Source organism: Cryptomeria japonica, chromosome 3, assembly GCF_030272615.1.
Source record: "Cryptomeria japonica chromosome 3, Sugi_1.0, whole genome shotgun sequence".
Classification (NCBI taxonomy): domain Eukaryota; kingdom Viridiplantae; phylum Streptophyta; class Pinopsida; order Cupressales; family Cupressaceae; genus Cryptomeria; species Cryptomeria japonica.
Genome location: NC_081407.1, coordinates 327,812,305 through 327,884,393, shown reverse-complemented (window position 1 = coordinate 327,884,393; position 72,089 = coordinate 327,812,305). Strand labels below are relative to the sequence as shown.

The following is a 72,089-nucleotide window of genomic DNA, read 5'->3' as shown; positions in this document are numbered from 1 at the left end:
TGATGTTTTTCATAACCCATACTGGTTTTGTCAAAATCAAAATAATGTTTTTTCATAACCCGTACGAGAGAGAGAGAGAGAGAGAGAGAGAGAGAGAGAGAGAGAGAGGAGAGAGAGAGAGAGAGAGAGAGAGAGAGAGAGAGTAGGATAAGGAGAGGGGGAGGGAGAGAGAGTTAGAGACAAAGAGAGAAGGGGATAGGAAGAGAGGGAGAGAGATAGGAAAGGAAGAGAGGGAGAGAGGGAGATAATAGGATTAAGAGAGGGGGAGAGAGAGAGAGAGAGAGAGAGAGAGAGAGAGAGAGAGAGAGAGAGAGAGAGAGAGAGAGAGAGAGAGAGAGAGAAGGGAGGGAGGGTGAGAATAGGATTAAGTGAGAGAGAGAGAGAGAGAGAGAGAGAGAGAGAGAGAGAGAGAATGGGATAGGAAGAGAGGGAGAGAATAGGATAGGGAGAGGGGGAGAGATAGAGAGAGTTAGAGAGAGAGTAGGGGGTAGGAAGATAGGGATAGATTAGGACAAGGAGAGGGGGAGGGAGAGGAGAGTTAGAGACAAAGAGAGAAGGGGATAGGAAGAGAGGGAGAAAGATAGGGAAAGAAAGAGAATGATGAGAGAGGGTGAGAATAGGATTAAGGAAGAGATGGATAGAATAGGATAAGGAGAGGGAGAGGGAGAGAGAGTTAGAGACAGAGAGAGAGAGAGAGAGAGAGGAGAGAGAGAGAGAGAGAGAGAGAGGAGAGAGAGAGAGAGAGAGAGAGAGAGAGATGGGGAGGGAGACAGAGAGTAGAGATGGGGAGGGAGAGAGAGAGTAGGGGGTAGGAAGAGAGGGATAGAATAGGATAAGGAGAGGGGGAGGGAGAGAGTGTCAGAGATAGAGAGAGAGAAGGGGATAGGAAGAGAGTGAGAGAGATAGGGAAAGCCAAAGAAGGGAGAGAGGGTGAGAATAGGATTGACAGAGAGAGAGATGGGGATAGGAAGAGAGGGAGAGAATAGGATAAGGAGGGGGTGAGAAAGGCAGTTAGAGAGAGAGTAGGGGGAGAGGGGGTAAGATAGAGAATAGGGGATAAGAAGAGAGGGAGAGAATATGATAAGGAGAGGGGAGGGGAGAGAGAGGGGGTAGAGAGAGGATATTGGGAGAGAGGGAGAGGGAGAGGAAGAGAGAGAGAGGATGGAGATGGGGAGAGAGAGAGAGAGAGAGAGAGAGAGAGAGAGAGAGAGAGAGTAGGGTCAAGAGAGGGGGAGGAGGAGAGAGAATAGGATAAGATAACGGAGGTGGAGGGAGAGGGGGGGAGAGGGAGAGGTAGGGAGAGAAAGAGAGAGAAGGGGGAGAGGGTGATAATAGGATAGGATAATGAGAGAGAGAGAGAGAGAGAGAGAGAGAGAGAGAGAGAGAGAGTGAGAGAGAGAGAGAGAGAGAGAGAGGGAGAAGAGGGTGAGAGACTCGACAGAGAAAGAAGTGTGAGGGGGAGAGAGATGAGATAGAACTCAAGGAGGATAATTAGGGCTCAAAATAGACATAGACGGTGATGGGGAAGGAAGACAAGAGAGAGGAAAAGAAGAGAGACATGCATGCATACAAACATATATACATACATAAACACATTATATATGTATGTCTATACATATGTGTAGTATATGCTAAGTTTACAAGCATACATTTTGATGTCTTCATAACCCGTACAAATTTTGTGAAGCTCAAAATGATGTTTTTCATAACCCGTACTGGTTTTGTCAAAATCAAATAATGGTACTGGTTTTGTCAAAATCAAAATAATGGTTTTTCATAACCCGTACAGGTTTTGTGAAACTCAAAATGATGTTTTTCATAACCTGTACTGGTTTTGTGAAACTCAAAATTATGGTTTTTCATAACCCGTACGGGTTTTGTGAAACTCAAAATGATGGTTTAAGTTCTACATAACCCGTATGGGTTATGTAGAACTATGAATGGTACATTTTGTTTTTCAAAACCCAAGCGGGTTATCTTGCACATCAGAACCCGTGCGGGTTTTGGCTTGGTAAGAGGGTTGGAAAATGACCCTAAGGCTTGCAAGCCTATTTTCCCTCCATTTTTGTCCCTTTACACATTTTTTCATCTTTCAACATGATTTCTCAACTTCATCATCATTAGGTTTACAAATGATCAAGTGGGTATCTCTAAAACTACTACCATAATCTCACACGTCTTCTCATCTTTTTGACCATATAAATTTTTATATTTTTAGACAACATTAGCATAGTAAATTTTAATTTTCTTTACCAATGTCTTGACAGTCCTCACAGACATACGTCTACCCTTTTTTTAATAACTTTTGATATACTTGACCAAATTCAAAATAAATTACATATTATTGTTCTAAACTAGATTATATACAATTTCAAAAAAAAAAATTCATTTTCGATTATTTTGATGCAAGTTATGCCCAACGCACGAACAGGTGCCAAATTTTTAGGATGCGGTCACTTCAAAAAATCATAAAAAAAAATACTCAACGAAAAATTACAAAAAAATACACAACTTCTAGATCTCAATCTTACGTATCATCCTACCAAAGGGTTTTGCAAAATACTAAATCTAATTATATATTTTGTGTAGCGCACGAAAACATCTATGTTATGTTTTTATGAAAAAATTAGGAACAATTTTTCATGCGAGAGAGGTTTGACCCTCTTAATATTATCCAATTTTAAAAAACTTTAGTAGTTTATAAACTAGATTCAAAGTACTATAATTCTTATTCTTTTCTCAACTCCTAGTTTTGAGTGTGTGAACTTCGAATATCTCTTTGAAGTTCAGGTTTACTTGTTTTCAAAAGAAGAAGAAAAGTGGCCACTTATACCCCCCTTTTTGTTCACCATCTTGGAGCACTTACCCTGAGATTGAATCATTAAGAAGATCAGATTATTGGGAATAAGAGAAATGGAGTGATGACAAGAAAAAGAGTAACAACTAATGAGGTATTTTTAATTTCACAAGTTGAACTGGTATCAGTAATTGAGGCATGTAAAGATGAATATTGGTTGAAAGCTATGAAAGAAGAATTAGATCAGATTGAGAAAAATAACACATGGACTTTGGTTCCCCGGCCTAAAAATAAAAATATTATTGGAACTAAATGGGGTTTTAGGAATAAAATGAATGAGGATGGTCAAGTTATAAGAAATAAGGCTAGATTCGTTTGTAAAGGATATTCTCAGAAGGAAGGAATTGATTATGGAGAGACTTTTGCCCCTATAGCTAGGATTGAAGCTGTAAGATTATTTCCTGCCTATGCTGCTTATAAAAACTACAAGGTTTATCAGATGGATGTTAAATGTGGATTTTTGAATGGGGATCTTGATGAGGAAGTTTACATTGAGCAACCTGATGTTTTTTCACTATCAGATGATACAAACATGGTTTGCAGGTTAAGGAAAGCTTTATATGGATTGAAACAAGCACTTAGAGCTTGGTATGCAAGGTTGGATAAATATCTTTTGAAGTTTGGTTTTACAAAGGGTAGTGCTGACAGTAACTTATATTATAAGATCACTGATGATGATAGACCGATTATTGAAGTATTTGTTGATGATATTATTTTTGGAGGTGGAGATAAGGTGTGCATAGAATTTTCTAAAAACATGGAGAAAGAATTTGAGATGTCTATGATTGGAGAGATGAAATTTTTCTTAGGTTTGCAGATTACTCAGACTGACAAAGGTATTTTCATCTGTCAAACTAAATATGCTAAGGAATTGTTGAAGAAATTTGGTATGGGAGATTCTAAACTGGTAAGCACTCCTATGGTTACAAGTGAGAAATTGACAAGAAAAGATGTTTTTGCACTGGTAAATCCTACAAGATACAAATCTATGATTGGAGGTCTAATTTATTTGACTTAGACTGGGCCTGACATTATGAATGTTGTTTGCATTGTTTCAAGATTTCAGAGCGATCCTAGAGAAAATCATGAGATTGCGGTGAAAATGACTTTTAGATACTTGCAAGGTACATCAGAATATGGTTTGTGGTACCCTAAGGATGATAACTTTACTTTATGTGCATATACATATGCTAATTGGGGTGGAGATGTTGGTGACCGGAAAAGTACTTCCGGTGGAGCTTTCTTTCTTGGAAAGAAGTTGGTTTCATGGATCAACAAGAAACAGTCATGTACTTCTTTATCTACTGCTAAAGCTGAGTATGTTGCTACTACTACTAACTGTACACGAGTTTTATGGATGAAGCAAATGTTGAAGTATATAAAGGTGGATTGTGATGCACCGATATTTATTCACTGTGATAACTCCATTGCTATTAATATCAAAGAATCCAATATTTCATTCTAAGACAAAGCACATTTCTATCAAGTATAATTTTTTGAAGGAAAAGGTGGAAGCAAATGAAGTTAGACTAGTTTATGTAAACACTAAAGAGCAGATTGCAGATATTTTCACTAAACCTTTGCCCAAGGAATCATTTGAGTACCTCAGAGACAGATTGGGAGTTTTTGCCCCTCCGGTAGAGACTTGATTGATGCAGATTGGCATCAATCCGGTATGCATTATCAGAGATACTATCCATTCTGACACTGATGTGGGGATGCTACTGCTCAGGAGGAGTAGTCATCTTTGTGATTCAATGGTTTATGTTTTTGCTTTGATATTTTTGTCAGATTTTTGACATTGATGTCAAAGGGGGAGTGATATTGATGTGAAAAAGAAAGTAAAAACGAAAAGGAAAAGGGAGAAATTCAGAGCTTTACAAAGATATTATTCATAGGGGGAGTTTGGTCTTTATTTTAGAGCTATATGCGAGAGATTGTTGGTTGTCTTCCATTGGGGGAGACTTGTTTGGCATTTTTTGGTACTTAGATATTTTTCACATCTAGTGTTGCCATCAATGTCAAAGGGGGAGATTGTTGGCCATTTGGTGGAATTGATTATGTGTTGCATTGATGTTTTGTCATTGATGCCAACACTAGCTGTTTGGATGCTTTACCAGCACCCTCTTGGTCCCGGTAGGTTGAGTGGTTTCTGGTTGATTTGGATCCAACATGATCTGATAGGCTTCGATATGATTTGATTATGGAATTGGCTTGTTCATGATACTCATGCTCATATTTAGTAAGTTGGTTTTGGTCTGGTGATCAGATGCTATGCTATTTTCTTAGAAGCTTGGTTTTTGGTTCTAACAAGGGTTTCACTGATAGAGCTTTTGATGAAGATATTTGATGAATTGCATAAGTGGTGTTGGTACAACTTCTGGTGGAGTTTCAAGATGCTGTTGGTGATCATGTTCGAGAATTGGTGGATTGAGATTATTGCTATAGTGTGTGGACCTATATTGGGTCCTAATTGATCTAGGTTATGGACCAAATTTAACGTAACGTGTGGATTGGACCTCTCGATGTGTTTCTGGGATGTCTTATGTGTTGGATATTATTTGTTTGGTCTAAGGGCAACATGGTTTGTAATTATGTAATTGGTTTATTATCTGGTGGCCGACCTAATTGTTTATGGTCGAGGGTTTGTATATATAGATGCAAGATCTCATTGTAGATCATATATATGGTAGAGATATATGGTTATGGGAAAGGAATGTAATGTGTGAATAATATAATATCATTCAGGCAGAGGATTTGGTTGATCATTGGAGATCGAATTGGATTTATGTAAGAGGATTTAGTCCTCCGGTATTGAGCTTAATAGGAACTGTACTCAGGTATAGGAGATGTTATCTTTTGCAGTTCAACACTTCTTCGGTTTGTAGTATGGATTTCTATGTAGTCAGTGAGGCTCCTTTTGTGATGAGCAGTGCGCTCTAGGTTGTTGGCCTTCCTACAAGTGCAGTTACTACAAAAATATTATTTGACTGTGGGTAGGCTTCCCACCGTGGCTTTTCCCTTTACCGGGTTTTCCATGTATAAATCTTGGTGTCATATGGATGGTATTTATTCTGTGATTATTGTTTATGCTTAATTGGTTTAACTGCTATTCCGGTATTAATGTTTTGGGTTCCGATATTAAATTTTTAATTGCTAATGGTTCTGGTAATCCGTGACAATTGATTCACACCCCCCGCCCCCCTCAGTTGTCTTCCGGTTATTTGAACCATCTAATAAAGATAAGGTAGGTGATAAAGTTAATATAAAAATAAGATTTATTTTATTTTATTTTATAGTATTTTAAATTTAAATTTTTAGGTTGGTTTATGTATGGAGTAAATTTAGGTATTTTATAATAAAATATAAGGTGAGTAATAAGTTTAATGTAATAAAAATAAGATTATTTAATTTTAGGGTTTCAAATTTTAATATTTCATTAAATATAATCTTTATTTTTTAAGCTTTTGGTTAATAAGATATTAGTATAACTCATATTTTTAAAACAACAATTATAATTTGAATTTATATAAGTTTTTCCACTAAAAAATAAGGGGTAACATAAATATAATTATTAAATAAAATATTATTCTAATATTTAAAGGGAAATATAAGTTTAACTAATGAGCTTAGGTGCGTAGTTAGATCACATTAAAAAGATTAAATGGTGCCTCTCTTACTCTCAAATGCTTGCATAGGCTCAAGGTATGTAGAGAAGCCCTGGAATGGCATCTACCAATCTTGACCCTTTGAAAGGTTGGTGTGGTCCACTAGAGTTTGTATGGGGGCTAGGGGTCGGTAGAGGTCATGAGGGTAACCGGGATGGGGATCGGGACCTAGTGAAGACTCACCAGGGTAACTCATGACAACCTAGTGATGACACTCTTCCCTACTGCATACCTAGTGGTCTCTTATTGTATTTTTCTTTTTTGGTTTATTTTTGGCCTTTGGAGTTAGTTCGTCTTTCTTGAGTCTCTTATGATATTATCCTTGTGAGTCTCTTGTGAGTCATGTTGGTACCTTGTTTGTTTGCATCAGTCTTGTGGGTTTGATTGATATCTCCTCGCATGGGGGGTGGACCTAATGGTACCACATGGCTGGGTGGATTGCTATTTGTACCCATTGGGTTTTTCTCATTCTACTTCATGTTCGTGATGACTCGTGGACATATTGAAGACCTTCATATAATTGTTGATCTATGTAATTATTCCTTTATGGTACTTTTGGGAATCGTAACCTTATGGATCCATTGTAATATAATTTGATGATCATATGTATATTCTCATGGCAATGTAATATGTATCTCAATCCTTTGTATTAGACGGTATAATATATTTTATGAGGTGTTATTATGTTCTTGTATGTTTGGGTTTAGTACTTGAGTAACATCATTGTGGGGCCCTGAGGGCTATTGCTAGTTTTTTATTTGTACATATATTTTTTATCATGTGTATCATGTAACTCAATGCAATTATATGGTTTATCTTTTTTAAAAAATAAAAATTGTTCGCAGTTTCATTGTTTAAGTCCTCTGGGCCTCATAAGTGGGTGTTACAACACTCACTCAGAAGATTAGTTCTACACCTTCCATGGATATTCATCCTTACTTGTTCGCAACTTTCTTAATGTATAACTTCCCCTCTTCATTATATCCTTCACTTTTTTAATATTCTTGAATACATTTTCATTTGCTCACAAGTATTGTCCTTATATATTCCTTGCAGGTTAGATTTCTACGTTGCCCATTATGTTACTATCAATTGCTTCCTCTGATTACTTATATTGGTAGGTTCTTATTTCAAAGTCATGCCACCTCACTCTATGTACATTTAACTTCCTTTGAATATTTTATTCCCATACATCTCACTTATTACTATAACCATTCTCATTAAAACTCTTACCCTTCTTCTTAGTCCATACTAATAAGATTATTTACTTGCTCATTACATAGAAATAAGATTACATCACAATTATATGCCATGGTTCTTTCTTGCGCCCTTGTGATCTTTACATTTGTTAGTAAATTTTTCCTTGCATACTTCTACCATCTTACTATTTTTCCTTTCCCTTTTCCTACAAAACACTAAAACTTACGTTTTTGTTTTCGATGCTAGGATTCAATGACATTACAACTATCCTCAACATTTTCATCGGAGCAAGAATATAATTATCCTCAACCCATTTTCATTGGAGCAATAATACAGTTGATTGCATCTGAAATTTTCCATGAGAACCAGGATAAAAACTATTTAAAATGTTCTCATTGCTTGTAGTGGCTGATATGAAACACTTATTATTATAACTGTGACTTACAAACATAGCATTGTTCTTCTCTAAATTTTATCTATATTCTTTCACAAATATAAATGTAATATTACTTCTTTTCCTATTTGTACATGTGCATCTCCAAATTGCAATACTCTGATACTTTCATATCAGATTTTTTCCTTTTATTATGTACTAAAATTATTTCAAAACATTCAATATAAATCTAATTTTTGGGGGGGTTTTATTATGTACTTAGATTATTTCAAAATATTAAATAAGTATAAATCATTTTATTTATCTTTTTTTGTCCTCGTCTTTTACTTGTATCTTTATTGATGGTTTCAAACTTTATTTTATGGTCACCTTTAAAATGCACTTTTTAATAATACCCACCCTCATTTGCTTTACAATTTAAAAAAAAAAAATTCAAATATCAGAATTATATATACTTTTTTTATTAATCATGTTCACTCTTAACAACCTCTTCTAAATTCAATCTTGCAAAACATATTTAACAAAGTTATATTCACTAATTATAACACTCTTGTTAATTTAAAAAATTACACAAATCCATACATATTACTAACGATTTTCCATATACTTTACAATGATGCAAAACATGCCACGAAAAGCTCATTTTCCAAACAACATTGATTTTCCCACATTGCTACTTATATTTCTCTCTTTTCTTGAAAAAATGGCTATTTTACCTCTAAATAAACTTACAAAAACAAAAATTATTGTTATCTTGCAAGCCCTACTACATTTTGTATACATACACAACTTCCACACCACACTTATCAACCATCTTTTTTGTGCTTTGCACTTAAAAATTTAACCTAATCTATAACATTAAATATCCATACACAAGTTAACATGTCAAAAAAAAAGCAACACTATACAAAAATTTAACTTCCCTTGTACAAATTCACATTTCCTATCAATTTCCTATTCCTACCAAAAAAAAGATTAATTATACAAGTTTAAAATAACCTTTCCCTATAACACATTATACATTTAGTGCTAGAACATTAATAAATACTTCACTCTCCCATTCAAATATTCAACAACAATTTAACAATCAACTCAAATATTAAAAAAATAGAGATTCAATTAAAAAATTTACAAAAAACAACAAAAACAAGCACAAAAGGAAAAACACAAAAAAGCCTACACCATGATAATAAAAATTAAAAAAAAACTCATTACACAATGCCCTTGCCTTTCCACACAACATACATTTGCTTCAACAATTTCCCTAGAACCAAAAAAAAATCCACCTTTGCTTATCGGCTTTCGATGCATGCAAACCATGCAACTGCTAGTCTCTGTGAGTGACATACATACTAAAATCTTAACCTTGCATTCAAAAATATTTATTTCATTTTTGTCTTTATTCTAAGATTTGTGTCCAACGAGCTACTATGGAGTCTCTCATTTGAATCTATACCTCAAATTATGTGCATATTGCAATTTTGCAATTTGAATCAAGTGAGATTGTGAACATAACCCATGAATTTTAGAAGCATGGTGCAACAAGTGACTGTAAACCCTAAAGGTCCACCTTCACTAGTGTCACCATGTTGAGGCTCATGGGACTCGAACCTAAGCATACCTCCATTTGTTCTCATAAGTGCTCCAATTGAGGACTTATTTTTCATCAAGAAGCTCAGAGTTGAGAGTATTTAGTCATTTATTACGGATGCCGACAACAACGACGACACTGGTAGAGGCAAAGGTTTCATGGCAGATCAAAGCCAAAGTTCAATGATTTTTATCCCATAAGCGCAATCGTGGCTTAATAATAATCTTGATGTAGAGCTCAACGATAGTGTTTTACATTGAACAGTTCTTTTCTAAAGCTCTAGGAAGCACTTTTTTCATTTTTGTACTAGTCCATTATGTAATTGTTATTACTGTGCTCACTTTTTGGTAGTAGGCATTGTTGGTTCTCTTTGTACAACATTCTCTTGCTTGCATTTAGTAATTTTGGCTGTTGTGCAATTTATAACTGCAATTTAATCTTTGTAATTTTCATTTATTCAATAAATAAAAAAACTAAACAAATTGATTATGTGTTTTGCAAGGTTGGCAACATATTTTTATTTTAGTTAACTAATTTGTGGATGGTTAAGTGTATTATTTTCTTCTAAACAAACACATCATACAATATTTAAAAGAAAAAATGCTGAAAAAACAAAATAGCTATTTAAAACTACATATTAAAAATAATTTAAATAAATTGTAATGATAACATAATTTAATAGATTGAATAACTTATAAATTAATAAATAAGACAAAAATATATAGCAAAATAATAATTTTTTAAAAATAATTTTATAGATTCTTGTCTAACAAATATAAAATATTATACTAATACTGCTTCTTAATCAAAATGTATATTTATATAAAAAACTAATTTTATTTATTTTTCTACTTAAAAAAAAATCACTCTAATTTTTATAGTACAAAAAACTCACTCAATAAACTAAGTACACATCATACCTTTTCCAAAATTTTACCAAAGCCTAGCAATTGTCTATTCCAACAAACAAATTCCTCTCTGAACACATCCAAATTGTTAACAAAATCCTCATTGTATCTCTTTTCCTTGAATGGAAAGGACCAGATCTTAGTGATGGCGTGAGCTTCTCTTATTCTTCTATTTGGTGGGATTGATCGATAAATTTCCAAGAGCAAACTCTTGCTTCTCATTCTCAATTACATAGCAAACTCCTATGTAAAAAGGACATTTTGGAGTTCAAGAATATATGGGAGTTCACATCTTTAACTTGGAAAGATAACTTGCAACTCAAGAATGAATTCAAATTTTCGAAAGCTCTTATCATTGACATTCACAAGGTTCAAGCTATTGTTCCTTTTGATCTTCAACTAAAACGGTCTACTAACATTTCATGCAACTTCTTTAAAGATTGGAGGCGGTGTCTAGTTTATAATATTAAAAACTTCCCTCTGAAACTAAAATTCTTCCTCTTATCCAAATTCAACCAACTTAATTGTGAAATGGAGTTTGAATTGGTTTGAATCCAAATGGTTCAGCTTGAACACTGTTCGATATCATTACAATGTTCAATATCAATTAAGAAGATCATGTGCCTCATACTCTTGGAGACAAATGATCCTTCCGATCAAAATCTATTGCTTTCAGCTGTCTTATCTAATTTGCTCTTCTATGTAATGTCTATTTGTATTTCTTTCAGACTTTTTGACTTTGTTTTGATTTTTTATTTATTTTTTTGCATTTTTTTTCTTTTAATTAATATATACATTCAAAAAAAAATTCTTATGGCATGTCCCCATGCTTTTGCTTAGCTTATTTTGACTAAGTAGCTGCTCAACTTTTTTAAGAGTAATTTGTGGAACAGGGCCGATGGAAAGTAAAATGACTGCTTACTTTTATACAAATCATTTTTGTTAATGAAATTATTAGTAACACGAAGACATAGATTGCATTTAAATTCTTAATTTTCAATTAATTAATTACGGTCAAATGTGCATTCTAATTTCTGGAGGCTGCATAGACGTGGGGGCTCAAACTGCTAGTTTATTGGATATCATGGGCACCTGATCTCCACGCTCACGTGGGAGTGACGTGGAATTCACATTGGAATCTTTGCCTTGAAGATGTGAATTCATATTTTACGCCCTCCCACGATCGATTGATTCCAACGCAAGCCCACAAAGGATGTGATCTTGAGGTCCAGTGTTTTGGTGATCAATTGTAGTTTCGGGGCTCGGGCATCATGGGAGATTCAATCTGCGACAGGAAAACATGCTCTAATGACCAAGGAAACAATGTTCCATCAGAAGAGCCCTCACTTGATTCTCCCAAGGGATCCCTGGTTGGATACAATTCTCTCAACCACCTTCTTCAATCCAATCTCTCACCGTCAGTATACAAGGTCTGGAAAAATATTCGAGCGTTGTCACAATTTATTTCGATTAATTTAAGCAGATTAAATTGAATTTCATTAGTGGATATTCTGATTTTTATAAGAATTTGGCCATCGATTTTTGTTTGCATGTCTTTGTGAGGCCAACACTGCACATGCCCTACTGTGTTGGCCTGTTCATAAGGTAATCCATGGACCGAGTTATAGTAATTGCAAACCCACATGCTATAATTAGGATGCCCAAATGATTTTCAGCGGGTGAGGCTTGGGGTTTAAATGCTTCTTAAGCGTTATTAGGGTACTTAAGTTAAAAACTTGCTCGTGGAAAAATTCTACAGCAGGGAATATGCACTAGGTGAAAGAAATCTGGTTCATAGGAGAAACCCAAAAATGAGCTCTAAGATATTCAGGCCCTTAGCATTCAATTTATAGAGCATTACATATTAAATAATGGTCATAGTATTAGATATGATATTTAACATGGGCAGTTGAGAGATATCAGTCAAGATCAACGTGGGCGATTGTAGGTGGCTGGAGTCGGTTGTGGAAGCTTTTGTCGTAATGCATAGGTTGACAATTTGCAGATATTTGGTGGTAAAAATTATATCTACCAACACTAGGAACCGTACAAGGCCAGGCAATCCCAGTGACCTGGAGATTGGTTCGAATCACAACAATAATTGGTCCAGCCCTACCAATTCCAGTCATCTGGAGATTAAGCCCACATATGAGAGTTATTGGCCTGGCCCTTGTGATCCCTGTCACCAATTGCAAGGAAATCCGCCAGCCTTGCAAACGATAAAATTCGAATTTCTGGATACCGGTCTAGATTACTGGGTTGGAGATTTTATACTCGATATTGGACACGTAGTTAGAAGTTGCCTGAATTATCATTTACTACAACTGTCGACGCTCAAAAGAGTTGATTTAAGAAGACTCATATAAGGTTGTGGTGGAGAATCAAACAGATTGGGCACCGAAAAACAAACGAAGCTTAAATTGCATATGGACTGAAATTACGAATAAATTTAGGGAAGGATGAATGCATTCTAAAGAGATTATAACTGCAGGTGCAGAAATAGTACTCCTTCACTGCATGGGAAAATTTTAAAAGTGGACAGTCATTAAAGTAAAATTTAAGAGTGGATTTTACTTTTTCAATCACCTAGTCTTGGGGTGGAGGATGTTTGTCTCAAACACATGTTCTGTAATTGATAACGATGTTACCAGAAATGAAACATGCAAAGGTCATTTTTTTGGAGTCTCTTTCCTCAAGCATCAATCTTTTCTCAAGTTGTTTCTGGCCTTCAACAAATGGCTGACCAAATGAGCAAAATGTTATTCAATGACTATTTTGACATTCTTCCATGATAACTCTGTTCTTTCACCTGTCACACTGAGCATTCCATGGAGATGGACTTTTGTTCAGTCAGTCTCCTCTTTGTGTGTTTCACAGATTTAACAGTACGAATCTGCTTCTGATAGGCTTATGATGAATTTCCTTCCGTACCAATGAACTTGAGGTTTGTATTGGAATTCATGAAGTAGAATTTGAAGATGCAATATCTTATTATTGTAAGGAGTTGAATGATTTGTACTTATGCATATTGATATCTGTTATTCAATTATATATGCACAGGTATAAAAAAAAACTTGAAATGTTTCTTATCCCCGAAACATTTAAATCCCTATCTCTTCATTATAAATGGTTTCCATTTTGTTTCCCATTATCTTTTTCTGATAATATAGCTTGTTAGGTTTCCACTTTCTAGCGTGACTAAAGTTTATATGCAGAGTCAAACGAATTTCTGCAAATGAGATCTTTATGCATACTTGATCTGGTGATTTTCTGAATCACTTTCGAACACTCAACCATATAAAGGCTGTTTAGTGGATGCAACTCTCTCATAGTCTGTGAATTGTAAAGTCAATTAATCAAACAAACCCTACATGGATGGGTCTGATGAACCAGTGGTTCACCAATGTGGCAGACCGATGAGAAAGAAGTTTACAAACTCTATGAAGGGAAAGGAGACATTCTAGTTATACAACTGATGCAAATTTTCTTGCTCTTCTACAATGCTCAGCCACTACGAATATAGAAAATAAATTCCACTACATCACAGAGAAAACATGTAGTGTGGAAAGATTATTAAATGCAAAGGGCAATGGTAGATTACAGAGCTTGGTATTAGAAAGTTTTGGTGCAGGAAAAGATAATATTGTAAAGGTAATAATAATTATGGTGTTTGGTAATTTCGTTCTACCTTAGCTTGATCAAATATTTCACAATTTTTTAGAAAATTCAGTTAACTGACCAAGGATGGCTACATAAGACCCGATTAACTAAGATACCACTTCTCATCATAGTAAATGGTTGCTAAGCTTTATGTATCTCCCTGCTGGTGGATCATGTTAGGGAAGTCCTAAATTTTAAAAATTCAAAACTTTTTTCTGATATTCTGCAGCCTTAAAACACTTCAAACAGAGCATATGTGTGTCAAAATGGTGGGGAAAATAATTTTTCTATAGAGAAAGAATACATGGTTTGTACATGAGAAATTCAGAGCATGGATCATCCATTTGTCTATTCATAATTGAGAGCCAGTTAAGGTTAAAACCCTGTTCAGCTAATATAAAACAATTCCCCATCTATAACTTGTGCAAAGTTTCCCTCTATATATTTCATCATTTTTTTAAGGTAATGATAGTTAATAGAAGAGACAAATTGGACTCTAAGATTAGAGATTTTGAGATTACGAGCAAAGCAAGAATGCATTGCCTTCAAAAGTTGAAGGTTTAAATGCAAAGATTCTTGTTGTTTTGGATTCCAACAATGGAATGGGATTATAATTAAGTTGTCGATCTTGGTATGGCTATGGGCTTCAAGTACAAGGTTATGGAAAAAAAGTTCTCCTTGGGTATGGGAAGGGGTTCAGTTATATATATAATAAATATATATTAATAGTTTTATAACTAGAAAATATAACAACAACGATACTCATAATTGCCAATAAACAAAATAGTGTGACACTCATAATTGCCAATACCCTAAATATTTAAATACTTTATAATTTAAAAAATTAATAAATAACTCATAAATTTATAATTCACTGATTTGTCAAGTGTCAATGCATAATGAAAATTACAATCAATATTTAATAATTTTCATATCATTATTCATCAAAAGCTTCTAAATCAACATTTGGTCCAATTTCATTTGAACAACAATAAGTTGCAATGCCACTCCCATTAGCTATGTCATGTGTAGAAGTTGCCTCATCTATAGAGACTTTGGCAAGTTGTGCAATGTCACATCTACATCAAACTTAGGATCAATTCTTAGTCACCCCCGCATTGTAATTAGGTGTTCTGTGTAACAAGAAATATGTAATGCCCCCTACAAGGAGGCTGCCTGTTTCCCAATGATTACCATACATCACTTTACAGTATTATGCTTAAAATCAGTTAATTAAAACCAGGGAACAATTAGGATTCATAATACATTTGACATTTACAATACTTAAGCCCCAATCCTTACTTTTTCCTAATCATCAACCCTAACGGAGGATGGGGAATTACTTGTCATAGGGCACTTGGAAACCAGTCTACAAGTAGGCTCCCTCAAGGTTTCAGGACTCCGTCCATATCCTATCTTGGGCTTACCTATCTTGTGAGGTATTACTCGGCCTCTCCCTAACGAAACCAACCTATCCTCATGAGGGGCAATAGTGAATGATTAAGGATTAGGCTATGAGCATAATAACTTCTCATGTATTGTGAATATATATGTAATTAAGTATCAATGTCATACATATTGCAGTCTATATTAATATTATTATTAAATTCAGCATAAGAACATTATCAGGCTTCATATATTAAGCATGAAAGTTACCCAGCCGTACCTCTTGGATTACTGTACTTAAAACTGTCAATTCCTTAGACTCAGATTAAATAGAATTCTCAGGCAGTCAACAATAAAAAGTCTTAACTTTCTAACGAAATGATTCAAATACATTTAAATTCCAATTGACAATGAGACTACCTATATTTTAGAGACAAATACAAATGAAGACTAAGCTGTATTCAAATTTCTCATAAACATTCCACAACTGAATTGTACTGGGGGATTTTCAGAGGTTCAGACTTCTAAAAATTATTAACAGACTCACATTTGACCTTAATATGAGTTGCGACTATAAAAGAGACAGGCAGATCGATCCTTTGGCATTGACAGTTGCCAAAGCCTATTATTACCTCTTGGTTCTCCCAACCTGTAGCTGCTCAACCTTTATTAGGCTTCAATGGAATGGGTTCTGATCTTAAATCGAATGCTTCTTTCTGCTATTAGCACTTTGCACCCTTTCTGCTATTGTCCTGATGTCGGCCCTATTGCAAATGCTAACTTTTACCCTGTTAGAGACATGGGCAAAGGTAGGCTAAGTTGTTCCTGCACATCCTATTCTGATTTGAGTCTACAACAATGTTATCTCTCTCCCCTGACTCCTTTGATTCTTCAGATCATGATCTTCCTGGTAATGGATGGCAATGGTTAGAGTTTTGTAATTGAACCACTGCTAATAGTGATGCTAAGTCAAGATTCCAGAGTAGGGATGGCGTCCTACCTGGTCATGGCTATGGAGTTCGTCATTCCAATAACCTGTGTGCACAGAGGCAGATAGTCTAGAGCCAAGCATGATATCTCCCACAAAAGGATTGCCTTATATAGGAAAGGGAGTAGTGGTAAGGAGGTGGTCGACCACAAATCGGTTAGCTAAAACAAAAATAAATTAAAAACAAAATACAACCAACAATGCCAACAACAAAAGGTCAGCTTCCACGATTTTAGGAAATTCAATAATAATTTCATTTATTATAAATTTGCTATTTTATCTATTTATTCAAGGCAAACATTTAAATAAATCTCAGAAAGTAACGAGTGTTAGAAAACACCACTGTGAGCTTGACAAGGCCCCCTCAAAACAGGATGATGACAATCCTCCCATCCTCTAATTGCTTGACCTCAAGCAATTGCAGATTGGGATGCTCAAAAATCTCTATTCCTTCCTATGTAGCATCTTCCGGTGGCAGCCCCTTCCACTTTACCATGTACTCAGGTATCACTTTGTTTCTTAGCCTCTTTTCCCTCACATTAAGCACTGTTTTAGGTTCAAGGATGAGCTGGCCTTCATAGTCAAGGGGAGGTAGCTCTATTGAGGGAGTAATCTGCTGACCAAGGGCCTTTTTGAGACGTGAAATGTGAAAGGTGTGGTGAATTCTGCTGTTAGGTGGCAATTCTAGCTCATAAAACACCTGCACCACCTTCCTTATCACTGGATAAGGTCCATAGAAACATGGCTTGAACTTTTCTGGCCCATTGCCCTTGATTGACAACTGTCGGTAAGGCTGCAAGCGTACAAATACCAAATCTCCAACCTCAAAAGTTCGTTCTATATGATGCCTATCATCATACATTTTTTGTTGGTTTTGAGCCTGTTGCAAATTTTCCTTGAGAGCCTCCATGATGTCTTTGCTTTTCAGCACCAAATTCTTAGCACTAGGAACTCTACTATTAGTAAAGATCAAATCCACAAAAGAAGTAACATCATAACAGTAGAGTGCTTTGAAGGGAGACATCCAATCAGCATATGGTGAGTTGTGTTATAGCAATAATCACCTAGATGCAGCTATTTAATTCATGTTGTTTGCTATCTTGTTGCATAATTCCTTAAATAGCCTTCAATCCATTTATTCACTATCTCGGTTTGGCCATTCGTTTGGGGATGATAGCTGGTACTTTGTGTTAGTTCTGTCCCAGTCAAATGGAACAACTCTTGCCAAAACAATTTTAGAAATCTGTTGTTGCTATCACTTGCAATTGTTTTTGGTAATCCATGAAGTCTTAAAATCTCCTTGAAGAACAGATCAACCACTTGAGGTGCTTTATAATCTGATGATATATCATGAAAATGTGCATACTTCGTGAGTCTATCAATTACCACATACCAACAATCTTTACCTTGGACCTTGGGTAAGCCGGTGATGAAATATATAGATATGCTCTCCCACTTTTTGTTGGGAATGGGCAAAGGCTGCAATAACCCTATTGAAAACATATGCTCTGTTTTATTCTATTGACACTTTTTGCATTCCCTTACATGCTACATCACATTTTTCTTCAATCCTTTCCAAGAGAAATATTCCCTCACTTGCTTATATGTTTTGTAGAAACCTAGATGACTGGCCAGCGGGGTGTCATGGCAAGCTTTTAGAATATTTTCCTTCATTTTAGATTCAGGTGTGATGTATACTCTTCCTTTGTAAAGAATCAACTCATTCTTTGTTTTGAATTGGTCATCTTGCACCTTGCCTTCCAAAATTTCATTAGCAAATGAATTTTTAACATACTCAGTTGTAATCAATGATCTCCAATCAACAGATATATCATAAATGGAATGCAAGTGAGGTTTCCTAAACAATGCATCAGCCACTATATTGTTATTCCTTTTCACATACTCAATGTGAAAGTCATCGGCCTAATTTTTTCTTACCCATTTTTGTTGCCTATCATTTAAATCCCTTTAATTAAGGAAGTACTTCAAACTATTGTGATCACTTTTAACCAAAAACTTTTTACAAACCAAATATTGTCTAAACTTAATCAAAGCATGCATTATGGCCAGCATTTCTTTGTCATAGATCGAGAGCTTATGCTTAGTCTCTTTAAGCTTTCTACTCTCAAAAGCTATGGGGTGTTTATTTTGCATCAAGACAACCCATATCCCTTCACCATATGGATCGCATTCCGAAACAAAAGGTAATGAGAAATCTGGGATTGCTAAGACCGGACATGAACTCATTACCTCCTTGAGCTTATCAAAGTCTTGTTGAGCTGATGAAGTCCATACAAATGCTCCTTTCTTAGTTAGATTTGTTAAGGGTGCAGCAAGTTGTGAGTGTCCACTCACAAGCCTCCTATAGTAGCTGCATAACACAACAAATCCCCTTAACTGTGTTAAATCGCTTGGTCTTGGCCACTCTTGGATAGCCTTGATCTTCTCCTCATCTACACTAACTCCATGCTCATGATTTTGAAATCGAAGTATAATATTTCTTGCAAACCAAACTCACATTTAGATGCTTTAGCATAAAAGGATTTTTGTTCGAAGATACTCAATACCTCATCCAAGTGTTTTAAATGCTCTTCCCAAGTTTTGCTGTAAACTAAGATGTCATCGAGAAAAACCAACACAAACTTTCTCAATTGAAGAACAGATATCTGATTCATAAATGATTGGAAAGTTGCTAGACCATTTGTTAATCCGAAGGGCATCACCAAGAATTCATAGTGCCCATAATGACAACGAAATGTTGTCTTGCGTACATCCTCATCCTAGACCTTGATTTGATGGTATCCTTGAATGCTAATCAATCTTGGAAAAATACTTAGCTCCATGTAGCTCATCAATCGATTCATCAATTTGTGGTACTGGGTAATAGTTCTTAATGGTCCTCTTACTAAGAGTTCGGTAGTCTATACACATCCTCATAGTTCCATCCTTCTTCTTAATCAGCACTACGAGAGATGCAAAGGGGCTAGAATTAGGCCTTATATGTCCCGCATCCAGCAATTCTTTGATTGCCTTCTCAATCTCGATAATGTGTTGGAAAACCCTATTAGGAGGCAGACCTGGAGGTATGTCTTTGAAGACCTTGTTATGTTTGTCTAAGATGGACTGAATCTGCACATTAGTGGTACCATCTTTCTTAGCAGCACTTGTATTAGTGATGAGACATTTTGTTGCCCATGCCACTTGATTCTTACGGAAAACTCGTTCCATCCTCTTGGCTGATATTTCCATTGTCTCTTTTCTGGTTAATCCATTTAGCACTGCCCTTTTTCCATTTTGTTGGAAAGAGATCTTCATCTTTTAGTGGCTAGTCTCATACTTGTCAATTGTATACAGCCATTGACATCCCAAGACTATCTCCATGTCCATGTCAATTACATAGAAGTCATTCTTCAATTTATATTCCCCCATGGCCAACTCCATTTGGGGTACTTTTTGAGTGCAAAAAAGAGTAGTTCCACAAGCTACCTTAACTTCGAACCCCACAATTGGGACTATGTTCAGGGCAAGTCTTTTTACCAATTCTTCATTAACATAATTATAGGTGGCTCCACTATCAATAAAGATTATTATTTGCTGCCCTTTCAACACTCCCTTTATGCGGAATGCACTAGAATGTGGTTCTCTGGTGAGTGCAGCAAGTGTGCCTCCCTTAGGTGCCTCAACTTTTTTTGTTTCATTTACAGAATCAGTCCCATCACTTTCTATATCGTTATTGGAAATTACCTCAATGTAATGCACTTGCCCTTTTCCTAAACATCAATGCCCAAGCTGCCATGGTTCCTTGCATGTGAAACACAACTTCCTTCTCCTTAATTTGTTCCTAGTTCCTACTGATATCCATTGTCTTGGACTTCGATAGAGGTACCCTAGGAGGCATTGATTTCCTTTGGAAAGGTTTTTTGGGTTGCAAAGGTGGGGCTTCCCTCTTATTGATGAAGCCGCTGCAAGGTGTGCACCCTCGGTCCCCTTGTGTTGTGCAGTGCAGTGTTTGGGTTTGCAACATGGCTTAACCACCTCCTGTGGATTCATTAAATCTTATGGTTTTAGCAGGCATTAAAAGGTCGATCTTTTAGTGCAATGGCAAACTTGTTTCTAATAAGTGGTATCAGAGCCTAGGACACAGGTTCAAACCCCCTCGCTTGCATTGGGGAGGGGATTGTTGCAAGGTGTGCGCCCTTGGTCTCCTTGTCTTGTGCAGTGCAATGCTTGGGTTTGCGACATGGCTTAATTCCCTCCTGTGGATTCATTAAATCTCGCAGTTGTATTAGGCATTAAAAGGTTGATCTTTTGGTGCAATGGCAAACGTGTTTCTAATAGAAGCTATCCTTTACTACTGAATCTTCTAAGTTGAGGGCTGTTGTAATGGCCTCTTGGAAGGTTGTAGGATTTAAGACTTTGAGTAACTGTCTAAGAGGTTCAACTTGTTGAAGATATAGCTGTGATAGAGATCATCAATGCAGTGTTCCTTATTTATTTCGTCTAGTATCGGCTCTTTATCTTTCATTCTTTTCTTGCCTTGTTTGTTGTTGGTGACTCTTCATGTTGCTACGGTTGTCGGTGAAGGTGATGAGGTTGTCGGTGCAGATGTAACTGTCGGTGCCTTTTCCCTCTCCCTTCGTGTGACTCTTCACTAGAAACTCCAATATGTTATATTGATTATTCTTCTTTGTCTCATCTTCTTCTTCTTTGACAGTTTCAATATCGGCTTCTCTCTTTCATAAAATTCGTGTGATTGTGTCGACATATCAGAGATATTATGTATTCCTTCTGCATCCAAAGTTTTCAGTTATATGAAAGTTTTTTAGATTGTATGCGAGATGTATCATTTGAGTTCATTCTTATGATTGATTTGTAGAGAATCAAACTCATATTATTGTGATTAATAGTAATTTGAGACCATCATCAGTTGTATTCTTTTCTGAGATATAATAAAGTTCATTTTGTGTGGGCTGGGTTTTCACCCTCAGGTGGAGGGTTTTCCCAGGAGAAGGGCTTGTGTATTTGTGTTTCATTCTTTATTTTCTGTTGTCAGTTTTTCTATATTCTGGTTCAAGTTTTAACATGGTGTTAGAGCGGGTCTAGAAGATCGATCCAGAACCAGAATTTTTAAGTTCTTTATTTCTTTCAGTTGTTTGCCTAAGTCATTCATTATGGTGAACGTATTGAAAGTAGAAGATAGACTACATGGTTTGTCAAATTTATCTTCTTGGAAATTTAGAATATTGATCACTCTAGAAGAGAATGATCTCCTTGACTATGTCTCGAAAGATGTAGAAGAACCTTTTGCTGATGCAGAGAAAGTTCAATGGAGAAAGAATAAGACCATGGCTAAGAAAATTCTGATTGATTCTGTAAAGGATCATCTGGTGCCTATTATCTCTAAGTTGGATTCAGCTAAGGAAATGTTTCAGACTCTAAAGGATCTTCATGAATTCAACAATACCAACAGAGCTTTAGCCCTTAGGCCTCAACTGCTGCATGTGAAAAATGTCTAGAGGAGATTTTGTTACTTCTTATTTCATGAAGATTTCTGAGTTAAAAGATCAGCTCAGTGCAATTGGAGATACTTTTGCTGATAAAGACTTGGTTATGTTAGCTATGAATGGACTTCCCATCTCTTGGGAATCCTTCATTCAAGGCATTAGTGGAAGAGATGATCTTCCTAAATTTGATAGGTTGAGGGCAGATTGCATTTAGGAAGAATGCAGACAAGAAGCAAGAGGTTATGGTCGCAAATCTCATCATGAAGATGATCATGTGCTTGCTGCCCATGCATCTAAGGGGAAAAGAAAGAAAGGTAACTTCAAAAGATTCAGAGACAAGAATGATGAGTCAGCCCCTGTTGCCAAGAAAAAGTGGAAGGACCTTTCTAGAATTTAGTGTTTTAGTTGTGACAAATTTGGTCACTTCGCCAGAGATTGTGTTTCAAAATCTAAGCCTCAAGTAGCTGCTGCAAATGTTGAGAATCCTTCTACTCAAAGAGAGTCAAGTGAAAATTCTGAAGGATTCTTATTTATTTCTGCACTTTCTAGTAATGTTCCTACTAACAGTGATGCATGGTTGATAGATAGTGGAGCATCTCATCATATCGCTGGTTTTCGTGAGCACCTTTCAAACTTGAAAGAAAAAGACTCATTTTCAAGTTATCATTGGTGATGATGCTTGCTATTCTGTGAAGGGTGCTGGTTATACTTCTTTTCAGTTGGACTCTGGTATTCCTCTTCATTTAAGTGATGTCCTATTTGTTCATGGTATGAAGAGGAATCTGATTTCTATTTTTGCATTAGAAGACAAAGGTTATCATGTTGCTTTTGCTGATGGAAAAGTACTTGCATGGAAGAAGAACTCTAGTATTCAATCAGCTCATGTTATTGGTGTTCGTCATGATAGTCTTTACATGCTTTTGGCTCATCCTATTCAAGTCTTAGCTCATGATTCTTCAAGTTCAAGTGAGTTGTGGCATGATTTTGTCATTTAAATTTCAAAACTTTGTCTTCAATGGAGAAGGTTGTCATTGGTCTTTCTAAGCTGAATCAAAACCATGAAGGTGTTTTTGCAAAGGGTGTGCTCTAGGTAAGAACATTAAGAGCCATGATAGTCTTTACAAGCTTTTAGCTCATCCTATTCAAGTCTTAGCTCATGATTCTTCAAGTTCAAGTGAGTTGTGGCATGATTTGGTCATTTAAATTTCAAAACTTTGTCTTCAATGGAGAAGGTTGTCATTGGTCTTTCTAAGTTGAATCAAAACCATGAAGGTGTTTGCAAAGGGTGTGCTCTAGGTAAGAACATTAAGAGCACCTTTCATAGTAGTGAAAGTAGGGCAAAGAATGCTCTAGAATTAATTCATTTTGATTTATGTGGACCTATGTCAATTGTTTCTCTTAGTGGGTTTTGGTATTATGTCACCTTTATTGATGATTTTTCTCGTAAGCGCTGGATTTACTTTCTTAAGTCTAAAGAGTCTGATGAAGTGCTGTCCAGATTTAAAGAGTTCAAAGTTCTAGTTGAAAATCTATCTAGCAAGAAAATAAAAATTCTTAGATCTGATAATGGAGGAGAATATATTTCTGGTGTTTTTCATAACTTTTGTGTTGAAGCTGGGATTAAGAGGGAGTTCTGTGTCCCTTATAATCCTCAACAAAACGGTGTGGCTGAAAGAAAGAATATGACAATTGTTGAAGCAACAAAGGCTATGATTCATGACCAAAGTCTTGAAACATTTCTTTGGGCCGAGGCTTGCAGGACAGCAATTCAAATTCAGAATCGTAGTCCTTATCAAATTTTAAACAACTTGACTCCAGAAGAAGCTTTTACAGGTGTCAAATCAGATGTAAGTTATTTCAGAATCTTTGGATGCCTTGTTTATATTCATGTTCCTAAAGAGAAAAGATCTAAATTAGAACCTTCAGGCAAGAAAGGCATCTTTGTTGGTTATAGTGAATCATCAAAAGCATATAGAATCTACATTCCAGGACAAAAACAGATTGAGATCAGCAGGGGTGTTTCTTTTGATGAAGATGTAGCTTGCATGAAATTCAAAGAATCTAGCATAGAATCTGATAAAGAAGATTTTGAGCATCCTCAAGATTTAGATACAGCTGATTCGAATCCATCTTCATACATTCAGAGGGAGTTTACAGATTTAGAAGATCCCGTTGTTTTAGCTGATCCAATTGATCCAGTTGACTCTATAGTTACATTAGTAGGTCCTAGTATTAGTTCAGCTAACAAGAAAAGACCTTTGTGGGATAGACATACTATGGAAGATGCTGAAAAATATGCAACCCCTCGTGATACTTTCAAAGAAAGCAAAAGACCTCACAAGTTTGCTGGCTATGTATCTTTGATGAGTCATATCTTAGCATCCGAGCCTTCAGATGTTGAAGAGGCTTTAAATCAGCAAGTGTGGAAGGATGCCATGATAGAGGAATATTAATCTATTATGAAAAATGATATATGGGACATTGTTCCAAGGCCTAGAAACAACTCAGTGGTTTCTTCTAAGTGGCTGTTCAAAATCAAACATGTAGCTGATGGGAGTATAGAAAAGTACAAGGCCAAATTTGTAGCCAGAGGTTTTTCCCAAAAGGAAGGTATAGATTTCGAAGAAACCTTTGCACCTGTAGCACGTTACACTTCTATCAGGACTATAATAGCTATTGCAGTTGTTAAGGGTTGGAAACTTTATCTAATGGATGTGAAAACAACCTTCTTGAATGGTAAAATTGAAGAAGAGGTTTACATTGAACAGCCAGAGGGCTTTATTATTCACAATAGAAACTCTCACGTATGCAGGCTGAAAAAAGCCTTATATGGTCTTAAACAAGCCCCTTGTGTTTGGTATGAAAGGATAGACCACTATCTTTTGAGCTTGGGTTTTCTAAAGAATGACGCTGATCCAAACTTATACTTCAAGGTATGTGATGATAAGGTGCCGATTTTAGTACTATATGTTGATGATGTTAAGTTTTCTTGATCAGATTATATAGGCAATAAATCAAACACAAATGCACTGATATTATCCTTGGAAAACCTTCCTCTTGAAGGTGAAAAACCCAGCAAAGAAGTTCCTTTATATATATTGATGTAAAAGATGTCTTTACAATGAATTTGCTTCACACGTGAAGCTATATGAATGGCAATAACCAAAATATATGATCTTATATGGAAATTTGTCTTCCTTACTGATTCACAAACCATTGTAGATAAATATTAGTGGACTGCTGAGTGAATGATATAACTGCTGTAGATAGAACACAATATTGATGTATGCGATCTGCTTGTATGTGATATATAGATCTGCTGTAGAAGATCACGAACTGTAGAAGAATATTACTATGCTGATCAAGGAATAGGTTTCGCTTGTATATAGATTCGATGCCTTGGAAGTGAGAGGGGACCGAACGATATACCCATGCATGGATGATGCCAAACAATACGTCTCCTCCAAAGGTCAGCTTCTTATTAAACTGTCATGTCACTTCATTGGAGATCGGTTATATTTTAACCAACACGTTTTAGTTGGACATAAATCATGACTTAATAAACACGTCTTATAATCCAAGGGGTGGCGACTTACACTTAATCATATTTATAAACACAAACATCGACAAGGATATAAAACGATGCACATATAAATCGATCCACAAAATGTCTAAGGACGGAAGACCAATTAGACATTTGGATTTGCACAGTCGGTTTAGGGAAGAATCTAACCGACGCTACAAACATCAACACTCCCTCTTAGCTAGGGAGGAGTTCTTCTCAATGTATGAGTCACATAGTGACATCCACCATGGCTACTCCCATGTATGGAAGATGCAAAGGAACACAAGTGCTCATCACGGAGTCACTCAATGTGATGTTGTCATCTCAACATGACGTTCACCATGGCTACTCCCAGAGGGTGAATAAACACAAGTGCCAAGTCATGGAGTCTCTCACATGACATCCACCATAACCACTCGCAGAGAGTGGATCCACCATACTACTCGCAGAGGGTGGAACAAGGGCTGGAACCTCAAACTTCTCTCACAGAGAAGAATGCTCAACAAGGGCTGATACCTCAAACTTCTCTCATAGAGAAGAATGCATAACAAGGGTTGATACCTCAAACTTCTCTCACAGAGAAAAATGCATAACAAGGGCTTGCACCTCAAACTTCTCTCACAGAGAAGGATGCATTATAATACATATCAAGTAATTACTAATGCTGAGACTCCTTCTCAGCAAGGGCTTCATTCTCCACAACTCCAAGCTTGTCTCGAAAATGCACAAACTTCACTTTGGCAAGAGGTTTGGTGAGAATGTCAGTTGTCTGTTCCTCAGTACAAATGTATCTCAATTGAACAACATTCCTCTGTACCATATCTCTGATATAGTGGTACTGAATCTCAACATGCTTTGTTTTGTCATGGAACACTGGATTGACTAAAAGCTTCACACAACTTTGGTTATCACAATGAATGGCAGTAGGTTCCAATGATTGTCCAAACAATCCTGCAAGGAGCTTACGAAGACACACTGCTTCGCGAGTTGCCACACATGCTGCAATGTATTCTGCCTTTGCAATGCTCAGAGATACTGAAGACTGCTTCCTGCTACACCAGGAAATCATAGCAGATCCCAAGCTGAAGCAACAACTAGAAGTGCTCTTCCGATCAGTAACACTCCCTGCCCAATCAGAATCAGAATATCCTTCAAGTATCAGGTTCACATTGGAAGAATATTTCAAGCCATATCCAACTGTGCCACGCAAGTATCTCAAGATATGCTTGACTGCAACTAGATGTATATGTCTAGGTTCACTCATGAACTGTCTAAGTGCACTCACTGCATAGAAAATATCTGGTCTAGTGTTACCAGATACATCAAGGACCCAATCAACTACCTGTACATGGTAGGGTCCACAAGATCTGAACTAGCTGCAGCTTCCCTCAACTTTTTCAAGTTAGTTTCCATTGGTGTAGACATAGATTTACAATCTATTATTCCAATTCTCTTCAAGATATCAATGGTGTATTTTCCTTGACTTAGGATAATCTCATTGGGCCTCTGCCAAACTTCCAACCCTAGAAAGAAGTGCATGACTCCTAAGTCCATCTCGAATTCTGAAGTCAACTCCTTGCATCTATCAATGATATGATCTTCTCCTACGACAAATAGGTCATCAACATAAAGTACGAAGATCAACATATCACCGTTGAATACCTTGAAGTAAAGGTTTGGATCAGCATCATTCTTGCAGAAACTTGTTGATGTGTTTTTTATGCACATGCGAACACAGAATAAAATACCCAAGTATCTTATCCTCTCTTGAACAAAATTTCCTCGAATGCTGAAGATTTCGCCTAAGGATCATTCGAGAAGACTCCAAGGTTCTTATATGTAGGGTCTCTACGTGTGGATAAAATCTTGTGGTATGATGTGATCTTGCTGGAATCACAAGGGGACTTACGTTTGATTACCTGAGCGTTTGATTTGTTGGAACTCAAGTCCTAACTACTTGTTGGAAGATAAAGAAATATCAAAAGATACAGGGTTTTGGAAAATCTAATCTAAGACTTAGAATGCAAGAAGATGGATGAATGACTAGGTGGAGTCCTACTGGGTTGGGTCTCACCATCAGGTTGAACAATCCGACACCAACTCACTGCGATCTTCTAAGGGATGCTTCGAATATATTCAAACCATACACCATCAGACACTGATCACCATTCAAGTTAATGCATGAACAATAGACGCGTAACGACTTGAGATTTAGCTCATTCTATGTCAGTTGACCATGTAGGGCGCATTTACAGTCAGTAAGAGGCTAGTAGTTTGGACTAGGTGGATTCCACGTGAGTGCATTCAGTAACTTCCTTCATTCAATCTAATTGTTTACCCTCTAAAATGAAGATTTAACAAGAAACCATGCATATTGCAAAGAAACGACACACTTCACCATAACTTCAATGAAAATGGAGTTCATTTACAATTTAGGCAACAATCCTTGCATTCTCCTCCTAATCTACTCTAATTACTATTCTATTCACTATTCTAACCTCTATTAACCAACTATTAACCTTCGAATGAAGAGCCAAAGCTTTATATAGAGAGCTCTTTACAATTCGATGGCTCTGATTGATTTACAATCAATGGCTAGGATTACAAGATGAAAACCCTAATTAGGGTTTGTTACAACAAACTCTCTTAGCCAATGAGAAAATTACATTTCATGCTTGTGGACCAATAGGAAACCGGGGTAGGTGCCTTGAAGTTTGCGCCATCACTGGTGAGTCAGGTACATTTAATCTGGACATGCTGGTGTGGACCTATCTGACTGGAGGAACAGTGATTGGAATGCCACCTTGTCTTGCGTTTGTGCTTGGTCAGGGAACTTTGTATCTCTTGATATTTGATGAGAAGCTAACTTTGATTAACTCTTTTAAAACTATCTGCTTCTTCAACATACCCTTGCACTGACCTTGGTTAATCCTCCTTCGTGCTTGGTATACTTGATGGATGACATAGCTCACCTTGACCCTCTTAAGTTTAATTACGGTCAAGTCACTCCTCCTCTGGTAGCTCATATCGCCTTGAAATATTTATAAGATCTTTCTTCTTTACATCTTGTGGTTTCTCCATGTGGAAGAATGAGGTCTTTGAGGATGGCTTGGTCTATTACGTGCAACTCCTTGAACACTTGAAGTCCTTCAATTTAGTATCACCTTGAGTCTTCTCTCACGCATTTGAAGTGTCCTTGATGATGATGAAACTTGAAGAGGTCACCCTTGTCCTGTTTGATCTTCCTCCAACTTGATTTGATTGACCTGCAAAACAAACAAAGAATGATTAAGTATACATAATATATTCATTCTATCATAGCATTTCTTACCTTTAATCATCAACAAGAAGGCATTAGGATTAATTTCGCTCTGGACCCTCTCCAAGGACAGGCCCTATAATGAAATTCTCTCTGGATCCTTTGGAAGGGTTAGGAGCAAAATTGACATTTTGCTTGATTTTCCTTCATAAAACTCCATTTCTCATCCCTTTTCTCATCAAAAACAAGTCTTTTGCCCTTGAAAATGCTTAGGAATAGGTTAGTTCAAAGGCTTAGGCAAGGTACAAGACTTCCTAAAGAAATTAACTCTAGACCCTTTCCAAGGGTTAGGACCTTAGGTGAATTTCGCTCTGGACCCTTTGGAAGGGTCAGGAGCGAAATTTGTCATTTTGGCTCAAATTCATCATTGCCTTCACCTCAATTCACTTCTTAAGGCAAGAATATATCAATCCTCCCTCAACCATGTCCTAGGAACAAAAACCTTGATTTGAACAAGGAGGAAATATGTGCTTTTAGGAGAATTCACTCTGGACCCTTTGGAAGGGTCAGGAGCGAAATTCTTCCTAGGCTCAATTCATCTTCCATTCATGCTTTCTTTGCCTTGAATTTCACTTACTACACCTCCTCTTATCATCATCAATTTAATTCGCTATCAAAACAAGGCATTCAAGTTAAGTCTATTTTTGCAATCTTTCCATTCATTAAAATTGGTAAACACATCTATTTCCAGCCATGCATTCTTGATTGCTCTCAATCATAGATGCAAAACTTGTGAAGTACTCACAAAACTTGTGAAGTACTCGCAAAACTCACAAGTCAAAAATGACAATAAGTTACTCATCTGAAAATTTGCAAACAATTTTTTTCAAGAACTTGTGGCGTATTTTTGCTAAAATATTGTCAATAAATTGCTGAAATTTGTAATTTTTCAAGAAAAACTTGTTTTAGTGTGTAAAAATTCATTTTTTTCACGTACTCTTAAAAACTTTAATGATTTTGCATTTCAGGCATATGATTGGCAACACGAAAACGTAGGTTTTTGTTGCATTTTTTCCCTTTCTTTATAGATCAATTGAGCCAAGGGAGAGTCCCTGCTAGGTTATGATGGTATGATGAAAGAATAAGGATCCGGTCAACTACTGAGAGGGGGGGGAGGTGAATTAGTAGATAGAAAAACTGATAAAAACTTTTACCTAACTCAAAAATAACCTCTCAAAGTAAATTTTAAACTTACAAGTTAAACCACTGAACTATAAATGCAATATCACCGTTAGAATAAACTGGTTGACTGTTACAATAGATTAACATTAAACAACTTGAAACTCACAAACATCCAAATACATTTTCTGATATAAGTAAAAACCTCATTTCTGATTTCTGCCTGTTAACATAACTTATCAAAGTGGATTAAGTAGTTAAGCAATTCAACCATAGAAAACATAACCACAAAAACATTCACCACTTGACACAATATTTTTGACGTGGAAACCCAAATGGGAAAAACCATGGTGAGATGAGACTCACAAGATAACTATACAAACTCTTATGAAGTTTTCCCTGTTAGGAGCCAAGCCTGTTAAAGCTTTTACAAAAAGTCCTGTTAAGTACAGATCTTGTTAGGGACCACTCGGTTAAGGGATTGACTATAATGCCCTATTAGAAGCAATACCCTATGAGGAGTAACCTCAGTAGAGGATTTGAAATCCAAACTAATGGATCACTTGGTTAGAGGATTTGAATAACACTAAGCTTGTTGGATCATACCCGGTTAGGGGATTTTATTGCTGTAATTGTTAGAAAACAATAGGAGTCTGTTGATATGTTAGAATAGCACTACACTTGCTTGTTCAGATCCTTTTCACGCTCTTATTCAACTTTTACACAAACTGTAGATACATCATCTGGTTCGGCAACCACACACTCAATTACAACTTTGCCAACCCTTAAACAAAAACAACTCATCGACCTTATAAACAAATCAATTAGGTCGGTAACACAAAAAAAACTTAATCTTCTCATAAAGATTACAAACAAGTCGGTTTAGGTATGACTGTTGGATTACATAACAATCTCTGCACATCATTCAAAAAAGCCTCGACCGCTCCTTGATCACCGCTTCATCGAACTCAGTAACTCATCATGAGCTTTGCATTACACGCAATATACTTGCTCATTCCCAAGATGAAAACCATTAACTGAACACGCCAAAAACACTTTGAAACTCTCCTCATACAATATGCATACGTGTCATAATAATTACCGCTCATCATCAGATCATAAACCAATACAACCAATTCACCAATCTTAGTCGGCTAGGGTTTATCAAAACAACAGGTAGGGTTTACTGGTTCAACTCTCCAATACTTAGCAATACCGGTTCACTCCACAAACTTACCTACCGGTTACAGTTCCCTTCACTAGCTCTTCCTACCGGTTACAAAACAACATTATAACAATATCATTACTGGTTAATGTTATCACAAAAGCTTGCACCCTTGTTGAGCTATCAACTCAGCAACCTTGTGAAACATGGAAACAACCCCGAAGTGTGGGACCTTGTGCAAGGGGGTTGAATCTCCGGAGAAGGCTGACTTCCTTCTCAATCCAGGTGCAAGTGTTGAACCAACTCAACACTTAAAAACTAACTCCTAAGCCTATCCTAACAACTTGTAGAGGTAAAGGGAAGAGAGAATGTTTGAAATAGAAGGAGGTGATGCACCAAGAAGAGATTGTTCCTCTCCCTACCAAAATGACACAAAGAATTAACTGAAACACCCAGGAGATACATAAACTTCAGTTGCATGAGTGACTCCAATGCATGTATGGAGGTTAGAATTCGCTAAGTGTCAAGAGGGGAGAAGGATTCCCACAAGTCACACTCAGAAAACAAGCTAACACAACATACATGTGAAAGAAAATCACAAACATACACTTTAATGGAGGTAAGAACACATACACAGCATGTATAAGTTAAAGTAAGGCAAGAATGGTAGTTTCAATTCATTCAAAGGCCAAAAGCCAAACATACAGTTGCAAAAATGCAAAAATAATTACAAGTCTTCAAGAGAAGAGAAAGAGCATAGGAAAGCTCAAGGCAGCAGGGAGAGAACCCTTTACAATGAGACTTAACAACCTTTATATAGAAAAATGGGTTACAATGGTGATCATGATCTCTGCATGTCAGTCTGGAAGTGCAGGGAAGTGCATGTACTTGACTTGTACATGCAAGCAACCTAGCCACACCTCTAAAGGCAATTCTGACGAAGGTGGATTGATTAACCTTCCAAAGTCAGACATGACATAAGTCACCCAACATGGCACCATACCTCCCTTGATGGAAATCCTGCCAAAAACATATAATGCACCCATGTGGCTCCAAAAAAGAAAATGCACAAGTCACCAAAACTGTCAGAGCATTAAAAGCCTTGAGTGTCGATCACGCCATCCGGAAGTGTCGCCAGTTGGAAGGAAGCCCAGAGACTTCGAAAGTTCGGACTCCTGAAGTGGGGAAGATCGGGGAAGAACCTCGGGGGTCCGGGGTTCCGCGATAGGAGAAAGGAGAGAAGTAGGGGCCTTCGGAACCTTGGGGTTCCGGAGTTTTGGAAAACTCCAAAAGGCTAAGGAAAGAACTTAGGAACCTCAGGGTTCCGGAGAGAAGAAGGGGAAGCGAGGAAGAGGACTTCAGAACCTCGGGGTTCCGGAGTTTCGAAGAAAAGAAGGAAGAAGGGCTAAGAAGGAACTTTGGAACCTCGGGGTTTCGAAGAGAAGAAGGGAAGGGAACTTCAAAACCTTGAGGTTTCGGAGTTCTTGGGAACTGGGCAAAGGGACTTCAGAACCTAGGGGTTCTAGAGTTTCGAAGAAGGGAAAAGAAAGGAACTTTGGAACCTCGGGGTTCCGGAGAACTAAGGAAAGGCTAAGGGAAAGAAGGGAACTTCGGAACTTCGGAGTTTCTGAGCAGGGAAGAAAGGACTAAGGCAAAGAACTTCGGGACTTTGAGGTTCTGGAGTTTCGGAAAAGGAAGAAGGAAAGAAACAATGTCAAAGAACCTCGGAACCTCGGGGGTTCGGAGTTCCGAAGAAAAGAAGGAAGAGAGGGCTAAGGAACTTCTGACAAGGCAACACTTCAAACCATGATTCCATTGCTTTTATCCTTGATCAATTGGGGCGGTGCTGGTCCATGGAACATATCTCTGATCGGTTCTCACTGATGGACCAAGGGTGTCATAAAATGACAACATTTTTGGCGATTTTTGCGGGATGCTTGCCTGCTAAGCATGAAGTCCAGAAGCCTTAAGCATCCATTGGGCACTGAGTCATTGGAAAGGTCCAAAACATGTGTGTGCCATCACTTGGAGGAAAACTAGAAACTAGAGCGCACACCCTCTTAAGGAGAACGTGGCATGTGCACAAGCACTTATGAAAGCAAAAACAACTTCTAGTCTAATATTTACATAGCCATCGACACCCTCTTCAGAAGCAGGGCTTGAGATGAATGCCATTCACTGGAATTGGGAGAACTTCGCCATCAAGCTTGGAGAGATGAAATGCATTGGCCTCCTTGCAACTAGTGATGACATATGGGCCACTCCAGATAGCATCAAACTTGGAGTGTCGCCCAACTTTGGCTCTGTCTGCATCCCACTTGAGAACTAGATCTCATTCTTTGAAGACCCTATTAGTCGCCTTTTTTTCAAAAACTTTCTTGACCTGCCCTTGATGAGTCTCAAGTGTATGCATAGCCTTGCTTCTAACCTCCTCCAGCTCCATCAGCTCTGCTAGCCTTACCGTCATGGCATGATTCTCTATCAATTCCAGCTGATGTGCTAGTTCAAGAGAGGGTAACTCCAGGGAAGTTGGGAGTCTTGCTTCTTTCCCATATACTAGCATGAAAGGGGAGTTACCAATCGTCCTCTTGGGTGTGATCCTGTTTGCCCATAAGGCTGTCCTCAGCTTAGTATGCCATGCCCTCTGATTGTCTTCAATTGTCCTTTTAACTATCCTGATGAGGTTCTTGTTGGAAGATTTAGCTAAGCCGTTATCTTGAGGGTAATAGTTGGATGACGTCTTCAAGTATTCACCATGCTTAACTGCCCAAGAACTGATTTGGGTTCCAACAAATGACTTGGCATTGTCTGATATGATGGTGGAGGGGACACCGAATCTTGTCACGATTCCCTCAAGGAATTCCAACACTGAGGCTGTAGTGCAACTGCCTCTGTCCACCTAGTGAAGTAATCTGTTGCGGCCAAGATCCACTTATGGCCAACACTAGAAGGTGGATTAATCATACCAATGAAATCTAAACCCCATTGGGTGAACGGTTGATCTGCTTTGATGGGGTGAAGAGGTAAGGCAGATAGTCTTTGCTTCACAGAGAAGAGAGCACATTTGTTGCAATTCTTCACCCATCTATGTGAGTCACTGAATAAGGATGGTCAGTAATAACCAGCCCTCATTATTTTGACAGTCGTAGTCCTTGCAGAGAAGTGGCCCCCTAAAGAGCCATCATGAAATTTCTCTAGCAATTTGCTGACTTGGTTTTGCTCGATGAATCTTAGTAAGACTCCATTAGGGTCTTTTCGGAAAAGAGTGCCATTCACCAAGGCATAGGGAATGGACTGCAACTTGAAGTGCCTTCTTTTGGTCCGGTCTAGACCTTGGGGGTATCTGTTATCACAAAAGCTTGCACCCTTGCTGAGCTATCAACTCAGCAACCTTGTGAAACATGGAAACAACCCCGAAGTGTGGGAACTTGTGCGAGGGGGTTGAATCTCCGAAGAAGGCTGACTTCCTTCTCAATCTAGGTGCGGGTGTTGAACCAACTCAACACTTCAAAACCTACTTCTAAGCCTATCCTAACAAATTGCAGAGGAAAAGGGAAGAGAGAAATGCTTGAAATAAAAGGGAGGTGATGCACCAAGAAAAGATTGTTTCTCTCCCTATCGAAATGGCACAAGGAATCAACTGAAATACCCAAGAGATGCACAACTTCAGTTGCATAAGTGACCCAGACGCATGTATGGAGGTTGAAATTTTGCTAAGTGTCAAGAGGGGAGAAAGATTCCCACAAGTCACACTCAGAAAATAAATCAACATAGCATATATGGAGAGAAGAGCCACAACATACACTTATGATGAAGGTAAGGAAACATACACAACATGCATAAGTTGAAAGAAGGCAAGGATGTAACTTCAATTCATTCAAAGGCCAAAGGCCAATCTTACAGTTGCAGAATTGCAAAAAATGATTACAAGTCTTCAAGAGAAGAGAAGAGCATAAGAAAGCTCAAGGCAGTAGGGAGAGAACGGAACCTCAGGGTTCCGAAGTTCCGGAAAAGGAAAAGAGAGCGGCTAAGGCATAGAACTTCGGAACCTCGAGGTTCCGGAGTGACTAGCCAGGGGAGGAACCTCAGAACCTTGGGGTTCCGGAGTTCCGAAGAAGGGAAGGGGAAGGGAAAAGAACTTCGGAACCTCGGGGTTTTGGAGCTCCTGAGCAGGAAAGAAAACGACCAAGGCATATAACTTCGGAACCTTGGGGTTCCGAAGTTCTGCGGGAAGAGAAAAAGACCAAGGGAGGAACTTCCTCCGAACAAGGCAACACTTCACACTTCATGATTCTTCTCTCCTTGATCAATTGGGCAACGCTGGTCCGTGGAACATATCTTTGATCGGTTCTCACTGATGGACCAAGGGTGTCATAAAATGAACATTTTTGGTGATTTCTACGAGATGCTTGCCTACTAAGTATGAAGTCCAGAAGCCTTAAGAATCCATTGGGCACTAAGTCATGGAAGACCCAAAACATGTGTGTACCATCACTTGGAGGAAAACTGAAAACTAGAGCACACATCCTCTTAAGGAGAATGCAGCATGTGCACAAGCACTTATGAAAGCAAAAAACAACTTCTAGTCTAATATTTACATGGTCATCAACACCCTCTTCAGAAGCAGGGCTTGAGATGAATCCCATTCATTGGGATTGGAAGGACCTCGCCATCGAACTTGGAGAGATGAAATGCATTGACCTCCTTGGAACTAGTGATGACATATGGGCCACTCTAGATAGCATCAAACTTGGAGTGTCGCCCAGCTTTGGCTCTGTTTGCATCCCACTTGAGAACTAGATCTCCCTCTTTGAAGACCCTATTAGTCGCCTTTTTGTCAAAAACCTTCTTGACCTGCTTTTGATGAGTGTCAAGTGTATGCATAGACTTACTTCTAACCTCCTCTAGCTCCATCGGCTCGGCTAGCCTTATTGTCATGGCATCATTCTCTGCTAATTCTAGCCTTTTTGATGAGTGTCAAGTGTATGCATAGACTTACTTCTAACCTCCTCTAGCTCCATTGGCTCGGCTAGCCTTATTGTCATGGCATCATTCTCTGCTAATTCTAGCTGATGTGCTAGCTCAAGAGAGGGTAACTCCAGGGAAGTTGGGAGTCTTGCTTCCTTCCCATATACTAGCATGAAAGGGGAGTTACCAATCGCCCTCTTGGGTGTGATCCTGTCAGCCCATAAGGCTGTCTTCAACTTAGTATGCCATGCCCTCTGATTGTCTTCAGTTGTCCGTTTAATTATCTTGATGGGTTTTTGTTGGAAGATTCAGCTTAGCCGTTACCCTGGGGTTAATATTTGGATGATCTCTTCAAGTATACACCATGCTTAACTGCCCAAGAACTGATTTGGGTTTCAACGAATGCCCTGGCATTGTCTGATATGATGGTGGAGGGAACACCGAATCTTGTCACAATTCCTTCAAGGAATTCCAACACTGAGGCCTCAGTGGCATCCCTCAATGCAACTGCGTCTGTCCACCTAGTGAAGTAATTTGTTGCGGCCAAGATCAACTTATGGCCAGCACTAGAAGGTGGGTTAATCATACCAATGAAGTCTAAACCCCATTGGGTGAATGGTTGATCTGCTTTGATGGGGTGAAGAGGTAAGATAGCTAGTCTTTGCTTTCCAAAGAAGAAAGCACACTTCTTGCAATCCTTCACCCATTTGTGTGAGTCACTGAATAAGGATGGCCAGTAATAACCAACCCTCATTATTTTGATAGTTGTAGTCCTTGCAGAGAAGTGGCCCCCTGAAGAGCCATCATGAAATTCCTCTAGCAATCTGCTGACTTGGTTCTGCTCGATGCATCTTAGTAAGACTCCATTAGAGTCTATTCGGAAAAGAATGCCATTCACTAAGGTATAGGGAATGGACTGCAGCCTGAAATGTCTTCTTTTGGTCTAGTCTAGGCCTTGGGGGTATCCGCCTTCCATTAAGAAGGTGGTCATGGCACTTACCCAACTGAATTGAGTGTTGTTGCTAGTTGGTTGATCCTCTTGTAACACAAGGGCGACCTTTGAAGTAGTCTCAGAAGATGAGACAAGTTGTTCACATAGGCCCTTACCTCTTACAAGCTTGGTGATCTTTATATCGATGTCATATTCCATGACCTTGGTTATCCACCCGACCCTCTTCTCACTCATATCCTTGTTTAGAAGGAAATCTTTGACACTTGCGTGCAGAACCAAGAGCTGGATCCTGTTGTTGGACAACATGTGTCTGAACTTTTTTAATGCCCTTACAACAGTGAGGACCTGTTTCTGTACATAGCTATATTTAAGCTCATAGTCCTTTAGCCCCTCACTAAAGAAAGCAATGGGTTGCTCCAAATTGTCATCGTTTAGTTGTGTTAGGGCAGCTAAGATGCTGGATTCTCCTCTGAAGGTATAAAGGATAAAATCCTTTTCATAATTAGGATTGACAAGGGTAGGGGCCTTAGCAATTGCTTGTTTGATCTCTTCAAAACTGGCCCTTCCCTCCTTGGTCCAACTGAAAGCCAAGTTTTTCTTCAACATGGAAGTGAGGGGTTTTACCATGGTGGCAAAGTTTGGAATGAACCTCCTCACAAAGTTGATCCTACCAAGGAAACTTTGCAATCCTTTCTTGTGATTGGGGAGTGGAAGAGAAACAATAGCCTCCACTCGCTCTAGATCAACGGTCAAACCCTCCCTGGATACGATGTGTCCTAGCAATCTTCCTTGATCAGTAGCAAATACACACTTGCTAGGATTCAAGGACACACCATATTCCCTGCATTTCTGTAAGAACCTTAAAAGGCCCTCAATTGAGACAACTGATGTTTAACTGAACCTGTTGCGTTTCAAGTTTGTTCTTTGCAAATTTGTAACAACAAATATAATTTTGACAATCTTAAGCACAATAAAGCAACTATGGGTATTTGCTGGAAATCAATTTATAACTCAACAATACTGATCAAACCCTTATTACATATGTTCATCATTTATTAATACTCAATACATAAACAACAAAGCTAGAGAAGAATTGATAAATACCAGGACATTCTGTTAAAACCCTTATTTCCTTATTGCTGGTCATACACAGTGTTTTATGACAGCAAGCTATAATTTATTCCCAATTGACCCAAAACACTTGCATGTTAGCCCGATGGAGAGACATAGGCAAGGTTTCCCTTCTGCTATTTTTTTTATATTTTTCTGGTTCCTCCAAATAGAAAATCGTAGCCCCTTTGGTGTTTGGCGCTACTTCCTAGGCAGCCGTACAACCACTAATAGAAATCTCCCATGGATGCCTCTATTTCCCTCTTGCTGCTACAGCCTAATACTGGAGAAAAGACGGTGCCTCTCTAATTAATAAGCACAAACTTGGCTCCTGAATGAAACCAACTGGAAGAGCAAGATCAACTGATATTTCACAACCTCTGACGCTGTTGCACAAGAATCCCACGTTTTCCTGTACCGATACCTCTGATCACTGCAGAAGAATCTTCTGCTGAAACCCTTGGCCAAAACTCCTCTCAGAGCTCCAAATCAAATTATCAAAACTTAGCATAATGAAAAGAAGACCAAAAATCTTCTTTTATTTCCTCCTCTTAGGGTTTGGCACGATTTTCAAGAAAGGTACGATTTGGCATTAAATGAAATTCTTTATTTTTAATATTTATTTTTGACTATTGAAATATCAAAAATAAATCATTTTCAGTTTAATATAAAAGTTGGCCCCATCTGATGAGAAATAGACCCTCACTTAAGTTATAACTTAAAGTGACTTTTTAAAATATTAAAACATTAAAGTTCGCCATTTAATATTTAATTGGAGTAATTAAATATTAATATCTCTCTAAGTTTCCATCAGAATTGCCTGTCGTCAGAACTGGAGACTGCCAAACCATACTCTGCCCTTGCCCAACCCACTGGCTATAAATAGCAGGACTGCTAAAAATAGAAAGTATCTCAACTAGAGTCCTGGAGATCCCAAACGAAAGTCAGTCCTGGAGTGCTTACTCTGAAGATAAGGAACAACTTCGGAGGACCCTCTAACCAACCTCATCAGCCTACGACGGTCAGTGATAGGCTAATCTACTTAGCTGACAGATGTCAACTTGAAGGGGACATCACAGTCCGCCCCTCCTGAAATTGCTTGTCCTCAAGCAATCTCAACTCTGGATGCTATAAAATCTCCTCGCTCTCCCATGTAGCATCCTCTACTGGCAAATCCTTCCATTTCACCAAGTATTCTGTGATAGTGTGTCTCCGGAAATTGCTCTCCCTGAACTCAATGATAGCCTCAGGTACGAGTACCAACTTCCCCTCATCATCCAGGGGTGGTAAAACTGTGGAAGGTACAATATGGTGTCCCAACGCTTTTTTGAGACGTGACATGTGAAACACATTGTGTACTCTGCTATCTGCCGGTAAATCCAACTCACAAGCCATCTCACCTATGCGCCTGATCACTCTGATAGGGCCATAATATCATGGCTTGAGCTTCTCTGCTCCACTCCTCCTGAGAGTAGATTGCCGATAAGGCTGCAACATCAAGAACACCATGTCTCCTACCTCAAATGACCTCTCTGTCCTCTTCTGATCAGCATATTGCTTTTGCTGATTCTGTGCCTTGGCTATATTCTCCTTAAGAGTCTTCACAATGTTCTGGTTCTCCTGTATCATGTCTCCCGCACGAGGCACTCTACTGTCACTCAGCAATAAATCAATGAAACTTGGGGGCTCATACCCGTACAGTGCTGTGAATGGTGTCATTTGAATGGACATGTGGTGCGTGGTATTGTAACAATACTCATAGAGGTAAATCCACTTTACCCACGCCTTTTGCTGCCCTGAAATATAGTTCCTGAGGTATCCCTCCACCCATTTGTTGACTATCTCAGTCTGTCCATCAGTCTGAGGGTGGTAACTGGTGCTCGGTGTAAGCTCGGTCCCACAGAGTCTAAAGAGTTCCTGCCAAAAGTGGCTCAAAAACCGAGTGTCCCTATCACTGACAATAGTCCGAGGCAAGCCATGTAATCTGAATACCTCTCTGAAAAACAATTCTGCTACCTGAATAGCTGAATAAGTGGTGGTGATTGGATAGAAGTGGGCATACTTCGTCAAACGATCCACAACCACAAATATGCAATGACGTCCCTGTGCTCTTGGCAACCCTATAATGAAATCCATAGACAAACATTCCCACTTCCTGTCAGGGATTGGAAGTGGTTGAAATAAACCAGCAGGGTATGTATGCTCCTGTTTATTCTGCTGACAAACAGGGCACTCTCTAATGTATTGTAGAACATCCGCCTTGAGCCCTTTCCACGTGAAGCACTCACGAACCTGTCTGTAGGTTTTGAAAAACCCAGGATGTCCTGCCATCGGTTCATCATGAAAGAACCGTAGTACCCTACTCCTCAACTCAGATCTTGGGATCAAGTACACTCTACTCTTGTAAATGATCAAGTCATTTACAACTGTATACCTGCTGTCCACTACTGATCCCTCTATCAAACCTGCAGCCCAGCTATCTTTGGCATACTCTGCCAATATAATATGCTGCCAATCCTCCGCTATCTGGACCATAGAACTCAGGTGGGGACGACGTGATAAGGCATCTGCAACTACATTCTGTGTGCCTTTGATATAGGAAATATCAAAGTTGTAGGCCTGAAGTTTGCTGACCCACTTTTGTTGCCTATCATTTAAGTCACGCTGCCCAAGGAAATGTCTCAAACTATTGTTGTCAGTCTTAATTCAAAACTTTCTGCCCACTAAGTACTATCTAAACTTGGCCAGTGCATGCATTATAGCCAACATTTCCTTATCATAAATGTTGTAACTCCTCTTAGGTCCACAGAGTTTCCTGCTCTCATATGCAATAGGGTGCTTGTCCTGCATAAGCACTGCACCAATGCCCTTACCAGAGGCATCACATTGTAACTCAAATGACTTCGAGAAGTTAGGTGTAGCAAGTACTGGACATGAAGTCATGAGCTCCTTGAACCTATCAAAACACTCCTGGGCCTCATGAGTCCATAAGAAGGCACCCTTCTTCATCAAGTCTGTCAAAGGTGTGGCATGGCATGAATAACCATTAACAAAATGGCGATAGAAACCACATAGGCCCAGAAAACCACGCAACTGAGTAAGGTTCACAGGAGTAGGCCAATCTCCAATAGCACAGATCTTCTCTGGATCCATCCGCACTCCCTCTGCACTGATAATGTGGCCTAAGTACAATAACTCAGTCATTCCAAGGTCACATTTGGATTCCTTGGCATACAAGGACTCCCTACTCAGAATGCCCAAAACTGTGTCTAAGTGACTGAGGTGCTCCTCCCAAGTACGACTGTAAACCAGTATATCATCAAAGAATACCAATATTGATTTCCTCAACTGATGTCTGAAGACTTTGTTCATTGTGGACTGGAAAGTAGCAGGAGCATTGGTTAGCCCAAATGGCATAACCACAAACTCAAAATGTCCATAATGACAATGAAAAGTAGTCTTCTCAATATCCTGCTCACGGACACTAATCTGGTGATAGCCTGATCTCAAATCAATCTTTGAAAAATAACAGGCCCCATGTAATTCATCTATGAGCTCATCAATACGCGGAATGGGATATCTGTTTTTGATCGTCCGCTTATTGAGGACCCTGTAATCAATACACATCCGCAATGTGCCATCCTTCTTCTTCACCAGAACAACTGAAGAAGCAAAGGGGGACTTACTAGGCCGAATATGTCCCATGGCCAGAAGCTCCTGTATGGTTTTCTCTATTTCATCTTTCAGGCGCTTCAGATGTCTATATGGAGTAATCATCACTGGCTTCGCTCCCTCCTCTAGCTCAATGATGTGCTCAAAACCCCTATCTGGTGGTCTTCTTGATGGTATGTCACTGAAAACCTTGTTATGTTTGGTTCTCAGTATCTGAATGTCAGGATGATATTCAACTTTTTGAGCATCCTGCTGTATGGGCATGATCATACACTCTGCTGCCCACTCAGTCTGATCATGGCATACAAGCTTCTCCATCCGCCCGAGTGTAATCATCCTGAAATTGCTATCCTTAATCGCTTTCAACACGTGTTTTCTCATTAATGGTGAAAGACATCTCCATCTCCTGCAAGTCAAGTGTAAACTTTCCTAGTTCATGCAACCACTTCATACCAAGGACCAGATCTGTATCTCCCATCTGAACCACATAGAAATCAGTCTTGAACTCATAATTGTTAACACGTAATGGGAGTTGTGTAATCATCCTATTACACTTTAAAGTGTAACCATCTGCCACCCTCACACGGATGCCCTCAAACTCCTCTGTTTGGATTCCTCTCTTCTCTACTAACCTGGCATCAATAAAGTTATGTGTGGCTCCAGTATCCAGCAGTGTAATAACTTTCTGACCAGCAAGTACTCCTCTCATTCTGAATGACCCTTCCTACTGAATACTCGTGAGAAGTGCCTCCTTAAGGTGTACATCACCTTCTGCATCAATTTTGTCAAGTCTCGGAGGACCCTGTGTGTCATTTTCAGCCTCTAAATCCTCATAACCAGCAGGCTGACCTTCATGATCAGATTTTGAATCTTCGTAATATGCCCACATTACCCTGTTTGCTCTGCCCTTAGGCCTTAAAGGACAGTCATGGTTGGCATCATATGGGCCTTTGCAATAAAAACAGAGTTTCTTCTGCCTTAAATCGTTAAGTGTCTCACGATCTAAGGGAGGGGCTGCCGGTTTTGGTTTGTAATCATTTCTAAAATCTGATTTTTCTTTCCCTTTGCTGAAATTCCTATTATCTTTGAAGGATGTTGACCCCTTTGACCCAAATTTATTTTGAGTAGCTGTCACATCCATACTCCGTGCCTTTTTAATGGCAAGTAGAAGTGTTGGGGGATCAAATGCCTTTACCCACCCTCTCAGAGGCTTCATGAGTCCCTCCATAAACAAAATTACTAACCGCTGATTTGACATGTTATTTACCATGCACGACAGTTTCAAAAACTCTGAAACATATGCCTCCAAATTCCCTGTTTGTTTCAGCTGTGCTAACTCCCGGAAATAAGACTCAGGGTCTTTCTTATCAAACCTCTCTACTAACAAATCAGCGAACTCCTGGTAGGTGGTAATCTCATCATGTTGGAGCGTGATGAGTCCATTATGCCACCACTCATGTGCAATACCGTCCAAGTGTAAGGTTGCAAATTTAATTGCATCCCTTTCAGTCATGGGTCTCAGTGTGAAATATGTATCCAGTTTATGGATCCAGGACCTAGCTGTAACTGCACCGTTGCCATCATAATAAGGTAGAGTGAGCTTGCTTGTGGCAAACTCAAGATCTCTATGTTGGAAACGTGGCCTCCTCTCTTACCTGTTTCTCTCTACTTCCCGTTTTTGCCTCATGAACTGATCAAAATTCAGATTCTACCTAACATCAGGTGGGAGAAGACTCCACTCATCATGTACAGTCATGACGTTGTCAACAAAGGCAGGCTCTGCCTCAGCTCTAGCAACATCCTCTGGTTCTTCTACTAAGAAATTAGGCCCGGAAGGTCTGTCAACTGTGCGCGTAGCTGCCCGGTGAGGTCTAGGAATATTGGCTACACTCCTATTACCTTTTGGTTCCTGATTATTTTGAGTCAGAGGGTTCAGATGCTCCATCGTGGCGGTGAGTGCTTGTAAAGCTTGAGCAACCTGCTGCTGCCCAGTAGCCATAGTCCTAAAGAATTCTCTTGTCTCCTCATCTTCAGCTCTGTGACCTCTGGGTGGGCTGCCTGTATGCCTTTCACCCATGGTATATGACTGCCTGTTAAGACTCTATTTTCCTTCACGAAAGGCTCTGTTGCGTGTGTAATACCTGTGTGAACCTGTTTCCTATGACTGCATGTAATTGCTAAACCCTTAGGATGGCAGGATTTAGCTCTGATACCACTGTAAGAACCTTAAAAGGCCCTCAACTAAGACAACTGACGTTTAACTGAACCTGTTGTGTTTCAAGTGTGTTCTTTGCAAATTTGTAACAGCAAATATAATTTTGACAATCTTAAGCACAAAAAAGCAACTATGGGTATTTCTTGGAAATCAATTTATAACTCAACAATACTGATCAAACCCTTATTACATCTGTTCATCATTTATTAATACTCAATACATAAACAACAAAGCTAGAGAAGAACTGATAAATACCAGGACATTCTGTTAAAACCCTTATTTCCTTATTGCTGGTCATACACAGTTTTTTATGACAGCAAGCTATAATTTATTCCCAATTGACCCAAAACACTTGCATGTTAGCCCGATGGAGAGACATAGGCAAGGCGTCCCTTCTGCTATTTTTTTTATATTTTTCTGGTTCCTTCAATATGAAAATCGTAGCCCCTTTGGTGTTTGGCGCTACTTCCCAGGCAGCTGTACAACCACTAATAGAAATCTCCCATGGATGCCTCTATTTCCCTCTTGCTGTTGCAGCCTAATACTAGAGAAAAGACGGTGCCTCTCTGATTAATAAGCACAAACTTGGCTCCTGAATGAAACCAATTGGAAGAGCAAGATCAGCTGATATTTCACAACCTCTGATGCTGTTGCACAAGAATCCCACGTTTTCCTATACCGATACCTCTGATCACTGCAGAAGAATCTTCTGCTGAAACCCTTGGCCAAAACTCCTCTCAGAGCTCCAAATCAAATTATCAAAACTTAGCATAATGAAAAGAAGACCAAAAATCTTCTTTTATTTCCTCCTCTTAGGGTTTGGCACGATTTTCAAGAAAGGTAGGATTTGGCATTAAATGAAATTCTTTATTTTTAATATTTATTTTTGACTATTGAAATATCAAAAATAAATCATTTTCAATTTAATATAAAAGTTGGCCTCATCTGATGAGAAATAGACCCCCACTTAAGTTATAACTTAAAGCGACTTTTTAAAATATTCAAACATTAAAGTTCGCCATTTAATATTTAATTGGAGTAATTAAATATTAATATCTCTCTAAGTTTCCTTCAGAATTGCCTGCCGTCAGAACTGGAGACTGCCAAACCATACTCTGCCCTTGCCCAACCCACTGGCTATAAATAGCAGGACTGCTAAAAATAGAAAGTATCTCAACTAGAGTCCTGGAGATCCCAAACGAAAGCCAGTCCTGGAGTGCTTACTCTGAAGATAAGGAACAACTCCGGAGGACCCTTTAACCAACCTCATCAGCCTACGAGGGTCAGTGATAGGCTAATCTACTTAGCTGACAGATGTCAACTTGAAGGGGACATCACAATTTCATGAACACTTGCTCAAGATGACCAAGATGGTCAGCTGCATGCTTCGAATAAACAGTTATGTCATCAAGGTATACAAGCACAAACTTTGCTAATACACCCTTGAAAGCCATGTCCATTGCTCTTTGGAATGTGGCGCCTGCATTGGTTAGCCCAAAGGGCATTTTACAATAAGCATAGGTACCTCACTTAGTAGTAAATACAGTCTTGTATTGGTTTGATTCTTGGACCAAGATTTGATTGTAGCCTGAATACCCATCCTAGATTGAAAATCTTTCTGAGCCACTGACCTTTTGGAGAATCTGCTCCATAGAGGGAAGGAGGTAGTGATCCTTGAGGGAGGCTCTATTGAGATCCCTAAAGTCCACACATAGTCTAATTTCCCCATTCTTTTTCCTTACAAGGACAAGGTTGGCCACCCAGGAGGAGTGCTTGATAGGAAAGATGATATTGGCTTCTATGAGCTTGGTCAACTCATTCCTCATTAGTGGCTCAATCTTGGGGTTTATTGGCCTTTGCTTTTGTCTAACCGTCTTTGCATCAGGGTCTAGCTCTATGGTATGCTGGCTAAGCTGGGGTCAAACCCCTTTACGTCTTCATAGGTCCAAGCAACTATGTCATCATATTGTTGGCAAAGCTCAACAAAGGCCTCTTGCTCGGTTAAGGAGCACACCTTGCCCAAGTTTAAGGACCTACCCTCAGCAACAACTGGCTTGTAATCACCCCTCTTTGCAGCCAAGTTCATCTTCTTCTTCAGCTGATCATCCGAGTTGAAAATGCCTTCCAAGGTAACTAGACCTTTAGGCAACTTGTTGGAATTGAGCTGCATGATTTGATCTCCATACTGGTCTTGTAGCCTAGACTGATTTTTAGCAGAAAACTCTGCTTCATTTTGCAAGAAGTTGACGATCTGCCGATCGCTTTCAAACCCTTGCCAATTCACTTGGTTGTCTGGGACAGCAGGCCTCACAACAAGCCTGATGTGTTGTTCCTTCTCACTTGCAACATGCGTTGGTATGTCGAATTGAGCACCAACCGCTGCAAGCCTATCAACATGCTTGTTCTGACCCCTAGGAATGCTCTGGATATTGAAGGCCTCGAATCCTTCAATCAAGTCCCAAACCCTGTGCTTGTATGATTTGAGTAGGTTGTTTTTTGCTACACTTTGGGATCGGATGTGTTTAACAACTAACTCACTATCTCCAAATACTTGCAAAGATCTGATCTTTCTGCTTTGTGCAAGTTAAGAGACCTTGGATCAAGGCTTCATACTCAGCGACATTGTTAGTGCAACCAAAATGAAGCCTAAAAGAGAAGAAATATTTCTCCTTCTCAGGAGAAACAAGCAGCACACCGGCATCGACACCATTCTTGTTTCTTGAACCATCAAAAAACATGTTCCATAACCCCTTGGAATCTCCTTGTGTCTTGATGAGGTTAGGAATAGGAGTATCCTCTTCATGGATACAATAGGTGCCAAGCCCAGTTTCTTCAGTCTCAGCTAATGGATCAAACTGAGAAGCGTTGGCCCATTCGTCCAATCAACAATCAGGAACCTCTTGTAAAAGAGTGGTAGGCTCACGGACGACACACTCCTCCCCCTCTTCATGCAAAGTGCAATTCTGTTTATAGGGTTGGGGGTGTAGGGCTCAATGTGGTTTTGGGCAATGGGCTCTACCCTTATGGTGCCCTTGGTACCATACCTTGTTCGAAATAGCATATGGGACAAGTCAGAAGACAGGTACCCACCTATCTTAGCTGTGAAGTCTCTGGAGACGCAGATGGCAAAGAAGGCAGGGAGGTCGATGATTGATATGTCTTGCAAGATAGTGCAACCAGGGCATGCATGCAAGGTTAACTTCAATTTTTTCACCACCCCTATTGTCTTAATAGAAGTGTCATCTAGTTGGACCACCCCTTTGGTTATAGGCTCATATTTTATGCCAAGGAGATCCGCTGCCTTCTTAGGCATGACTGAGCTACTAGCTCCTGAATCTCTCATGCAATTGTGAACCAAGTTATCTCCTATGACTAAGGAGAGATAGAAGGGGGGAGGTTTGTTGATTTTTCTTGAATCTTCTTCCTCCTTGGGTTGCACCAAACTGGTGGAGGCTGCCTTTTTAGTGACTGCTGCCTCATCACCTGACTGATTGACATCCTTCAATGCCTCTTTAAGCAAATCCCTTTGAGATGGGATTGAAAGGGCCTCCCACATAGTGACGTTGAGGTTGGCCTTCTTCATCTGATCAACTATGTTGAAGGGAACACCGATTGACTTTTGAGGACCCTTTGAGGCTACAAGGTCTGCCTTTGCTCTTTGGACAACTTGGGCCTCCTCCTGCCTTTTGTTCCCTTGCATGATACTTTGGCTTGTATCATGGACGGCTACATTGGGTGTTGGAGCTTGGGCTGATGTTGAAGGTGAGGCAACCTCCATGGCTCTCTTCTTCGACCTTGCATACTACAACATGGACTCACCATTTGTTTGGTTCAAACCACAAAATTTTGCCTCTTGCCAATTGACAAAGGTAGAATCCCCTTGTAGGTGAGCTTGAGTGCCAACACTAGGCTGATTTGGGTCATATTGCTGGCCAGAAGTGGTCGGCTCATCTTGCACTACTAAAGTTGGGACAAACCCTCCATTTTGGCATGCACCTTGATTGTGTGGCTGATTGCATGGTCGACACCAATATTGCTCTTGGGCAAGGTTATTTTGCATTGGAACTATTGCCTTTGAGCTGCTTGCGGTGGTGGGGTTCACACTATTCAATGGCTTGGCATTGCTCCATTGGTTTTGCCCTTGAAAGGCTGGCCTATTCTGCTGATAATTTTGACCTTGTACTTGGTAAGGTGTGCTATACTGAGTTTGTTGCCTCTTTAGCGTCACCAACTCATTGCTAAAATTTTGCAATAGAGCCTTGACCTCATGGAGCTCATTGGAGGATGTACATGGTGTGGGTGATTGTCCTGTGGGTGCCATGGGAATAGGAGCCAAGGTGGGTTGTTGAGTAGGAGCTTCTGGGAAGAGAGGCATTGGAGGCCTTGGAGCTATCTTCCCAGCCTGAATCAAACAATTTTCTGCTCTTATGGCTATGTCGTATGCACCCGGTAGAGAGGCTCCACCCATTGATTGGATCATAACATCTATATCGCTGTTGAGGGCTCTAAGATAATACAAAAAGGCATGATTTGGAGATGACTTCACTAGAGCAGGAATTCTATTTCATGTCTTATGGAATTTGAAATTGAAATCTCCCATGAACTCGTGGGGTGCCCTCTTGATTGTAGTCAACTGCTCCACAAGTGATAGGTGATCACTTTTGTCTTCGAAATGGTTGCACAACCTCTCCCCCAATTCGTCCCAATTGTGAATGGAGCTAGACGACAACCCTCTATACCACTGCAAAGCTTTGCCTTTCAAAGAGGTGGCTAAGAGTTTGACAGCATCATCATCCTGAGTGATATTATGGACGGAGCAGATGTTTGCAATGTCTTGAATGTGCTCAATGGGTGTAGTAGCTGTTTCACTAGTGAAGTATGGTATACTCTTCAACGCAGCCACTGGTATGTCATTCCATTGAGTCAAAATAAGGGGACTTCCCCCATTGAAGGTAACAAAGACTTGATTTCTTGCCATGTGAAACAATGGTCTATTGATATGAGTGGTGGGAGCCCTTGATAGCAATGGCCTTGCAAATGGAGGAGTAGAACGAGACCTGGGAGGAGTGTTAACAACCTTGACACCCCTGACTGGTGACAATGAAGGTCTACCTTTCCGCCTTCTAGAGCCTGCAGATGGGAGCTCTACGAATTGGAAACTGCCTCTAGAAGACGCCCTTGTATAAATTCTGGGCATGAAATCCGCAACCGACCTCGGAAGCTCAGAGGTCCGGAGTTGCAGAGTATGACCACTTCGGTACCTCGGGGTTCTGGACTTCCAGGCCTAGCACCTCGGAACCTAGGGGTTCCGGACTTCCGGAGTAAGATGGATTCACTGACTTCGGAACCTGGGGGTTCCGAAGTGAGGAACAAATCGTGTGCGAGAGACCGGTCTTGTGAGCAGAGTCGCCAAGTGCTTGAAGATGACTGCATCTAAAGGCTGAGATGCCAAGAATGTAATGTCCCCTGTTGTACTAACTTAAGTTCGCCTTAATTTTAATGATTTAAGTGTCTAATATTGCAAATGAATTAAGTGATCTCTAAAGAATTGTATGGCTTGGTAAAGGAATGGGGAAATTCAATCAGTATTACTGCCAATTGATCTTATGATGACAAGATTTGATTTTATTATAGATTCTGCAATTCTGCTCCAAGTAAGAAATCTGATATGTATATCGAACTAAGAAAAGAAGGAAGATTGTCTGATATAACTACAAAACAATGCTTCTTTAATGCAAATACCATAGAGTGGTTGGAAATGTATATTTATATATGAACGAATGTATGCGGTATAAAGATAGTCGATATCTCAGTTTAATATCAATATAATCACAAGAGTATTCGTATATGAGAGACAAATGTTAGTCTGACCTCGAGTGTGATTAGAATCCTTTGTTATGAGAGACAAATGTTAATCTGTAATGTCCCCTATTGGGATCCCAGAGATTTTTAACAGAATTTTAATTACCCGTCACCTCTTTCTATTTTTTGGTGCTTAGTGCAGACAATTCTATAAATGTTATATGCTCAAAACAGGGTTCAGATATAGACTAACTGTTGCTTTAGATCTACTATGTCCTCTAAAACAGAGTAATATAACAGTACTGTAATTTATTAGATATCAATCTACTAGTTTAGAAAGATATCAATCTCAGAGATAGACTGAAGCACTACTATGATATTCGACTTGGTCGGTATTTCTGAGGATAATGACTCAATACTAATTACTACAATTATGACTTAATGGAGTAGTGACTATTACAGCTGTAGGCAATTGTTTAATTATAATTGTATAAGATTCTGGACTTAAAGATGACAGACTCTGCTCCGATATTTCTTCCATTTCTAATACATGTGGTCGTACTTGCACCAGAAAGGCCGTTAGGTTGTTGGTTCCAAACAGAGTGTATCCCCAAGGATGAGAGGAGAAGAGATAATCCGTATTTTTCTTGCTCGAAAATGGAATCAATAATCATTATATAGCTTACAAACTGAATGGCAACATCCTTTGGACGTTAGGAGACATATCTCTTCGAACTTAAACAGATCGCACCTTTTCAGCTTTGAGGGGACACGACTCTTGAATAAGCGATTTCTTTCATGGCTATTGTTTGTTGTTGATTACCATATTGCTTAATTAACATAATCGTTGTCATGTATCATCCGCTGCCTTTGCTACTATAGCTTGTGTTTTAGTAATCGCGGTTCTCATACTCGATATCCCCTGGAAACTAATCGCACTATCTTATTTCATTGGCTAATTGACTAGTCAACTGTAATGTCTGTATCAAAACGTCCTTTATGAAGTCCTTAATTTATACATTAACCTTTAGAATTTTTATATTATTATATATCTTTTGATATAATTCAGATGGCCGATAATATTTGTCACATGCACTATTTTCTTCCTACGTTGCATATGCTTTTGATGTTTGTAATGAGTCGCTGCATTGTCTAGGCATTAACCACATAAGCTACTTGGTCATAGTATCTTAGGAAATGCTGTTCCATCATTGCTGTCCCTGAATCGTGGATTAATTACTGTTTCGTAAGTCACCCTTGTATTTGTTCTTGTCTTCATCTGTAATCGGTTTGAGCATAATTACTTCACTATTTGACTTCTGATCATTGAGATCAAAGAAGACATGTGAATTTGTTGTCTTCCTTATTATCCCATGTCTGATACTAGTCATCTTTTCTTCAAAGCTAATTGTCCCCGTAGTTGGCCCCAAATATCATCTCTTATGTAAGTAATCGTAAATAACAAATTAATAAATAATAATATTAATATTATTTTTATATCAATGAATGATTAATATTACTATTAATATTATTAACATCAATTATTAATTATATAATAAATGATAATTTATTATTATGATGAAGAATCACAAAATCTATTATTAATCACCAGGATGTGGGTTTATGACAACCCTCTCACTTTAGAGGAAAACCGTGAAGTCTCATAAATGAGACGATTTTCCAATCTTATTCAATGTTAATTAATAAATGTTTTAATTATCGTATTTAGCTAATCACAATAATCCAATGTCCAAAGAGGGGTTATGACAAAGAACAACATTGAATCCTTAGCATGTGGATTGAACGAAGTCCCACCGGGCGTGCCAAAAACTGTTATCACAAAAGTTTGCACCCTTGTTGAGCTATTAACTCAGCAACCTTGTGAAACATGGAAACAACCCCAAAGTGTGGGACCTTGCGCAAGGGAGTTGAATCTCCGGAGAAGGCCGACTTCCTTCTCAATCCAGGTGCAGGTGTTGAACCAACTCAACACTTCAAAACTAACTCCTAAGCCTCTCCTAACAACTTGCAAAGGTAAAGGGAAGAGAGAATGCTTGAAATAAGAGGGCACCAAGAAGAGATTGTTCCTCTCCCTACCGAAATGACACAAAGAATTAACTGAAACACCCAGGAGATGCATAAGCTTCAGTTGCATGAGTGACTCCAATGCATGTATGGAGGTAAGGATTCGCTAAGTTTCAAGAGGGGAGAAGGATTCCCACAAGTCACACTTAGAAAACAAGCTAACATAGCATACATGTGAAAGAAAATCACAAACATACACTTATAATGGAGGTAAGAACACATACACAACATGCATAAGTTAAAGTAAGGCAAGAATGATAGTTTCAATTCATTCAAAGGCCAAAAGCCAAACTTACAGCTACATAAATGCAAAAAAAATTACAAGTCTTTAAGAGAAGAGAAAGAACATAGGAAAGCTCAAGGCAGCAGGGAGAGAACCCTTTACAATGAGACTTAACAGCCTTTATATAGAAAAATGGGTTACAATGGTGATCATGATCTCTGCATGTCAGTTTGGAAGTGCAGGGAAGTGTATGCACTTGACTTGTACATGCAAGCAACCTAGCCACACCTATAAAGGCAATTTTGAGGAAGGTGGATTGATTAACCTTCCAAAGTCAGACATGACATAAGTCACCCAACATGGCCCCGTACCTCCCTTGATGGAAATCCTGCCAAAAACATTTAATGCACCCATGTGGCTCCAAAAAAGAAAGTGCACAAGTCACCAAAATTGTCGGAGAATTAAAAGCCTTGAGTGTCGATCACGCCATCCGGAAGTGTCACCAGTCGGAAGGAAGCCCGGAGACTTCGGAAGTTCGGACTCCTGAAGTGGGGAAGACAGGGGAAGAATCTCGGAACCTCGGGGGTCCGGGATAGGAGAAAGGAGAGCAGCAGGGTACTTCGGAACCTCGGGGTTCCGGAGTTCCAGAGAGAAGAAGGGGAAGCGAGGAAGAGGACTTCGGAACCTCGGGGTTCCGGAGTTCCAAAGAAAAGAAGGAAGAAGGGCTAAGAAGGAACTTTAGAACCTCGGGGTTCTGGAGTTCCAAAGAGAAGAAGGGAAGGGAACTTCAGAACCTCGAGGTTCTGGAGTTCCGGGGAACTGGGTAAAGGGACTTCGGAACCTGGGGGTTCCGGAGTTCTGAAGAAGGGAAAAGAAAGGAACTTCGGAACCTCGGGGTTTCGGAGTTCCGGGGAGGGGAAAAGAGGAAGGAGGGGAACTTCGGAACCTCGGGGTTTCGAAGTTTCGGAGAACTAAGGAAAGGTTAAGGGAAAGAAGGGAATTTCAGAACCTTAGGGTTCCGGAGTTCCAGAGTAGGAAAGAAAGGACTAAGGCAAAGAACTTCAGGCCCTCAGGGTTCCGGAGTTTCGGAAAAGGAAGAAGGAAAGAAACAATGGCAAAGAACCTCAGAACCTCGGGGGTCTGGAGTTCCGAAGAAAAGAAGGAAGAGAGGGCTAAGGAACTTCCGACAAGGCAACCCTTCAAACCATGATTCCACTGCTTTTATCCTTGATCAATTGGGGCGGTGCTGGTCCATGGAACATATCTCTGATCGGTTCTCACTGATGGACCAAGGGTGTCATAAAATGACAACAGTTAATTGACATCAATGACAACATAACATTTCATTAATGCAATCTTCATGCAAATGCCAACATGTTATATGTCGGAGCTTTGATTATTTGTATTTGATCTCCTTGCATTTGTGTGTGAAAAATTACATCGTTTAAAGTCAACCCTTAAAACTTAGTAATATTTAAAGTTAAACAAACAACACAGTCACCAACCATAATGGATAAATGATCAAACAAGTTTGTGAATATTTCACAGTGTTCATTGGATTCCTTTCTATGTAGGCTATGATTTTCATAGTTTAATAACCTTTGATTCCTTTCTATGTTGAAGCCTAAAATTCTTGAGTTTTCACAATTTAATTTAAGCTTGCAAGTGGTTTGAACTTGTAGTATGGACAAAATTTCAATTAAACGACTTGCAAGCTTGAATTTTCATAATTATAATTATGAAAATTCAAGCCTAGAAGTTGTTTAATATTGCAAGATGAACAAAATTTTAAAAATTTATATAATTTTTACATCTGACTTTTTATTGATCTGAATCAACACTTTAAGGATTAAGCATAGAAAGGATTTATCCATTATGGTCTCTTGGCTCCTCTAAAATAAAAACATATTACACTTCTTCTTTTTGTTCCAAATGGAGTATATTGACATTAACTCATTGTAAGAATGCATAGTAAAAATGAGATTAGAAAAGTGAAAATATTAGTAATCTTCTAATGGAGTAATTTAATCTACAAATTATATATAAGATGTTCTTGTAATTTTGATTTATATATGATGGAAATCAATAATATATTCTTTAATTTCAACAAAATATATGTTTTTGAAGAATATATATAAAAATTCATGTATTTATAAATGTTCAATAAATTTGTCAAGTTATTGTTGCGCTTTTCCTTGAGTTTTTGCCAAGTCATGAGTTCTTGAAATTTTTGGGCTTGCTAAGTTGTCAACCCCAAGTTCGCAACTATGCTTTCAATGATGACTCTACTGAAGCTTTCTCCTTCACCAATAAGGTGGTTCACTTATTTTCATAACCAAGACTTCCGTAATCGGTAGGTACATTGGTAATTGCCATCATTTTATCTCACCAATATGGTGATTTAACAAGGTTATAAGGAATACTATTGCCATAAGTACAAGGAGCAATACTTGCATCTACAACCTCCCACGCTCATTCTAGAAGGCCTTTGCCAATGGTCCTCTTTTAAACTAAAAAAAGGAGAAATTCTCTTCTCAAGAAGATGGTAGCAATGGCATGAAAGGATATGGGCTAAAATTGTTGTGATAAGTTACTAAGAGGTTTATACAAACCTTTCTTGGTAAGAAGATGTGTTCTTACCTTTGATCTACTATTTGCTATGTTAGCATCCTCGTATTCTTTAATATACTCCACTAATAACCCTTGATAAAATTTGGCCCTTGATAAAATTTAATTTCTAAGCTAGTAAGAGCACATAGGTGAGCTTTCAATTGATTGTATAAGCTCTTATATTTATTTCCACATTGGTTACAATGCCAACAATAACCCCCACCACTAGAAAGTTGTTCAATCATTGTCATATGCCACCAAAGAGGTGATGTTGCAACAAATTTGAATGAACTCTCTATGTTGGGGGCAATTGAATTAGAACTACTAGCCATTTTGTATTAACATAAAACAAAAGGAAATTATAAAGTTGCAGCCCTAAAACTTAAAAAATAAAAAAAAATGGCATTATAGGCCCTTATTATGCATAAAAGGTTTTAAAATATAGTTAAAAAAACATTGAAAAATCTTTAAAAAATTATTCAAAATTTGAAAAAATTTAAGATTCACTCACCTTTGATGGTTAATTTTTTTTTGTGCATCTCCTACTGGTGTAAGTTTAACTCTCTTATAGCCATCCTCTTTGAAGATAAATGAAGCAACTTTTAAAACCCAACAACGGCAACTTGGAGGCAAAAAATGTTGTTTTGGTCTTTTGTGTTTGTGAAAGAAAAGAAAACAAGTGATATGCTTTTACTTAAGGGCGAAAATGTGTTTTTGGGAGAATTTTTTGCTTTTAAGAAATGTCAAAAAAGTTTTTTTGTTTTTAGCAACCAAGTGTCGCAAGTTGCCCTAGGTCTGCCTAAACTCCTCTAAGCACCTTGGATTCCCAATGGTTCCTTTTATAGAGGACTCACAAGAAACCTGGGATGCCTAAGCAGGACTTTGGGTGAACTCAATAGAGATTTGGCCCTAGATCAAACCCATATAAGTTGAGAGCGTTCTTGATGGACATAATAACATAATTGAAGGACCCACAAGGAACCTAGGGTGCCCAAGTGGGACCTTGGGTGAACCCGGTGAAGAACCTGTCCCAGACCGGACCCATACAAGTATGGGGGATTCTTAAGGGACCTTGTAAAATAGGATTTTAAGATCTAGTACAGGTTGCATTGAATTTTACTACCATTAATATCAAAAATTTTAATAAATAATTTGGTTGTCACATCTTTGAGTACTCAAGTTTATTGTCAATTTGTTTGTATCAAAACAAATCGCTAACTTGTAACATTTAGTGACATGAGTTTTGCTAGAAAAAAATTAAGCATGGTAATTTGAGGTGTCTTGCTAATTCCAGAGGACTTAGTCACTCAATTTATCATTTTCCTGCTTGTAAATTTTGTTTATGTTTTTTTCTCAAAAAAAGTGAATTATCTGTTTAAGTGCAGGAAGTCAGCCGAGTGCTTTTAGGTGTGAATTGTGGAAAAGCAGTTTCATCTATGCCTTTGCCTAACTCTGTTCTTTCTATGGCCAAAGAATTAACGTTGGACTTGCAGGTGATTACATAAGGAAAATATGCTCTTTATTTGTGATGCTATCTGAATTTTAGCCTTCAAATTCTCTACTCTGCCCTTTTGCCATTCAGAAATGAAATTTAATCTTACTTTGGATCACCTGTTTACTTGAAAGGCATATTGTTTCAATGCTGAATCAGAGATGATGCGACCACCACGCATTGTTCGTGTTGCCCTTATTCAGAATTCCACTGTTCTTCCCACCACTGCTTCATTTTCAGAGCAGAAAATAGCCATCATGCAGAAGATCAAAAAGATAATTGAGACTGCTGGAGCTTCTGGAGTGAACATTGTTTGTCTACAGGCAAGATAAGAAATATGCATTCCATTGCCTCTTGTGTGAGATCAGAGTGTAACACTGAAATTCTACAATTTGTGTTTCAGGAAGCCTGGACCATGCCATTTGCTTTTTGCACACGAGAAAAGAGATGGTGTGAGTTTGCAGAAAGCATTGATGGAGAATCAACTCAACTTTTGAAGGAGCTGGCAAAGAAGTATAACATGGTGATTATTAGTCCTATTTTAGAGAGGGATATAAATCATGGAGAAACTATCTGGAACACTGCAGTGGTAATAGGGAATAACGGGAACATTATTGGCAAACACCGTAAGGTACAAAGGACACTGTGAACCATATTTCACAGCATATTTTCATTTTATTAGGAGCAAGCAAAATGTAGCATACTGTGTCCAAAGCTTCAAATTTGTTAATTCTCTACAAGTGCAAGTAGAGTTATTCTTGTCTGATTTTCCCTGGAGGATTAAAAGCACTGTTTGTCTGCCTTGGCAGAATCACATTCCACGAGTTGGTGACTTTAATGAGAGCACTTACTATATGGAAGGAAATACTGGACATCCTGTGTTTGAAACTTCTTATGGGAAGATTGGGGTTAATATATGTTATGGAAGGCATCACCCTCTAAACTGGCTGGTATTTGGGCTGAATGGAGCAGAGATTGTGTTCAATCCCTCTGCTACTGTTGGGGAACTCAGTGAACCTATGTGGCCTATAGAGGTGTGTTCTATTCTGTTCTGCAGCAGAGAATCTAGATTTATACGAAATTCCATCCATAGGTTAGATGACTGGTGGCAGATTGTTGCCAGCTGGCTTGTAATGTTTTGAGAAAACTAATGAATGGTGAATGCATTTGTGGAGCCCATTTTTTATTGTTGATACAAACTGTGATATTTTAGTTGAATTATAATGGTGGATACCTGGTCTTCTAAAGAGATCATGGGGATCAAGTGATTCAAGTCCTTACTAACTTGTAAAAGAATAAAAATACTACAGTTTGAATTACCATTTTGACTTATTTAAGGGGATATGTTTGCAGGCCCGCAATGCAGCCATTGCAAACAATTACTTTGTTGGAGCTATAAATCGTGTGGGAACAGAGGTGTTTCCAAATCCATTTACTTCAGGGGATGGAAAGCCACAGCATGCAGACTTTGGTCATTTCTATGGTTCAAGTTACTTTTCAGCACCGGATGCTTCCTCTACTCCATGTCTTTCCCGCTATGAAGATGGATTGATTATTGCGGACATGGATCTCAACCTCTGCAGGCAAGTGAAGGATAAATGGGGATTTCGAATGACAGCCCGTTATGAAATGTATGCAGAGCTACTCACAAACTACCTTAAACCAGATTTTAGACCACAAGTTGTTACAGACCCCTCATTGCAGAAGGAAAGATCTCAGTAGTGCTTTGGAATAAAATTTACCTTCCATCAGGTAAAAAAGTGAACTTTTTCATAACTGCCACATTGAGAAAATCTCTGAACTGTATTAAACAATGTAAGCTGTAACAAAAACTAGCATATGGAAAACATTGTTTCAAAGAAAACCAGGTCGTTTCATTCACTGCACCTCTTTTTATGAGAATATATGGATATACGCATGTTTACTATGTAGTCAATAATTATAAATGATTTCAGAATTAGAAAAATGGGTACTTTGGTCTCATAAAAGGAACAAAGGATTCAACATTGAACATGGAACGTTGAAGCCAAACTAACAGTGTGAATGATTCAATGTGGTGCTTAGGTATCTCATGTCTGTTTTTAGTGGTATTTTTAGTTTCATCTTTAGAGAAAAAATATACAAGGGATGGGGGATGTTTCTGTTATATAATATTTTTCATGACACCTGGGAGTGGCTTTTAAATGTGAGATAACTCTTGGTGGTTGAATTACTGTAAAAATCCATAGATGCTGTTACCAACTTTAACCGAGGATGCTGTGCAATAAATCACCAATTTTGATAATTCTTGGAAGAGCTATTCTTAACTCTAAAATAGTGTCCTGCTTGTGACAATACAATTAAGTATCTCTGTGTTTTTCTAGATGCCGCAGACAGCTTGAATTTCCAACTTGAAATGAGTAAAACTCCAGTCTACATACATCTTTCAGATGGCCTTAACTAGATGGCATGATGTGTCACGTCAGACACTATCTTCAAGAAACTATAGAGCTTGGTTGTGGAAGATGAATCTAATATGTTAACATTTTGAGGAAGCTTGTGTCTCCAATATGAGTATTGCTTAAATCTGATCGGGTTTCTAGGCCCTTGCATCTACTTGATGAGAGTTCAGGACTGAATGTAATCCTTTTTTAAAATTCACAGCAATTAGTGAGTTCTCTGTCTACAGAGAATAAAAAACACTGAATCTTTCAGTTAAAATAAAGCAACGAAGTCAGTCAGCTGTTAGAATAAAGTCAGTCAGGAGATTTCTCCATGAAATAAAGCAGCTGTACCAGTCAGTTAATACCTGCAATTAGACGGAGTTATTGTTCAGTTAGCTGTCCCTGTTTGAGGAAATTGATTGTCAGTTAGTTGCCACCATCTGTGGAATAACTTCCTATTGCTGGGAATTGCTGGGAGCTGGGCTTAATAAACAAGACCTATGGCAAAATAGAGGATATCTTTTTGAAAATTACGAAAGCAAACTCAACTTCAGCTTCAGGAAGGTCTCACTGCTATAGTGGTTTGCATAGTGCTTGAGGATGAAACCTTTCGAGTGTGAACCTGATCCTCTTGGGGACAAAGCCCTCCAAGAGTCGTGTGTTGTAGAACAAGAGCAGCCAAGAGTGATATGTGTTGCAAAACAACAGTAGGATTGTGCAGAGATTCCAGCAACAGCAAGACAATCAATTTGCATATGCCAATGTGATAAGGATGTATCAAAGTTCAGATCTGTACATTTCCAGTGAGTTGCATTGGATTAGTTACTCTCTTTTGAATGTATGTGTTTCATAAAGTTAATCTCAAATGAATCTTTGTTGTTAGAAGCTTTCTGAGTTTAATTTTTTTTTTTTTTTTGGATGGATCTTTGTCCAAAAGTCGTTCTAGCTACCCGATAAGGGAGCATGAGCCTTGGGCTGCAACCTATTTGCCTAAGAGCCAAGGACTGAGGGGTATCTATTCTGCCAAATTTGTTGGGGCAATGACCATGGCCTCATCCTTAATGATGTTGGACCCTTGCGCTCAGCAAGACTTGATCCCTGATGGGCTCATTAAGAAACATTCAACTTCATTAGCAGACCAAGAGCCCATTGACTGAATTTGATTTTTGTATGTATTTAATTTAGGATGTGTAATGTCCCCTTCTCCGCAGTGATTAGTTCAGCGGTCCATTGGCCTATTTCGGAGACCCGTAGGCTATTTGGAAAGGAGAATTAGGGTTTCCAACTTTTGTGGAGTTCTGCTCGAGCTTTTTAGGGTTTACCAGGAGGGAATTCTTCAGTTCTATTTATGGTTTTCTTTTGGGTTTTTCATGAGCTCCAGGGTGGCATAACATGCATTTGATTCTTTGGTGAAGTGAGAACTTACTATTTTTAGTAAATTAGGGTTTGGCTGTTTGGATGATGTTGTCTTATTGAGCTTTCCAAACTCTTTCTCTGGGCGCGAAGATCATGTTTTTCGGAGGAGTATTCCATGACTTACTATTTTTAATAAGTGGCAGTATTGAGCGATTCTATTTTTAGCAGTTTGGATAGGGTCCTGCTCTTGTACCAGTTCAGTGGTTTTCATTGCTCAGATTCATCCTGGATTGTGTTGATAATCAGTATTGGAGTCATAAGTGATATAATTAAATATTATTTCCCTATCCTAAGGTTTAATATTTAATTATTTTATTATTGATTAATGATATATTGGGCGACTTAGGAAAAGACTTATTTATATCTAATATCAATGTTATATTTTCCTAAGTTAGGCATTGAAATTTGAAGAATGCATTAAGTTATTGTTGAAGACTTAGGCAAGTTTGAACTTGCTTAATTATTGGTTAAAATGCAACTTGGGCACCCACCTTGAGAAACGAAATGAAATGTCATTTGGACGCCATATGATAGTGAAATGAAATGAAATTTGGAGAGGTGAATTTGAGAGCATTTACATTTGAATTTCAGAGGGAAAAAATTATAAATACAGGTGCTTGGCTTGGATCTTGAAAAAGTGCATCGTTATGCTGCCCGTTTGGCAATTGAAATCTGAGCTTCGAAGTGCTTTCCTAGCTAAGTGCAATTTCGTACTTGCAAGAAAGTACCTAGCTGTTTTCCATGTTCTTTTAGTGATATTTGTGAGTTTGTTGAAGTGTGGGATTGTTGGTTCTGCTGTAGTCGAGTTTTGGTGTCTTTCCACGCTGCTTGGGAAGTCATGGTTGAAGCATATTTTCATTCATAAGTCTCCGTGTGACCCCCTGCTGCTTCTGAGTATTGGCTCCTTGGTTTCGATGTCCTAGGCGATCTTTCCTATAAGTTTGCATTGGTTTTTTTGGTGTATTGAAATTTATCTTGCAAATCGAACTTATGTTTTGGTACGCCCTATGCTGGAGGTGCTTTGGGTTGTGTGTCTTGGGTTTGGGGTATTGTTAGTTGTTGTTTATCTATTCTATCCTTATTGCCTTCTTTGTATCCTTCATTTGCATCTAGTTTGGGGGTTTTCCGTTGAGTATAGAGAAGATATGAGTGATTTGGTGGGTTTTCAGCTTGCTATCATAAAATTACAGATTTCCAAAAGTTGGTGTTTGGGAGTGCCTTTTGTAGTGTGAGTAGGTTAGTTGATTTGGGAGTGATTTGGGGTGTTTTTTGGGTGAGTTTGGAGAAAGAATTGAGCATTTCTTAGTTTCTTGAAGTTGCTGGTCTGCGTGTTATGGATCCTAGGATTTCATAAATTCATGTTGAAGGATCCTTTGGGAGCTAGTAACTGATTGAAGAAATTTATCAGCATTGGACATCATTACTTCTCTATTCTATCTCTCTATTTTATATTGTAAGGTTAAGTAGTAGTACTGTTAACTATTTCTGGATTGTAAGCATTCCCACTGGAAAGTGGAAGAGGTTGACTCGCCGCCTATATTTTGATATTTGTTACTCAGTCTTCCCGCTGAATAAGCAGTTGAGTGATATTTGTTTGTAATGGTCTTCTTGTTGCATAAGCAGTTGAGTGATGTTTGTTGTAATGATTCTCCCACTGCATAAGCAGTTGAGTTGAGCTTGTTTGGTGTGTTTAGTCCTCCCATTGAAACATTGTGGTTGAGTGATTCGTGTTTTGGAAGTGTTGTTCTCTTGGTTGGTTTACCGCCAAGCTTCTTGATTCACCCGCTGGATAAGCGGAAGGGGTTGGCTTGTCGCCCATTATTGTATTCAGCACTTCAACAGATTATTACTAATGATCCCCTACTACCGCATGCTCTCACCCTCCCATTCTGGACTCTCGGTGATCAAAAGGTGTAGGGCTCCCTTCAGTTGTTTGGATTTCATTATTCTAACCCTAACGGGTGATTGGTGTGATTGTAATCTTGCTATTGAAAAATAAAATAAAAATTAAGGGGAATATTACAGGATGTCTTAGTGGTATCAAAGTTGTGATCTTAACAACTTTTCAAGATTAAAACAAAACAAGAAAACAAAAAAACAAGCAAAATGAGGAAAAAAATCAAAACAAAAACAAAAATCGAGACATTTTTATTGCATGTTAGTGAGTGACAAAGAAGTAATGCACCAACTTAGAGAAGAAAGATAATAGAAAATGGCACATAAGAATAAAGAGAGAAAAGTGCCAGAGGATAAAAGGGTAGTAAATCAATTTTAGAGACCCTATTTGGACTTCAAAAGGGAAAGAAATAGTAGTAGAGCTAATGGAGCAAACGTTACATCTTCAAAGTAACATGCAAAATCCAGATCATGGTAAAGCAGTTCAAAGAGAGGTAAGTTCAGTTTTGCATGAGTGGTCAACAGTTAGTCAAATGAATCTCCTTAAAAAGCCCATTAAACCTATATGTTACTCAAATGAATCTCCTTGAAAAGCCCATTAGACTTATATTTATACAAAGGAATCAAAATGCAGAGAGAGAGCTGTTAATAATTTGTAGCTTCGGTCAAAGTAAAACTATCATATACATGATTGATCTCTATTACTGATCATAGTCATCATGATTAATAATTAGGAAGATATCATTGTGTATATATGCACACACAGACACAGACACACAGATATATATATATATATATATCTGTGTGTGTGTGTGTGTGTGTGTGTGTGTGTGTGTGTGTGTGTGTGTGTGTGTGTGTGTGTGTGTGTAAGCACATATATACATAACTTAGAATTGTATTATATGTAATTGTTAATCATGCTGATTATGAAAATCGATTATGAGAATCGATTATATAAACTAATCACGTATTAATCCACTTTGATCATATAAGCTGATTAAGAGAATTGGTGATATATATACTAGCATTATATTAAATCGATCATATATAAATCGATGAAGATAACTAATCGTTATCATGAGATTTGATTATGTATCGATCTGTTATTATTAACAATGACCCCGGCGAGAATACGTGCTGAGTGTACAGTACTTTGCTGATCAGTCGCCACATATCAACAAAAGGTTGAATAAATTTCTATATATGTACCCTTATATGCAATAGTCCTAAAAAGGTAGCAGTAGTAAATAAATATTGATTGGAAGATAGTTTTTAGGAACCAAGAGATATAAGGTTAGTTAATGAACATCTATCTTGGAATATTATGGGATAAAGCTTTCTTTTAAGAGATGAATCTTAAAGAAATAAAGTTGGATAATCTACATGATATTCATTCTCCTTGCTTTTTTGGGAAATAGGGATTGACAACGAAGGAGAATGGGGACCTTTTAGGAGGTTTAAGTACTTCTAAAGCTATTGAATAATTAACTAGCTTGCCTAGTAAGAAGAATCTCTATTAATTTTTATTTTTCTATCATTAATGTTTATTATCCACAATCTAAATAGAAAAAGAAAAATTGTGGTTCCAAATTAATGCATTCATGAAAGTAGATGTGGATGTCCACTAAAAATTATGGCTTGGAACTTGAATATTAGGATTGAATCTATTAGGAAAATGGTGTCTCAACCTTGCATATACATAAGGTGACTATTTTTAGTAAGTTTTCATTTGAGTATGAATTGGTCCAAAATTTTCCCCAAAGCTTTGAATAGGCTAAATAATGTCGATAAATTTTTGTTGCAAGATCATGTCTAGATTTGAAGATATTAAAGTTTTTGTTTTCAAAAGTTGTGATCGAAAGTTTCAAAGTCAACTTTGAGGGTTTTCAAGGCTCCAAAACAGCCCAAAAGTGTCTATAATTAGTTTAGTGGGTTATATATTGATAGAGCATGTGACGAGCTTTTGAACGCTTCAAACGGTTCGTCAATTGGACACTCGATCCAAAAGTTATGACCGTCGAAAGTTGGGTCTCCTAAAATAGAAAATATAAAAATGTGTTGGACACACAAATGAGCTGTAAAAGGGAGGTACATGTATTGATGTGTGTTTTGACACATCATAGGTCATATATGATTGGCGATAAGATGGGTGCCACTTTATTGGGTGGTTTTAACCCAAGGTTTTGTAATACCATTTGGCAGTTTCATGTATTGTATCTCCAATATATGAGGTGTGTGAGATGGAGGTTGTGTGTAAGAGTCTTATAGCTTTTGAGTTACCTCTAAATTTGTAGTTGAGGATACTCTTGTGAAAAAATTGCTCTACAAATATATTTTAATATGTTATTGATTTATGAATAAATATTGAGCAACTTTTGGAGTGTGGGATTTTTCTCCCAAAAGGGATTTCCTCAAGTAAATCACTATGTTGTTGTATGCATGTTATTTATGTTTATTTATATTAAGTTTTTGGTTGCAAGGATTATTCTAGTTTTTGCATTACCCTCCTCTCAAGGTTAGGGTAGGAAGTTGTTTTATTACTTAACTTCCTTATAGAATCCACCAAGAAGAAAGAAGATTCCCAAACTTAGATGATAGTTAGAGTTGTAGCTCTTGCCTTAGGGGTTCTAATTGTGGGGTATTGAAACTTAGTATGGCTAGTCTAGGTTAGGACAACATGAGAAGATGGAAAGTTGATATCGTAGCAAGATCTATAGATTCTTGAATTCTACTCTATATCTTAAAATGGATGTCGTAATTCATTCAAAGATTATCACATAAGCTAGCTCTAATCATTAGCATATTTCTTCAACAATTCACAAATATAGATTCTCTAGAAGAGTGCCCTTTTAGTTTTAAAAAAGTGGTTAGAGAATAAGAATCTAGATAAGGTTTTTGTTAATTTTTAGATATGTCATCACTCTTTTAAATTGGGTTAAAGATATATATATTTGCAAAATGAGACTTAGAACATTTAAAACAACATTTGAAGGAGTGGAATCAATATTTCAAGTACCTATTTCAAATCAATAATGAGCTCAAGAATATCATTATGTATATTAAAAAATATCTCTAGGCTAATGATGTCTCAAATTCTCCAAAGGATGAGAAGAAAGATGGTATTCATCCTATTGATAATTTACAAGTGTCAAGAAATCTTTAAGAAACATAAATCAAACATTAAATGACTCAAATAGGGAGATTGTAACACCGCTTCATTTAAATTATAAAATGAGAAGGAAAAGAAACTATATCTCCAAAATTAAAGCTAATGACTATATTACCAATAGCCTAAATGACATCAAGGCTTCTCTTGTTTCCTTCTAGAACAATATGTTGATTGAAGATGATAGAGAAAGGAGGGAGAATCGAGATATGTTCCTTGGCCCTAACCAACTAGAATTGGAGCATTAAATAATATGGCTCTCATGTATAACATCTCTAAAGAATAAGTTAAAACCACTTATAATATGGTGTGTGATTGTGCCTCTAGGCCTAATGTCTTCCCTACTTTCTTCTTCCAAAATTTTTGGCATCTAATGGGAAAATATTTGTAAGGAGTTGTGCAACAATCAAAATATTTACCCCAAAGGAATTGTTTTATTTGAAATGGATGACCTCGATGAACATATCCATGATTGTCCTGATGTGTGTATCATGCAAGATGGTTGAACCAATTTGAACCATTCAATACTTTTCACTATACCACCCCATTTTTAAGCCTTGCTGTTTTTTCTCTCACTACAACCTTTCCACTAAACTTTTACAATTTTTTCTTTTCATTTAAAAAAAAAAATTCTCACTGTACGCTTCGTTTGATACAAAATTTTACGTTGTTTTTATTTAAAAATAAATATCAAATTACCTAGGTTAATAATAAATGTAAAAAAATAAAAAAATAGTAACATATTCATATATTTTATTGCCACTACTTCTCAGCATGTTTCAAATATATAAATATATATTAAAATTTGTGTATATTAAATTTTTATTAAAAATTTGTATAAATATAGTTAAAATATATTGTATAAATATTTTATAAATGAATAAATGAATATATTTTTTAATTATTTGTGAGGTTAGTATATATATTTTAAAATAAATTAAAATAACTCTTTAATAAATTAATTAATTATCAAGTAATTTTAAATAAAAATATTTTTAAAATAATTCTTAGATAAATAAATAAATTCATCTATTAAAATACATAAAGAGATTTCTCTTAATGCTTAGTGATTTTTATAAATGTGTATGCAAGATATTTTTTATTTACAAGTTTTATACATTATTTTCCAGACTATATAATTTGATTAATAGTGTCAAATTTCATGAAAATAAATTTCTTTAATAATTTTTAGATAGATGTATTTTTATTTTATTATAATTTTAAACAATATAATTATATATGATTTGTTTGTGTACTATATTTATTTTAAAAAAATAAATTTTAAATTTATTTTAATAAAAACATTATAGTAATTTGATGTATATTATTTTCCATATAAATTGATAAAAGATAGAAAGAATACTATTTGATATTTATACATTAATTTTTTATTTTACTTAAATTATTAATCAATAAAAGCTATAGAATGATGGATTGGCTTACCATTTAGAAACAAGATAAAAGCTAGAGAATGTCTATGAGGTCAAGGGCATAAGCAAAATAAAAGAGTACATCTACCATACAAAAGAAATTATATTCATGTTAGGCTACCTATCTTGTTATCTATATTCTTAATGGGTTTGGTTAAAAATATAGAAAAGAAACTAAGAATGATTACTATTTCTGGTAATTCCTACTTTAATAAGCATAAGAGACATATAAATGAAGACAAGATAGTATTCATTAGAATAAGTACTAATATTACATTACCCTACTCAAAGAATTTAGCAACCTATTTAGGAAGAACATTATTGTAGAGATTATGGAGAAGGAAAGACCATGTATAACTATGTAGCTTACTTAGTTCTATTGAATATCTTTTTTTATATATATTCTAGAACTATTTATATCCCTCTCTAGGTGTTTAGATATTACACTATATTAAATTTCATTATGGTATAGCTAATATTAGATGTATACTAAATGAATATCTCTCCATATATGAATCACCTCTCTATATATCACTTCCTACACCTTTATCTTTCTATCTCTCCATCTCGCTTTCTCTCATTGTCTCCCTCTTTCCATCTCTCCCTCTCCCTCTCCCTCTCCCTCTCTCACCCCCTATCTTTCCCAATTTATATCTATACCTCTATCTCTACCTCTTTCTATCTCTATCGCTCCCTCTCTCTCTATTGCTCCCTCCAAAGATACACACTTATGTGGGTATATACACCAAGTTGTGGTACCAAAAGGGGGTCTTAAGATGCCACTTTTTTCTGAAATCAACAAACTCTAAACTTCAACGACAAATTGAAGATAGTTACACTCCAAATTTGAACATGCAACAAGAACAAGAGTCAGAGTGCTTCAAGTCTACTTTCTAAACTACTAATTTTTTTTGAAAATGGTGGAGATTAAGGGCTTCAAAAAGGGGGGGGCACAAAAAGTGGTCTTGTTTTTATGCAAAAAACATAGCAGAGTGTCTTGTGGTCCCCCTAAAATGTTAACTTTTTTTTTGAATTTTTAAAATCGCTTCAATGAGAAATTAGCTAACACCTTGTAGTTTATGCCAGATTTTTCAACTAATTTTTTAACGAGTATATGATTTTTTTACTAATTTTCGAAGTGGACACATCCTGAAAAACAAAAATTTGAGCATGCTCCCCCCTAAAATCTTTGATAACTAATAAAAAATCAAAACTTTTTTTTTTAAATTGTGTAGAATGGAGTCTAGTTTCTAAAAATATAAGTTTCTTCAAAATCCGATGAACGTGTGAAAAACTATACCCAAAATAGTGCATGTTGGTTTTTGACAAAAAATGGACACACTAACAAAAAAAATTATGGATGAAAGCCTTAATGAAATCAAAATGCGAAAAAAATTACATGCTTAGATAGCTAAGAGAGAGATTGAGGTTTCTATGGTGTTTTTTTTTTAGTTTCATTGAAACACGTGCAAACTTGATGGAGAGCACGGCCAAAATATGTGAAATTTTTTAATCTTCTGATAAAAACACGTCTCAGGCCTGAAATGGTTGTCCAACCCTTTGGGTTGGATGCCCAAGTACCATCCAACCCAAATAGTTGGTGGTTTCCAATCCAAACCATTTGGTGCGCCAAATATGGTGCTCGCCAAATGCAAAATTTTGAATTTTCACATTTGGCACTCACCAAATGTGGAAAGAATTTTTTGCATTTGGCGTGCACCAAATGTTTTACATTGTCCAAAGTGAATGTTTTGTGAGTGTGTAGATTTTCCAATCTGGGCACAATTTATATCCACCCTCAAAGGAGAATATATACATGAAATATAACATTTAAGTATAAGTCACATTTCAATATGTCTTTTTTCTTTTCTTTCTTATACTTTAAGTCATAATTCATGTATATATTGGCAGGATGTTTGAGAGTGCTTTCAACTCTATAGGACTTATAATGTAGATTCTAGTTTTAAGAGGATCATATAAAATTTCAGACTTAGTCAAATTTCAGTAATCAACATGTTCCTATTAGCATTCTTCAGCTATGTATCTCACTCTCTTTATTGTCCCCAAACTCTAGAACTATCTCTATCCCTCTCTTGTCTCTCTCACTTCTCTCTCCCCTCTCTAGGTAAACCCAACTTCTCTACCTTTCATTCCTTCCTTAACCGCATATGTATCCTTGACTCCCTCCCTCTCTCTTCTCTCTCATTCTCTTATTATTTCACTCCCCTCCCTCCCCATTCTCTTGGTCACTACATATCCCTTCTATCTTCTCTCTCCCCATATCTAGGTCTCTTCCTCCCTCCCTATTCACCTCACTACCTCTCCCTCCCTATATTATTACCCACCTCTCTCCCCCCCTCTAGGTATCTCACCTAATTAATTTTCTACCCTCTAGTTCTCTCCCCCCATCTCCATATTTCTCTCCCTCTCCCTTACCCCTATCCATTTATGAAATCTCTCCCTCTATTCTCTCTCTCCAAACCTATCTATCTCCTCATTCCTTAGGTCTCTGAATCCCTCCATGTCTAACTCTCCATCCATCCCCTCTTAGTCATCTCTTTTCTATTCTATCTATTCCCTCTCTCCATTGTCTAGGTTGTCACCTCTCCCTCTTACTCTCTCTACCTCCCTCTCTCAAATTTCTAGGTTTCTCTCTCATTCCCTCTCCACCTCTATACTTATCCATTAATGTCTCATTAGGCACCTATCTTTAAGCCCCTCTATCTATCTCTCCTCTATCTCTCCCATCTAGGTATTTAATCTCTCTCTCTCATGCTCTACATATCTCATCTCTCTATTTATCCCCTCTCTAGTTCTCTCCATTCCTATCCACCTCTCTCTCTCCATCACCCCTTACCCATCTCCCTTTATGAACTCTCTCCTTCTCTTATCTCTCTCATCACCTCTTTATCTACCAAAAAATATAGATATATTTCTCCCCCTTTCTTATCTCTATTTTTTCTCTCTCCCCTCTCTAGGTCTCTCCTATACTCTCTCCCTCTCTCTCTCACCTTCCCTCCTTATCTCCATATCTATCCTTCCCTCCCTCCATCTCTCCTCTTCTTATTGTTTCTCTTCACTCTCTCTGTGTTCTCTTAATGAATACCTCTCCCTCCTAACCTCTCTTTCCATACTGATTTTTCTCCTTCCCTCCATCTTTACATATCTACATCTCCCTCTTTGTCTCTTAATCCCTCTGTATCTCCTTCACCTCTATCTTTCCACCCTAGGTCTCTCACCTCTCTCTTCCTAGGCTCTAGATCTCTCACCTCTATATCTCTCTCTAATTCTTTCATTTCCACCTCCTTGCCCCTCTTTCTCTCTTTGTGCACTTATCTCTCTTATTTTATTCTCTCTCCCCCTCACCTATCTACTCTTCTCTCTCTAGGTCTCTCAGCCACTCCCTACCCACCTCTCCCTTTCTTCGTAGATCTCTATTTCTCTTTATTATTCCCTCTCCCCTCTTTTTTCTCCCTCCCCTGTATAGGATTTAGATAATAGGCTGTACGATATAAGGTTTATGGTATGGGGTACAAGATTGATGGAACATTGTTTAGGGTAGATAGGGTTGAGGGTAGTGGTCGTATTGATACTCAAGACACCATATGACCCCTTAAGACACCATATGACCCCTTATGATACCATATGACTCCTTAGGACACCATATGACTCCTAACAACACCATATCATGTCCTAAGGGGTCATATGGTATTGTTAAGGGTCATATGGTGTCCTAAGGGGTTATATGGTGTCATTAGGGGTCATATGGTGTCATACGGTATTCTATGACTCCTTAGGACACCATATGACACCTAAGGACACCATATGGTATCCTAAGGGGTCATATGGTGTCCTAATGGAAAATATGGTCTTCTATGACCCCTTAGGACACCATATGACCCCTAATGACACCATATGGTGTCCTAAAGGGTCATATGGTGTTTTATGACCCCTTAGAACACCATATGACCCCTAACAAAATCATATGGTGTCCAAAGGGGTCATATGGTTTCCTAAGGGGTCATATGATGTTCTAAGGTGTCATATGGTATTAAATGACCCCTTAGGACATCATATGACCCCTAATGACACCATATGGTGTCCTAAGGGGTCATATGGTGTCGTTAGAGGCTATATGGTGTCCTATGGCGTCATATGGTGTTCTATAACCCCTTAGGACACCATATGACCCCTAACAACACCAAATGGTGTCCTATGGGGTCAGATGGTGTCCTATGACCCCTAACATCACTATATGGTTTCCTAAAGGGGTCATATGATTTCCTAAGGGGTCATATGGTGTCCTAAGGGGTTATATGGTGTTCTATGACCCCTTAGGACACCATATGACCCCATACAACACCATATAATCCCTAATGACGCCATATGATGTCCTAAGGGGTCATATGGTGTTCTATGACCCCTTAGGACACCATATGACCCCTAATGACAACATATGGTGTCCTAAGGGATCATATGATGTTCTATGACCCCTTGGGACACCATATGAGCCCTCAGGACACCATATGACCCCTAAAAACACCATATGGTGTCCTAAGGGGTCATATGGTGTTCTATATCCTCTTAGGACACCATATGACCTCATATGACACCATATGACCGCTCAATACACCATATGGTGTCCCAAGGGGTCATATGGTGTCCTAAGGGGTCATAGAACACTATATGACATCTTAGGACACCATATGACCCCTAACGACATCAGATGATGGGTCATCTGATGTCGTTAGGGGTCATATGGTGTCATATTATGTCCTAATAGGTCATAGAATACCATATGACCCCTTAGGACACCATATGATCTTTAACGACACCATATGACCCCTTAAGACAACATATGACCTCTAAAGACACCATATTGTGTCTTGAGGGCTCATATGGTGTCATAAGTGCTCATGTCATTTACTAGGATGTTAAAAGGGGTCATATGGTGTCCTAGGGGGTCATAGGACGCCATATGACCCCTCATGATACCATACCCTTAGGACACCATATGGTGTCCTTAGGGGTCATATGGTGTCCTAAGGGGTCGTATGGTGTCCTAAGGGGTCATATGATATTATATGATCCATTAGGATGCCATATGATCCCTTAGGACACCATATGACCCCTAATGACACCATACGGTGTCGTTAGGGGTCATATGGTGTCCTAAGGGGTCATATGGTGTCATAAGGGGCCATATGGTGTTCTATGACCCCTTAGGATACCATATGACCCCTAAGACCACCATACGATGTCCTAAGGGGTTGTATGGTGTCGTTAGGTGTTATATGGTGTTGTT

The 72,089-nt window shown here is 38.1% G+C and overlaps 1 protein-coding gene across 2 annotated transcripts; it reads left to right on the top strand.

Moving 5' to 3' along the window:
* The first annotated feature begins 11,689 nt into the window (after positions 1 to 11,689).
* Positions 11,690 to 58,334, top strand: LOC131040681 (beta-ureidopropionase). Of its 2 annotated transcripts, XM_057973630.2 has the most exons (6): positions 11,690 to 12,048; positions 56,347 to 56,454; positions 56,588 to 56,776; positions 56,857 to 57,084; positions 57,263 to 57,487; positions 57,807 to 58,334. In XM_057973630.2, the coding sequence occupies exons 1-6, from the start codon at positions 11,890 to 11,892 to the stop codon at positions 58,173 to 58,175; spliced, it is 1,278 nt and encodes a 425-aa protein (XP_057829613.2). In that variant the 5' UTR covers positions 11,690 to 11,889; the 3' UTR covers positions 58,176 to 58,334. The 2 variants fall into 2 exon arrangements, with proteins under 2 accessions (XP_057829613.2, XP_057829614.2); XM_057973631.2 differs by lacking the exon at positions 56,347 to 56,454 and having other exon boundaries at positions 11,691 to 12,048.
* The last annotated feature ends 13,755 nt before the right edge of the window (positions 58,335 to 72,089 follow it).

What these genes read in the sequence shown, in the direction of transcription:
- LOC131040681 (XM_057973630.2), top strand. Translation starts at nt 11,890, where the DNA reads ATGGGAGATTCAATCTGCGACAGGAAAACATGCTCTAATGACCAAGGA. An exon ending in TCTCACCGTCAGTATACAAG is followed by an intron (nt 12,049 to 56,346) that starts GTCTGGAAAAAT and finishes GTTTAAGTGCAG; the next exon opens with GAAGTCAGCCGAGTGCTTTT. An exon ending in AATTAACGTTGGACTTGCAG is followed by an intron (nt 56,455 to 56,587) that starts GTGATTACATAA and finishes TTTACTTGAAAG; the next exon opens with GCATATTGTTTCAATGCTGA.